Source organism: Pelophylax lessonae (assembly GCF_965119305.1).
Source record: "Pelophylax lessonae genome assembly, chromosome: 9".
In the NCBI taxonomy this organism is placed as follows: domain Eukaryota; kingdom Metazoa; phylum Chordata; class Amphibia; order Anura; family Ranidae; genus Pelophylax; species Pelophylax lessonae.
Genome location: NC_138776.1, coordinates 29,377,965 through 29,450,053, shown reverse-complemented (window position 1 = coordinate 29,450,053; position 72,089 = coordinate 29,377,965). Strand labels below are relative to the sequence as shown.

The window sequence follows — 72,089 nt, the reverse complement described above, 5'->3', positions numbered from 1 at the left end:
GAAATCTAGGGGCTCAGATGGTGTATGTACAATATAAAGCAGAATGCAGAGATGTGTTATAGAAAAACAAAATATACCATGTCTTGATTTTGCTTTTTTTTATACTATATTGTCACTTACCATTTTCAAAGAAGGTAAAAATAGAAAATGGAACGCCAAACATCTATTAAAAAGGAATGTTTAACCTTCTTAGCGGTATTCCCGAGCGTGGCTCGGGGTTACATTTCAGAGCCAAAAGCGGTAACCCCGAGCCACACTCGGGGTACCGCCAGAAGCATCGCTGGATCCTGTAAAAGAGGTTACTTACCTTGTCACCGGGATCCAGCGATGTGTCTCGGCGGTGTCTCGCGGCGTATCTTCCTCCTGATCCTCTCCGTGCCCCGGCTTCCATCTCCTGCGACGTGACGTTCGCAGGGGGGTGGAACCGGCGGCAAATTCAAATGTAAAAACGCACCAAACACACTGATACTATTCAAAACTAAAAAAAATCACATTAGTTTGCCCCCTAGTGCCCTTTCCTGCAGTTTTACTGTACTTTTTATGTAAATATATATATATACATACAGTATATACATATACGTATATATATATATATATATATATATATATATATATTGTGGGAGATTAGCTCGGTGGCGGGCGTGGATGACCCCTTTGGGGGGTGCGTTTACACAGGGAGATAGCCGAGAAGTGGTTGCAAACAGTTTGGTTTATTCATGCAATTTTCTTCACCAGACTGCAAGCGTCAAAAACATAAAAAATAAAATAAAACACAAAATAAATCCTTGCCACTGTGGGCGGCTACCTTCTCACATACAGGAACCTATCTAATGAAGTCTGTCTCCAACCTACTGTTGGGCAAACTTTGCTGATCCTACAGCAGACACTCAATAGTCCATGTTTGTTCTCTTCACACAACAAATGGCCATTTAACATGTCCCTTTTCTCTTCACATAGAACACATTCCTTTGTTTGTCTCTGCACATAGCAACCATTCCTTTGCTTGTCTCTTCACATAGCAAACAGTGCATTTATTTCTTTCCACATAGAAATAGTCCAAGACCTCACCTTGAGTAGTCTTCAGTCTTTATTAATTTCCCCTTCACACAGGAAATGTCCATTGGTTTCTTTTCACATAGAAACGATCCTTGAGTAGTCTTCACACTTGTTACCCTCCTCAGCGCACATCGCTTCAGGAGGTCTTCCCCTCCTATGCTCACACAGCTTCAGGGGGCACCCATCTGATTGTCCTCCGCTACCCACATGGCGTCAGGAGGCAGCAATCCTCCTCTCCCCAGCCCACACGGCGTCAGGAGGCAGCCATCCCTAGACTTCCTTTGGACAAATTATAGAGGCCTTAACTTCCTCATTCTGAACAGCTGAAGGCCTTTCAACTTCCTTAAGCCGTCCTGCTGACACCCTATAATAATTGGTGAATTTTCTAAACCAGGTGGAATTGTATCTCCTGTCTGTGACTACATCCACAGATTTACCTGACTTCCTGTCACAATATATATATATATATATATATATATATATACTGTATATACGTAATTCTTGTGAATGAGCAGCCCAAAACAACTGTATATATATATATATATATATATATATATATATATATATATATATATATATATATATATATATATATATATACGTATATCAATGAGGTGCATAAAAGATCCAAACAGCCAACAGGCTCATAGACTCCTTCACACACTAGCAGCGCTAAGGTCCATGAGTGAACATGAATCAATACATCATCTTGATCAATGAATGAAAAGAAAGTCCAGACATGCAGTCCCAAAAGGAAGTTGGCTGAAAAGGTGTATCCTTGCAGAGAACCCAAAAAGAAACCTTCACCACACCGCTGTGTGCTTAGGCACACAAGACGGAAGTTAGCGGTAGGACTGGCGGCTTTCATGTATTAAGGTCGATATGAATTTTACTTTCTTGTAAGTGCAACTGTTGAAGGGGATTGTTTTGGGAATAAAAGCGTACCTATTTATACTGGATTACGCTATGTTGCTTCTTTATTACCACTCCCTATGTGAATGGTCCATATGCTGGTGAGACGTTCCATCTGTCATCTGACGGCGGTCCCTTAGAAGCCTATTGGGGAGATTGAAGGAGAGTAAGGCGATCCCACTTGCTTGTTTGGCACATTTGCAGATTTGATCTGGTAAGTGTTCCCACTTAAGGGTGAACACAGCGGTGTGGTGAAGGTTTCTTTTTGGGTTCTCTGCAAGGATACACCTTCTCAGCCAACTTCCTTTTGGGACTGCATGTCTGGACTTTCTTTTCATTCATTGATCAAGATGATGTATTGATTCATGTTCACTCATGGACCTTAGCGCTGCTAGTGTGTGAAGGAGTCTATGAGCCTGTTGGCTGTTTGGATCTTTTATGCACCTCATTGATGTTATTCACTTTTATAGCAGCAGCTTATATATATATATTTATCACAATTGTATTTTATTTATTCATCTGAGCTTTAGGGCTTTTTAGCGCCGGGTGAGCAGAGATATTTGTTGGTTTCTGGGTTTCCTTTCTTTGCTCCCGTTGTATATATACGTATATATATATATAATATATGTTTTGGGCTGCTCATTCACAAGAATTACATGCAAAATAATGGTACCGCTTTCAGCACCTAAAATCCAAAAGAATCATACCGCCAGGGAGGTTAAGCAGAAGTTTGGAAAAATCATAATTTAAGAATATTAATTTTATGCTCCATCAATTAAGTCTAACGGTGGCAAGCATCCTGCATGTCTACACTTTAGCACCCCCTTTCCCCAAAATCATGATTATGTTACTCAACCCCATGACAAGTGACTATATGATAAAATGACTGCTGAGGTTCTGCTAACTTAATCATCTCCCCTTCCCTGTTGATTGGATACTGATAAGGATATCCCTCTGCTTTCCGCTCCTGGAAGCAATCTCCAAGCTCCAGACTGACAATATTGTACAATGCAACACCATAGTGATGGACTTTCTATCTCAGTTTTAGTCAATAAAATAATATATAAAGTGCAGAGTTAAATACAGTAGAAGAGTGAACCATAACAGTTCACATTATACAAACACACGAATAGATAAACCAAAATAGTTCAAATGTGACCAAAAATTATGTGTGAAGGTGAACTGATATATCCAAAATGATAGAAGTGATCACAGAGGTTGCCAGACACCAATGGAGAGAGATATAAAGGTAAGGGCTCATCAGATGTCATGGACCCACATTACCATACAGCAGTGGTCCTCAACTCCGGTCCTCAGGGCCCACTAACAGGCCACATTTTAAGTATTACCTTGGGGAGATACAAACTAGAGTACTGCAATCACTGAGCAGCAAATTATATCACCTGGGATGTATTTCAGTGATCTTGCAACCCTGGCCTGTTAGTGGGCCCTGTAGGCCAGGGTTGAGGACCACTGCCATACAGCATATGGGTCATATGAGGCTCATACAAAAAGATCCTGGATTCCTCTCCGTCAGACTGCACCCACGGATGATCCAAAGGCAAGTATCAAATGGAGTGAAGGGATGCTGAAATCTCGCTCAGCATATGCCATAAGGGTACAGACCAAAGGAAGAGAACATAGTGTAAAACTGCTAAAAACAGGTTTATTAATCAAGCAGAAATAGGTTTTAGTCCATGTATGCAGGAATATAAAACAATGATTTAAATACATACACTAGAAATACATAAAAATACACCTAAGTATTTCAGTTATCAAACAGCAGAAAAAAAATGGGTTTTTATATGCACTTCTGCTTCCACCTGCTTTATTTCAGTACATTCATGACCATCAAAGGTTCATAGTTAAATCTATCTCTCAATCATACTTTTAAGTATGTCTAAATAAAAAAAAACAAAAAAGAATACTGTGCACATAAAGGTTATAGCTAGAAAGCTTTTATTTTGTTATGGACAGCAAATGTTACCTGACAGCATGACACATACTTAGAGGATCACAAAGGTATGCTTATGTGGTGATGAGATATATAAAGAGCATCTGTGGCCTAAGGGAGGACATAGATGGCACCTCAGTGGAATTAAGATACAAAAAAAAAAAAAAAAGATGACTGGAAATAATGATGCACTTGTGAATTAAATGATAAAGTAAAAGAATATTATTATTATTTAATTATTATTTAATTTTATTTATTTAATATTAATTAATTATTATTATTAAACCCAATTATACCTGACAGTTTATGTCTTACACGTATAATACCATGGTTGCAAATACCCCTTTTTCAACTCCCAAACCTGGTCCATCCTGTGTCCCGTAGGCTGCGGACCTTCAAGAAAAGTATAATATCCCCAAAACTATGTCTTATTTTTATCTGCAAACCAGACACTTTTTTCAGTCCTTGACCCCATCCCTTACTCTGGGTAGACCCACTACCTTTGAGTATATTTGTGCCCAAGGCCCATACCAATTACATTTAATCTCTTCCCTATATAAGATTCTTCATGAGATTGCTCCTCTTATGGAAGAAACACACCATTGAATGCGGAAGTGGGTACCTACCCTTCAGAGGTCTATTCTCAAAGGACATCTTTGGGACAGGATTTGGAGGTCTGCCTTTAAATCTTCCAGATGTGTGGTGCAAAGAGAGACAACATTGAAAATACTGATACTGTCCAGATTTGCTACATCGCCAAGACCCCATCACTCTCAGCTGTATGTTGGCGTTGTGGACTTGAGCTAGGCTTGCTTTATCACATTTTTTGGCAATGTACGCACTTGAAAACCCTTTTGGAATGATGTCATGCTACTACTCAAACAATTGTTTAATATGTAATTTCCATTAGACCCCATCCACTATCTACTACGCCTTCCCTTCTCCGGTGTTACCAAACTGACAAAACGTTTGATATCCGATAATTAAGGTGGGAGTCCGGCGCTCCACAAAGTCAAATGTTAAAGAGTCACCTGGACTGTTAATATGGGGCGTAGGGTGGATCTGCTGCCCATGCAGACATAATACACTATAGTTCAGGCAGCCATCCTCAGAGAGTGCACATGCTCTGCAATGTATCCAAGAAAGGAGAGGGGGGGAGGCTCCACTAAGTGCAGTATTAAAAAAGGTACATTTATTACAGGTGGTTAAAAACACTTACAAGAGTCTAAACTTCATAGGCACATCTGAAGATTTAAAGGTCTGGCTGTTCTACTGTGTTCCTGGGGACCAGATCACCCCAAACGCCACTGGAGATGGTCAGCTGGCTATCCTGTATGCTTGGAGGCCTTCAGAGGGAGCCCTCAGCTCTGAGCACATAGCCTTTCCTGTCTCACTGAGTGTTCTGGACTCCCCGCCCCATACCAGTGATGTCACTTCCGCGTTTCACGCTAGCCTAACGTGGCAGCACCATACAGGAGAGCCAGCTGACCATCTCCAGTGGTGTTTGGGACAATCCAGTCCCCAGGAACACAGTAGAACCACCAGACCTTAAATCTTCAGATATCCTATATCCTACTTGCGGTTCAGAGAGTAATCCCTCCTAATTGGAAGTCTAAGGTTTCACCTTCCAAGCCTCAATTCCTTACTGCCAATGCAAGTGACACTCTACAACAAGTTTAATAAATATTGGGAGATTTGGGATCAATCTGTTTTCTCCAATCTGACTCTCCAACTATTCACCATTATACCCCTAGTTGATAGCTAATGCATTTTCCCCTCCCTCCCCTTCCGCTGGTGTGTGTATCCCATTATGCCCCAATTTTTCTTATATACTGTATCTAGAGCTGGATCTGAGAGTGATCCCCACTTTTTCACTCTGTTCCATAAATGTTTGACTTATGTTTGTTGTACAGGATGTTCTTTTCAGGTCTTTTGTGGTTTCTGTAAGCTGCTTTATGGAAATACCCCTGAAATATGTCATATTGTTTCTATATCATTGTTGTAACCTATAAAACCTTTACTAAAAATACAATTATTTTAAAAAAAAAAAAGAAAGAAAGAAAATGTATTCTAATTCAGAATCAAATCGAATCCAACCTGAATTTAAGTATATTTAGGGTAGGATGATGGATTTGGATCAGATTTGGATTTGCAGCTTCTGTGGGTGATAATAGTGCCACTGTCTTTCATGTCAACAGATGTATTGGGGGCAGTGAGAGTCAGATCCTTAGATACAGAATTGTATTCTACCTTGTGGCCAAAAGGCCAGCACAAGGTGTTATGGGATGCCATGATGGATCTTATGTTCCTTCTGAATTGCAAAGTATGTTTCAATCACCATAATGCATTGTAGGCAATATGGCCATGATAGGCCCTACTTGACCTAAGGAATATGATGCTACATATAACTGAGATGACACCCTACTTGCTCATGTACAGATACTATTCATTATTGATTGCAATAATTGGTCACATTCAGCTAGCATTATTTTGTAATGTTGAATACAATTGACTACTTTTCAAAGCAGCTCTGTTGTTTCTAAAGGGTGCCCCCATTATACCCCAGCATTTATACCACACAGGGTACCCAGTTCATCATATAGCGCTTAACCCCATGTAATGTGTCAAATAAGATGTTGATTGTCCAAAACTAGGGATGAAATTCAACTTCAGGTCAAGGTAGAGTTAAACTTTTTGCATGTCCTGTGTTCAAGAGAACAGCAAACTATTGAGTTAATTTGCCTCTGCACCCAAAACTAATTACTGTAATGCATTTCATCAACTGTGAACTGTGGCCAGGTGGCCTTTTATGGCCAATAATGGGGGTTTGTAAATGTGCCAGCCCCATTCCGATATAAGTCAACTCTTCCACAAGCCTTCAAAAAGTCAGTTTGCATTGGATTCACCTATTGTATTCACTGTAAATAGACTTAAAGTTGAATTTCAGGCTATACCTAACTAAGCATAAAAATGCTCCTTCCCCCTCCTAACATCTGCTTACTAGCCTGTGTAAGGAAGATCTGTAAACTTACAAATTTTCAGGCTAGTGCGGGCACATGATCCGGATCCTCTGTGTCAGTCAGTGGTCGCTGCAGAGGAGAGGAGAGAGCACTGACAACAGATGGGCCATAGGAGTCTATAGGTGATGTCACCATTCCCAGGCATTACCAACCATTGTCAAGCTTTGAAGGAGGGTTTAATATTACTGGTGTTTTTAATCATGTTGCTGAAGTTCTATAAAATGAAAGGGCCCTCTTTCTGCTGCACAGTATTTCTTCACATTGTTTTTTGCATTAGTACAAGTCCCCCATGGCAGTGCCAAGTTCTTCATGGCCTTTTCCTGACAATTCAGTTCCTATTAGCCTTGAAAATGTTCAGAATTGATTTTCAAGATTTGTCCCCCATTGACTTTCAACACATTCGCTCTTCATTATCCAAAACCAATCAACTAACCCAGCTGCTGGAAACAAGCAAAATGCTTTTCAACGTGCCTATGAGCTTCCGGGTCTCATGCCAAGTGACTACCATGCTGCATTCTGAACACAGGAGGTTGGCAGTTTGGCACTGGCATCATTCAGAGATCACTTTGCATGTTCTCAAAAAAGGCAAAGTGTTCTCTGACAGGATGAGGAGGAAAGATGGGCAGTGACACCAAGCTTCTATAAAGATTTGGGCAGGTATGGTATATGCATACTTACATTGGTCTAAACTGGAGCAATGTAACTCTGTAAAAATATTCATAACTGAAATTCCTTTTTAAGGCCCCTTGCACACAGGGCCGTCCAGTTGCAGTGTGTCCCTCCTAGTGTTTTATTGCGCTGAGAAGGAGATGTACAGCATGCAGCCCCACTGCAGGCAGTCTGTCCCTTCCTTCATCCCTAAATGCACAGGGTCTTCCCTAAATGCACAGGGTCTTCCCTAAATGCACAGGGCCTTAACCACTTATTGATCAGGCCATACCAGAATGACGGCTACAGCACAGTTAGCTTATTCTGGGAGGGCGTACAATGACATCCTCCTAGAATCGCGCTTCCTGCGCGCCCCCTGGAGATCGGACCAATGACAGCGGCCCTTTACAAATATGATCCTTCTGTCCAATGATGGAGCGATCAGTTGTCAACAAACCGGCGCATGTCCGGTTCAGTTCTCTCCTCTCCTTGCATGCTGAACATAGAGATCGGTACAGCGTGAGAGGAGGACGCTGCAGCAACGCTCACCCCTGCCTGATCCGTGCCTTGATCATACCTCAGTCATGCCCATCAATGCCTCAATCATGCCTATCTCTGCCTCATTCATGCCTCATCCATGCCCATCTGTGCTACATCTATGCCTCATCTGTGCCCACCCATGCCACTTCAGTGCTCATCCGTGCCACATCCATGCCACATCAGTGCTCATTCTTGCCACATCCATGCCACGTCAGTGCATATCTATGCCACATCCATGCCACGTCAGTGCTCATCCGTGCCACATCCATGCCATGTCAGTGCTTATCCATGCCACATCCACACCATATCAGTGCTCATCTGTGGCTCATGCGTGGCTCATCAATGCCACATCAGTGCTTATCCGTGCCACATTCATGCCATGTCAGTGCTCATCCGTGCCACATCCATGCCACATCAGTACTTATCTGTGCCACATCCGTGCCATGTCAGTGCTCATCCATGCCACATCCATGCCACATCAGTGCTCATTCTCGCCACATCCATGCCACGTCACTGCTCATCTGTGCCACATCCATGCCATGTCAGTGCTCACCCGTGCCACATTCATGCCACATCAGTGCTCATCCTTACCAGTATCAGTACCAGTATCAGTACCACTACAGTGCTTATCTGTGCCCTACAGTGCCTCACAAAATTGTAATGGGTAGTCAGAAAATGACAGCACTCCCTGCATTTTGGGTCTCTGTATGTGGCTAGGCTGTGTAAAAGTCTCATAACTTGTGGAAAAAAATTACATGTTCAAAAGACGTTTTATGCCTCCTAGATTATGTGTTGGGGTGTTTGCTTTCCAAAATGGGGTCATTTTATGGGCGTTTCCATTGTCCTAGTGCTTCAGGGCCTACAAAAGTGTGATAGGTTGTCAGGAAATGTGTATGTAGCAGTATAACTTTTGGCCAAAACTTATGAAGAAAAATTACTAAATTTGCAACATTTTAAAACCGAAACAAAGAAAAATGCATTTTTTTTACAATATTTTCGGTCTTTTTTCATTTATAGCGCAAAAAAATAAAAAACCCAATGATGATTAAATACCACTAAAATAAATCTCTATTTGTGTGAAATAAAAGGACAGCAATTTCATTTGGGTACAGTGTTGCATGACTGAGTAATTGTCATTCAAAATGTGAGAGCACTGAAAGCTGAAAATTGGTCTGGTTAGGAAGGGGGCTTAATTGCCCAGTGGGTAACTGGTTAAAGGCTGACCAGCCACTGTACAGCATTCAGCCCAGACCAGCCACAGCATGCCATAGATTGCCATAGTGGGGCTGGATGCTGCACCTGTCCCTCCTGGGTGCAAAAAAGTAATAGAAGGGATGTACTGTAGCTGGGTCTGTACCATGGCCAAGGTTCCAATGAATCCCCCAGTGTCTCCCCTGCCCTGCACTGCAACTATTCAAGCACATGTTGCCGTATTGCATAGAATTTTACAGAAAATGACAGTGCTGCAGATTGAAAAGGAAAATAAATTCCTATTTAATAATATTCAATTACAACATGGCTTGTACTATTTTTTTAATTTTTTTTATTTGCTATATTTTTTTTCCAGGAAAGTAGAGTTACCCATTAAATGAGTTTACTTAACACCCTTGAAGTTAAGCTTTTTTTTACATATTTTATTTCCTTAAAATAGTTAATTTACTAATGTCTACTGCTCAGTCCTATAACTGAATAATACATTTTAAATCTCTGTAAAAAAAAATCTGCTTTACATACATATTTTGTTTTGCTAAATGGGGTTAGGTTTCCCTTCGAATGTTTCTATAATATGGATGGCAAAGTTTACCTGATCACTTTCTCAGCAAATCACAATATCTGAATGACATGTATTGGTGAGACATTTAATGAAAATCTAAGGCCTAAGGGAGGACATAGATGGCACCTTGGTGGGATAAGAATACTTTACAGAATATGCTGGAACTAATTAATGCATTTGAGGATTAAACAATAAACCAAACATAAATGCTCAAGAAAAAAGTCTAAACCAGCCTCCATTAGGAGAAATATGGCCTGGCTTTGGGTTTGTTATGTAATAACCTTTGAACTATGAATGATAATTTGATTTTACACACATAACAGACTAAGGGTGGATGCCACATTTCCAAAACATCGTGACTACATTGCATCCCTTTGCAACTCAATTTATACAGTATATAGCCTGACTGTAGACCCCAGCTTTCCAAACCACCATAAGCACATTGTTTCTCTTGGTAACTCTATGTATATAGACTGATGGTGGATTGTGATGGACGAACATCGGCCGGGCGGTTCGCTAACGTTAGCCGCAAACTTTCTCAAATGTCCGCGAACCACAAGTTCGCGGCGGGCCCCATTGACTTTAATGGGAGGCAAACTTTAAAAACCTTTAGGACATATTTTCAGCCACAAAAGACTTACTAGCTGTGCACAAATAGCCCCACCACATGGACACTGTCATAACAGAAGTATAGCAATTGGAAAAGTTGCCCTAAAAATTATTTATTTTTTTTACAGCAAAAAAAATATATATTTTTTTCTAAATCAGCCAGAACTGACAGCAGCCGGTAAATACATGTAAAATACATATAAGGTCCATTCACACATCTGTAAAATGGGTCCGCATCCCTTCCACAATTTGGCGGAACGTTTACAGACCCATTGATTTTCAATTCAAGTCTGAAAAATTAGGCATTCACAGGAGAAAGAAGTAAGTGTCGGCCATTCCAGGCCCCAAAAATTAGCCCACATGCGTTCACCTGGCAGCTAAGAATGTTGTATTCTGTGGCTGAAGGTACATTAGGCATTCACAGGATAAATAAGTAAATGTCGGCCATGAAAGGCCCCAAAAATTAGCCCACATGGGTTTACCTGACAGCTAAGAACGTTGTATTCTGTGGCTGAAGGTACATTAGGCATTCACAGGATAAATAACTAAGTTTCGGCCATGAAAGGCCCCAAAAATTAGCCCACATGGGTTTACCTGACAGCTAAGAACGTTGTATTCTGTGGCTGAAGGTACATTAGGCATTCACAGGATACAGAAGTAAGTGTCAGCCATAAAAGGCCCCACAAATTAGCCCACATGGGTTTACCTGACAGCTAAGAACGTTGTATTCTGTGGCTGAAGATACATTAGGCATTCACAGGATACAAAAGTAAGTGTGGGCCATTCTAGGCCCCAAAAATTAGCCCACGTGGGTTTACCTGACAGCTAAGAATGTTGTATTCTGTGGCTGAAGGTACATTAGGTATTCACAGGATAAATAAGTAAGTGTCGGCCATAAAAGGCCCCAAAAATTAGCCCACATGGGTTTTCCTGACAGTTAAGAACGTTGTATTCTGTGGCTGAAGGTACAATAGGCATTCACAGGATAAATAAGTAAGTGTTGGCCAGTATAGGCCCCAAAAATGAGCCCACATGGGTTTACCTGACAGCTAAGAACGTTGTATTCTGTGGCTGAAGGTACATTAGGCATTCACAGGATACAGAAGTAAGTGTCAGCCATAAAAGGCCCCAAAAATTAGCCCACATGGGTTTACCTGACAGCTAAGAACGTTGTATTCTGTGGCTGAAGGTACATTAGGCATTCACAGGATACAGAAGTAAGTGTCGGCCATTCCAGCCCCACAAATTAGCCCACATGGGTTTACCTGACAGCTAAGAACGTTGTATTCTGTGGCTGAAGGTACATTAGGCATTCACAGGATACAGAAGTAAGTGTCGGCCATTCCAGGCCCCAAAAATTAGCCCACATGGGTTTACCTGACAGCTAAGAATGTTGTATTCTGTGGCTGAAGGTAAATTAGGCATTCACAGGATACAGAAGTAAGTGTCGGCCATAAAAGGCCCCAAAAATTTGGCATTCAATGGACATGAAATGCATTTTCTGCCGCTGTATTTACCAAAGACAAGACCATGAATTGTTGTGGGTGGATGGCGGTCTGGTGTATATTTGTGGTCTGTCATGAGGAATTGTAATCAAACATGGTCTACTGGTCACATATGTTGAATTCCTCAGAGATCCACGCCTCATTAATTTTTATAAATGTGAGGTAGTCAACACTGTCATGAGCTAGGTGAGTGCGCTTATCGGTCACGATCCCCCCTGCTGCGCTGAACGTCCTTTTGGACAGGACACTGGATGGTGGGCAAGTCAACAGTTCCATTGCAAATTTTGCAAGCTCTGGCCAGAGGTCAAGCCTGCCCACCCAGTAGTCCAGGGGTTTATCACTCCTCAGAGCGTCCACATCGGCCGATAACCCATGTAGTCGGACACCTGTCAGTCTAGGCATTCCCTGATGCTGGATCTGGAGTACAGCTGTCGATGGGTCAGCTGAAAGAAGGATCTCATATCTGAAGTGACCAACACATCTTCAAACCGCCCTCTTCTTGCAGGCGCTGTTGGATTGCTACCCGCAATTGTCTCTCTGTGACTGGAAATTCCTCTGCCAACGCACGCAAAATCAGAATGCAGCATTTCTCGCAGCAAGGCTTGGAAGTGCTGCATTCTGACCGCCCTCTGTGATGGTGATAACATTTTCGCCATTTTTTGTTTGTACCGGGGGTCTAAGTACGTTGCCACCCATTACTGGTCCTTGCCCTTTATGCTTTTTATACAGGGGTCCCCCTTAAAACAATGGAGCATGAAGGCCCCCATTTGCACTAAACTGGATGCGGAGAAGTGGCCTGGCTCCAGCTCATCATCCAGGATAATCTGGCCCTCGTTCTCCTCCCCCTATCCACGGACAACACCAGGGATCCCAGACAGGTTTAAAGCATGCTCTTCTTGCTCCTCCTCATCCGCCCCGGCACCATCCTCCTCTGACTCCTTTTCAGACTCCTGTTGTTGACTTGCCTCAGGTGGGGTAGCACCCCCTGGGAATTCATCCAACATTGCGACTTCCTCATCTTCCTGCTCCTCGACGGCTTGATCAATGACATGACGCAATGCACGCTCCAGAAAGACGTTGTCACTGATGGCGCCCTGGCCGTGACTGACCAGTTTGGTGATCTCATCAAATGGCTGCAGAAGTCTGCATGCATCACACATTAGCAGCCACTGGCGAGGTGAAAAAACCCCAAGCTCCCCAGAACCTGTCCTGCCGCAGAGTTTGTACAGGTAGTCGTTAACTGCACGTTTCTGCTGGAGCAGCCTATCAAGCATATGCAACGTTGAGTTCCATCGTGTCGGGCAGTCACAAATAAGACACCTGACGGGCAGGTTGTGTCGCCGCTGAATGTCAGCAAGGAGAGCCATGGCTGTGTAAGATCTTCTGAAATGGCCCGAGATTCTCCTGGCCTGTCGCAAGACATCCTGGACCCCAGGGTATTTGGCAACGAATCGGTGCACGACCAAGTTCAGGACGTGTGCCATGCATGGCACGTGTGTTATTTTGCCCTGTTTCAGCACGCTCAGCAGATTGGCACCATTGTCGCACACCACTTTACCAACTGTCAAATTGTGCGGTGTCAGTCACTGATCTGCCTGTGAACGCAAAGCTGAAAAGAGTTCAGGACCAGTGTGGCTCTTGGCTTCTAGGCACAACAGACGCAGCACAGCATAGCAATGTCTCACCTGGCATGTGGAATAGGTTCTGGGGATCTTGGGCGGCGCAGCGGAAGAGACAGTAGCAGCGGAAAAGGAGGAGTCAGCCGAGGAGGAGAGGGAGGATGGAGTAGGAGGAGGAGAAGAAGAGGCAGGCCTGCATGCAATCCATGGCGGTAAAACCAAATCTACACGGGCGCCACGGTTTACATGCTTGACAGCCGTCAGAATTTTCACGCAGTGGGCAGTAAAAGCGATATACCTTCCCTGCCCATGTTTGCTAGACCATGTGACTTGGTAAGATGTATCTTGGCACAGACACTGTGTACCAGAGATACATTCACTTGCCGCTGAACATGGCCATACAGCTCTGGAATGCCCTTCTGAGAGAAATATTTCCTGCCTGGGACCTTCCATTGTGGTGTTCCAATGGCCACAAATTTCCGAAAGGCCTCCGAGTCCACCAGTTGATATGACAATAGTTGGCGGGCTATCAGTTCCGACAAGCCAGCAGTCAAACATTGGGCAAGAGGGTTATCCGGCGTCATCATTTTTTTATGCTCCAACATTTGGGCCACGGAAGCCTGCCTTTTTCCAGAACAACGTGACGACGGCATCATGGAAGGTGGAGTGGAGGACAATTGTGAGGAGAGAGGAGAAGAGGCTGGACGGTGAGAGCCTGGAGTGTGGCTTTGTAGGCTATGACGGTGTTGCTCCCACTGGGCTCGGTGATGGGAGTTCAGGTGCCTTCTTAAGGCAGTCGTCCCTAGGTGAGTGTTGGGCTTACCGCGACTTATGCGTTGACTGCAAAGGCTGCAGATGGCAACACTGTTGTCAGCAGCGGACACATTAAAAAAAGCCCACACTGCGGAGTCATGTGCCGGAGTCCTGGGAGCGCCAGATGTGACTGTACATGGTTGATGGATCGCTCCTGATACATTTGCAGTCTGCTTTGCCCCTCCTGTGCAATGCAAGTTCCGCCTGCTTCTCCTCCCTATCTGCTGGTCCGTCTCTCCCTCTGAACTCCCCTTCTCTTCCTCTCTTGTGGCCACCCATGTGACATCCATAGACACGTCATCATCCACGTCACCTTCCCCACCACTAACATTCGAGATCTCAGAGTAGGCGGCAACAGTGGGGACCGACCTCCTTGGGCTGATCTGGGTACTGTCGTCAGACTGCTGAGTGGTGGCTGTTGCTACCTCCTCTTCCTGATCCGATGCCAACAATGGCTGTGCATCACAAATGTCTTGTGATGGATCAGAAAATAATTCCAGTGACTCAAGCGGAGGGTATATGGTGGTGTGTTGGTGGTGCTGTCTTTGGGGGTGCACACAGCAGAGAGTGAAGAGGGTGCACAAAGTGAGGATGAGGAGGGTGCAGAAGAGGAAGGCAGAGTGAGCCACTCAACCAAGTCTGGTGCGTCCTTTGACGTAATCGAACGCACCTTCTGAAACTTCACACTTTGGCTCCGGCCTACTGCTCCTGCCCTACCCCTACCACCCCTGCGTAAGTGTCATGGTCTTACCTTCTTGCTGTTCTCCTTCGTTTGACATGTGCTGGCGGCCATCTTGGTTTCTGGGTTTCTTGTAGCCTCCCACCCTGCGGCTCCTCCTTCCCACTGGGAGGAGCTGGATGCCTAGCTCATATATATAGGAGGTCTGTGGCTTCAGTTCCCTGCTTGGTCCTCCTGTGTTCACATGCTTCTAAGACTGCTGCTGCTTCTGGTTCCTGTTCCTGGCTTCGTCTGACTACCCTGCTGGTTCCTGATCCTGGCTTCGTCTGACTACCCTGCTGGTTCCTGATCCTGGCTTCGTCTGACTACCCTGCTGGTTCCTGACCCCTGGCTTCGCAAAAGACTCTGCATCAGTTTCGCCATCCGTTTGGACTTTTGCTTTACAGCTTGTTTTTCAATAAAGCTTTCTTATTTTCACTTATCTGTTGTTGTACGTCTGGTTCATGGTTCCGTGACATTAGGACCAAGCCATGAATTCTGACGGTACAGGGCCATCCTCGCTACCCACGCTGGTTGCCAAACTTGATCAGCAGGATCACCTGTTGGGTCGGTTCGCCGTGGCGTTGCAAACCCTGCTTGAACGCACGGTACCACAGGCCATGAATTCTGACGGTACAGGGCCATCCTCACTACCCTCGCTGGTTGCCAGACTTGATCAGCAGGATCACCTGTTGGGTCAGTTCGCCGTGGCGTTGCAAACCCTGCTTGAACGCACGGCTCATTTCGCTCCCGTTGCCGATGGGTCGGTTGTCGCTCCTGGGCCCGCTCCTCCTGCCGCTCCGGTTGTTGCGCCAGAGTCTACCCCGACACCTGTTGTTGCGCCTGCGGTGTTTCGGGGTATGTCCGGTTCTGCCCCCCTTCCACAGCGCTTTGGGGGAGAGCCAACTCCATGCCGAGGTTTCCTTAACCAGGTGGGCATTTATTTCGAGTTGCTGCCACATGCCTTTCCTACTGAGAGATCAAAGGTGGGCTTCTTAATCTCGCTGCTCTCGGACAAGGCCTTGGCCTGGGCCAGCCCTTTATGGGAGAACAACAATCCGGTGGTTGCCGAGTTTTCCGGTTTTGTTGCTTCTCTTCGGAAGGTATTCGATGTGCCGGCTCGTGCTGCCTCTGCTGCGAAGCTCCTTATGTCCATCAGACAGGGTTCACGATCCGTAGCTGAATACGCCATTGAGTTTCGTACCCTGGCAGCAGAGGTGGGCTGGAATAATGAGGCTCTGGTCGCTGCTTTCTCTCATGGTCTCTCGGATGCCTTGAAGGATGAGGTTGCAGCTAAGGACCTACCAGTGGAGCTCGAGTCTCTTATTTCTTTCCTGATTTTGATTGACACCAGACTCAGGGAGAGACCTTCCTTTAAGGAGAGTCTGCGGAGGCCTCCTAACAGATTGGCGCCTACCTTTGTTGTCCCACCCGTGCCTCCCTCTCCTCCCACGCCTCCTGGGGATGACTTGTCTGGGGGTGAACCCATGCAGCTGGGGTTTGCTCGCCTGTCCGAGGGGGAGAGGGTACTCCGGAGACGCGAGGGCCGATGCATGTACTGTGGTCTCGGTGGGCATTTTCGGTTGGCATGTCCGAACCGTCCGGGAAACGCTCGCACCTGAGATCCTGTCGGGGGCAGATCTTGGGTGGAGTCTCCTCGTCCCCGGTTTCCCGTGTTGACAAACCACTGATCACTGTTGTCCTCTCCTGGGTCGGGGGCTCGGTGACGACCCAGGCATTGGTGGACTCTGGTGCTGGTGGTTTGTTCATTGATAGTGTGTTCGCTGCCGCCAATTCCATTCCTCTGCAGGCTCGAGGTTCTCCTCTGGCTCTTGAGGCGATAGACGGCAGACCCCTTCTGCCGCCACACGTGACAAAGTCACTCCGTTCCTCCTCGTGGCAAAGTCTATCCACTGTCGGTAGCGGAGAATGAGGCCATGGAGGAGTACATGAGGGAGGCGCTTTCACGCGGACACATTCGCAAATCCTCGTCCCCGGCAGGGGCTGGATTTTTCTTTGTGAAAAAGAAGGGCGGTGAGTTGAGGCCTTGCATCGATTACAGGGGTCTCAATCGCATCACGATCAAGAACGCTTACCCGATACCTTTGATTTCCGAGCTGTTCGATCGCCTTAAAGGGGCCACGGTCTTTACCAAACTCGACCTGAGGGCGGCATATAACCTCGTAAGGATCAAGGCGGGCGATGAGTGGAAGACCGCGTTTAACACCAGGACCGGTCATTATGAATCCTTGGTTATGCCCTTTGGGCTGTGCAATGCGCCCGCAGTCTTTCAGGAATTCATCAACGATGTTTTCCGTGACCTGTTGCAGCAGTGTGTGGTGGTGTATTTGGATGACATCTTGGTATATTCTGAGTCCATGGAGACCCACATTCTGGATGTCAAACGTGTGTTGCAACGGTTACGAGAGAACAAGCTGTTCGGTAAGCTTGAGAAATGCGAATTTCACCGATCCCAGGTAACCTTCTTAGGTTACATCATTTCCGCTGAGGGGTTCTCCATGGATCCTGAGAAGGTTTCGGCTGTCTTACAGTGGCCCCAGCCCAGTGGTCTTCGCTCCCTGCAGCGCTTTTTGGGCTTCGCCAATTATTATCGGAAGTTCATCAGGGACTTTTCCATGCTAGCCAAGCCTCTCACGGATCTGACCAGGAAGGGCAGTAATTCCCAGGTCTGGCCGCCCGAGGCCATCCGAGCTTTTGAGGCTCTAAAGTCCGCCTTTGTGTCAGCTCCGATTCTGTCGCATCCCAACCCTGGGTTGCCCTTTGTCCTCGAGGTGGACGCGTCTGAGACGGGAGTAGGCGCCCTTCTGTCTCAGCGTAGAACACCAGAGGGTCCTCTGCTTCCTTGTGGGTTTTACTCCCGGAAACTGTCTTCCGCGGAGTGCAACTACCAGATTGGTGACAGGGAGTTATTGGCCATCGTGCAGGCTCTTAAAGAATGGAGGCACTTGCTCGAGGGTTCGGTGGTTCCGGTCCTCATCCTGACGGACCACAAGAATCTGACCTACCTCTCTGAGGCCAAGAGATTGACACCACGTCAGGCCAGATGGGCTCTGTTCTTGTCACGTTTTAATTACGTGGTCTCCTACTTACCCGGTTCCAAGAACATCAGGGCGGATGCCTTATCACGGCAGTACTCCGACCTGTCCAGGGAGGAGTCGATTCCGACTTCGGTCATACCTCCGAATCAGATCCTGGCCGCCATTCGCACCAGCCTGACCTCTCCCCTGGGTGAGCAGATTTTGGCGGCTCAATCTGGTGCTCCCTCTGGGAGACCCAACGGCAGATGTTTTGTGCCTGAGGAGTTGCGCACTCGGTTGTTGCGAACCTACCATAACTCCAAGACCGCGGGGCATCCTGGAAAGAATCAGCTGTCCTGGGCTGTTTCACGTCTGTTCTGGTGGCCTTCCCTACGTTCCGACATCGCCGCATATGTAGCGGCATGCTCCGTTTGTGCCCAGAGTAAGTCTCCTCGGCACCTTCCGTTGGGCCTTCTGCAACCCTTAGCCACCGGGGAGCGCCCATGGTCACACCTGGGGATGGATTTCATTGTGGACCTCCCTGCATCCCGAGGCCATACGGTCATTCTCATGATTGTGGATCGGTTTTCCAAAATGTGCCACTGGGTTCCTCTCAAGAAGTTACCCTCGGCACAGGAGTTGGCCACGATTTTTGCCAGGGAGGTCTTCCGGTTGCACGGTTTGCCCAAGGAGATTGTGTCGGATCGGGGGAGTCAGTTTGTGTCCAGGTTCTGGCGCGCCTTTTGCTCCCAGTTGGGGATTCATCTCTCCTTCTCCTCGGCCTACCACTCTCAGTCCAATGGGGCCGCAGAACGATCCAATCAGGCCTTGGAGCAATTCCTTCGTTGCTATGTCTCCGATCACCAAGACAATTGGGTTGACCTCCTGCCTTGGGCTGAGTTTGCCAGGAACACGGCGGTGAACTCTTCCTCTGGGACGTCTCCCTTCATGGCCAACTATGGGTTCCAACCTGCCGTGTTACCGGAGGTATTCTCTCCCCAGGATATTCCGGCTGTGGAGGATCACCTTTCCGTCCTACGTGCTTCTTGGGTACAGATCCAGAGGTCCCTTGAGGTCTCTGCGCAGCGCCAGAGACTCCAGGCTGATCGCAGACGAGTGCCTGCTCCTTCCTACCAGGCCGGAGACCGTGTATGGTTGTCCACCCGCAACCTCAACCTTCGAGTGCCCACTCCCAAGCTGGCGCCTCGCTTTGTTGGTCCCTTCCGAGTGCTTCGCAGGGTAAACCCGGTAGCCTATGCCCTTGGGCTTCCTCCTGGCATGCGGATCTCCAACGTGTTTCATGTCTCCCTGTTGAAGCCACTGGTGTGTAATCGTTTCACTTCCTCGGTTCCTCTGCCTCGTCCGGTCCGAGTGGGCAATCGTGAGGAGTATGAGGTGAGCAATATCCTGGACTCACGCCTGGTCCGCGGTCGGGTGCAGTTTTTGGTTCATTGGCGTGGTTATGGTCCAGAGGAGCGTTCCTGGGTTCCCTCCGCAGATGTCCATGCTCCTGCCTTGCTCCGAGCCTTCCACGTACGCTTCCCTCAGAAACCGTTCTTTACTCCGCGGAGGAGGGGCCCTTGAGGGGGAGGTACTGTCATGGTCTTACCTTCTTGCTGTTCTCCTTCGTTTGACATGTGCTGGTGGCCATCTTGGTTTCTGGGTTTCTTGTAGCCTCCCACCCTGCGGCTCCTCCTTCCCACTGGGAGGAGCTGGATGCCTAGCTCATATATATAGGAGGTCTGTGGCTTCAGTTCCCTGCTTGGTCCTCCTGTGTTCACATGCTTCTAAGACTGCTGCTGCTTCTGGTTCCTGTTCCTGGCTTCGTCTGACTACCCTGCTGGTTCCTGATCCTGGCTTCGTCTGACTACCCTGCTGGTTCCTGATCCTGGCTTCGTCTGACTACCCTGCTGGTTCCTGACCCCTGGCTTCGCAAAAGACTCTGCATCAGTTTCGCCATCCGTTTGGACTTTTGCTTTACAGCTTGTTTTTCAATAAAGCTTTCTTATTTTCACTTATCTGTTGTTGTACGTCTGGTTCATGGTTCCGTGACAGTAAGGGCCTGCCTGTTCCTCTGCCTGTCATTTTTTAAATTACCCTGTGACAAAAGTCTCTAGAGAAGCGCAGTATATGTGGAACAAGGTATATAACACCCCGCTTCAATCTGTGGTATTGGGGGGCCACTGGTTTATCACACCAGTTCTACAAATTGGCCAGTAACTGTTTTCACTGTGTGAAGCATAGTTAACGCAGCAAAAGAGGCCAAATTTTTGCAGGACTAAAATACATTCTTATAAAAGTATACTGTTATATGTGGTATTGGGGGGCCACTGGTCTATCACTCCAGTTGTACAAAAAATTGGCTAGTGAGTTTGGCACTGTGTGTAGCAGAGTTAACGCAGCAAAAGAGGCAATATTGTTGCAGGACACAAATACACTTAGACAAGTATACTCAGATAACACCCCACTTCAATATGTGGTATTAGGGGGCCACTGGTTTATCACACCAGTTCTACAAATAATTGGCCAGTAACTGTTGTCACTGTGTGTAGCACAGTTAACGCAGCAAAAGAGGCCAAATTTTTGCAGGACTAAAATACACTCTTATAAAAGTATACTGTTAAATAACACCCCACTTCAATATGTGGTATTGGGGGGCCACTGGTCTATCACACCAGTTGTACAAAAAATTGGTCAGTGAGTTTGGCACTGTGTGTAGCAGAGTTAACACAGCAAAAGAGGCAATATTGTTGCAGAACACAAATACACTTATAAAAGTATACTCAGATAACACCCCACTTCAATATGTAGTATTGGGGGGCCACTGGTCTATCACACCAGTTATAATACTTTAAAAGTGCTTTTTTCACTGTTTGTAGTATTGCTGTAGAAACGCTCAACACACCAGTCATAATGCTGCACAGTGCACAATACAAATCCACTATAATATGCTTTCTATATTAGAAAGTATATTATAAGTGGATTACACCCCTATACAGTGCACTGCACACCTATACCAGTCCTTAAAATGACTTTTGAGGACCTTAACAGAGCGATTTGTGTCACTGACGATTCTGTCCCTGGTGCACACAGCAGACCTCTCCCTACACTGACAAAAATTAGACAGTACACCTATACCAAATAACAGCCCTTAAAATGACTTTTGTGGACCTTAACAGAGCGATTTGTGTCACTGACAATCTGTTCCTGGTGCACACAGCAAACCTCTCCCTACACTGACAAAAGAGACAGTACACCTATACCAAATACCAGCCCTTAAAAGGACTTTTGTGGACTTTAACAGAGCGATCTGTGTCACTGACAGTCTGTCCCTGCTGAACACAGCCACCCTCTCCCTACACTGACAAAAAGCAGAATGTGAAATGGCTGCCAGATCAGGTCTATTTATAAGATAGGGGGTATGTCCTTGTGCTGCAATGTTTCAATTGGCTGTCCCATTCCACCTGATGGCTGTGTCATGGGTCAAAGTTCTCCCCAATGTAAACTAATATGGCTGCTGCGAACAACGCCATATGTTCGCAAAATTGTCGGACTGCGAACAAGCAAAGTTTGCCGCGAACTGACCGCCGGGTGAACCGCAAGGCCATCTCTAATGGTGGACCCCAGCTTTCCAAACCAACATAACCACATTGTAACTCTATGGGTTGATTTACTAAAACTGGAGAGCACAAAATCTGGTGCAGGTTTACATAAAAGCCAATCAGCTTCCAGGCTTATTCATCAAAGCTTAATTGAACAAGTTGAAGTTAGAAGCTGATTGGCTACCATGCACAGCTGCACCAGATTTTTTTACTGTAAAGTTTTAGTAAATCAACCCCTATGGCTATAGCCTGAGGTTGAACCCAAGCTTTCCAAAGACCATAACCACATTGTTTCTCTTTGTAATTCTATGTATATACACTGAATGTGGACCCTAGCTTTCTAAACACCATAACCATATTAACTATGGCTAACAGAGGGTGAAATCAAGAAATCAAGGAAAGGCATATTTCACAATATACAAAAAAAGGGCTACCTTTACTGTTTAGTTTTTTCAAATGCAGTGAAATGTATTTTTTCCAAACAAATTGCATTTGAAAGACCTCTACGCAAATACCGGGTGTCAAAAACATTGAAACGACTCACATTTTATTCTCCAGAGTCTTTGCTAAAGAAATATATATAATGTTTAGGGGTCCTAAGTACAAACCCAATTCTAAAAAAGTTGGGACACTGTAAAAACTGTGAGTAAAAAAGGAATGGACTAATTTACAAATCTCATAAACTTATATTTTATTCACAATATAATATAGATAACATATCAAATGTTGAAAGTGAGACATTTTGAAATGTCATGCAAAATATTGACACATTTTGGATTTCATGAGAGCTACACATTCCAAAAAAGTTGGGACAGGTAGCAATAGGAGGCCGGAAAAGTTAAATGTACATATAAGGAACAGCTGGAGGACCAATTTGCAACTTATTAGGTCAATTGGCAACATGATTGGGTATAAAAAGAGCGTCTCAGAGTGGCAGTGTCTCTCAGAAGTCAAGATGGGCAGAGGATCACCAATTCCCCCAATGCTGCAGCGAAAAATAGTTGAGCAATATCAGAAAGGAGTTTCTCAGAGAAAAATTGCAAAGAGTTTGAAGTTATCATCATCTACAGTGCATAATATCATTCAAAGATTCAGAGAATCTGGAACAATCTCTGTGTGTAAGGATCAAGGCCAGAAAACCATACTGGATGCCCGTGATCTTCGGGCCCTTTGACAGCACTGCATCACATTAAGGAATGCTACTGTAATGGAAATCACAACATGGGTTCAGGAATACTTAGAGAAAAGATTGTCGGTGAACACAATCCACTGTGCCATTCGCCATTGCCAGCTAAAACTCTATAGGTCAAAAAAGAAGCCATATCTAAACATGATCCAGAAGCGCAGGGGTTTTCTCTGGGCCAAGGCTCATTTAAAATGGACTGTGGCAAAGTGGAAAACTGTTCTGTGGTCAGACGAATCAAAATTTGAAGTTCTTTGTGGAAAACTGGAACGCCAAAAAAGGACAAGGACAACCCAAGTTGTTATCAGCGCTCAGTTCAGAAGCCTGCATCTCTGATGGTATGGGGTTGCATGAGTGCGTGTGGCATGGGCAGCTTACACATCTGGAAAGGCACCATCAATGCAGAAAGGTATATCCAAGTTCTAGAACAACATATGCTCCCATCCAGACGTCGTCTCTTTCAGGGAAGACCTTGAATTTTCCAACATGACAATGCCAGACCATATACTGCATCAATTACATCATCATAGCTGCGTAGAAGAAGGATCCGGGTACTGAAATGACCAGCCTGCAGTCCAGATCTTTCACCCATAGAAAACATTTGGTGCATCATAAAGAGGAAAATGCGACAAAGAAGACCAAAGATACTTGAGCAACTAAAAGCCTGTATTAGACAAGAATGGGACAACATTCCTATTTCCAAACTTGAGCAACTTGTCTCCTCAGTCCCCAGACGTTTGCAGTGATAAATACGGCCTTGTGCCAACTTTTTTGAGATGTTTTGATGCCATTAAATTTAAAATCAACTTATTTTTCCCTTAAAATTATATATTTTCTCATTTTTAACCTTATGATATGTCATCTATTTTGTATTCTAAATAAAATATTGAAATTTGAAACTTCCACATCATTGCATTCTGTTTTTATTCACAATTTGTACAGTGTCCCAACTTTTTTGGAATCGGGTTTATAATTTTCTAGCAAAAAATACTGATTTTAACTTGTAAATAGTGTTGAGCGAACACGGACTGTATTATTCGTGTTCGTACCGAATAATTGGATTTTTTGTACCCGAACACGGACACGGACACTTTACTGTATGTTCGGGTAAAAATCCGTGTTCGGTCGTTTTATTTCCGGGTTTTGCATGCTTTGGCGCTCTTTTCATGGCGGGCTTTCAACAGCCAATCAACAATCGTTTAACTGGTGTGCCTTAAGCCATCCCAGCCATGCCTGCAAATGTCTCAGTAGCTGTGATTGGCCGTCTGAAGCATGTGACCAAGTCTTTATAAGTTCGAGGCAGCCGCAGCGGCGTCATTATGCTGCTTAGATTCAGGGACAGAGCACACATCAACGTGCTGGCTGCTGATTAGGGAAAGATAGGCAGGAAAAAACCATTTGTGTCCGGATAGAATTGAGGGACAGGTCGGAGTGTTTAGGCAGGGCGAGTTGTAGGCATTTTAGGGATAGAGTCTGCTGAATTATAGGGTCAGTGTCTTCTACAAACTACAATCGATATTGCTGTGTGGGGGGTGGGGTCTGCACTCAATCCTGATCTACGATCTCTTCTCAATCCTGTTAGGGACAGAGTCTGCTGAATTTTAGGGAAACTGTGTTCTACAAACTACAATCGATATTGCTGTGTGGTGTGGGATTGGAGATAGGCAGGTGTCAGTGATCCACATCCATTTTTCTGTGTGTGAGCTGCAGTGAACACAATCTTTTTGGGCTGCAGTGAACACAATCTTTTTGGGCTGCAGTGAACACAATCTTTTTGGGCTGCAGTGAACACAATCTTTTTGGGGTGCAGTGAACAAAATCTTTTTGGGGTGCAGTGAACACAATCCTTTTTGGTGTGCAGTGAACACAATCTTTGTGGGGTGCAGTGAACAAAATCCTTTGTGGGGTGCAGTGAACACAATCTTTTTGGGGTGCAGTGAACAAAATCCTTTTTGGGGTGCAGTGAACAACATCCTTTTTGGGGTGCAGTGAACACAATCTTTTTGGGGTGCAGTGAACAAAATCCTTTGTGGGGTGCAGTGAACACAATCTTTTTGGGGTGCAGTGAACACAATCTTTTTGGGGTGGAGTGAACAACATCCTTTTTGGGGTGCAGTGAACAAAATCCTTTTTGGGGTGCAGTGAACAAAATCATTTTTGGGGTGCAGTGAACACAATCTTTTTGGGGTGCAGTGAACACAATCTTTGTGGGGTGCAGTGAACACAATCTTTTTGGGGTGGAGTGAACAACATCCTTTTTGGGGTGCAGTGAACAACATCCTTTTTGGGGTGCAGTGAACACAATCTTTTTGGGGTGCAGTGAACACAATCTTTGTGGGGTACAGTGAACAGAATCTTTGTGGGGTGCAGTGAACACAATCTTTGGGGGGTACAGTGAACACAATCTTTGTGAGGTGCAGTGAACACAATCTTTGTGGGGTGCAGTGAACACAATCATTGTGGGGTGCAGTGAACTCAATCTTTGTGGGGTACAGTGAACACAATCTCATACTTCTGAAGGTTTGAGGGTGCTGCCTGTTCCATACTCCCCCTACTCCTCATCTAGCCTTTTAGGGGTACAAACAATAGTAATTGGGGCCTAGTGTGGTTGTGTACGTGTGATATACATACACTTTTTTGGGATCATATTTTCTATTCCGCTATTTAATCAAAAACCTTTGGGGATCAGTTAAATTGGGGGATAGTCTGTGTTGGTACGTGTGAGAGAGATCCACCTTTCCAAGTTGTTGGGGTTCATCTCATACTTCTGAAGGTTTGAGGGTGCTGCCTGTTCCATACTCCCCCTACTCCTAGCCTTTTAGGGGTACAAACAATAGTAATTGGGGCCTAGTGTGGTTGTGTACGTGTGATATACATACACTTTTTTGGGATCATATTTTCTATTCCGCTATTTAATCAAAAACCTTTGGGGATCAGTTAAATTGGGGGATAGTCTGTGTTGGTACGTGTGAGAGAGATCCACCTTTCCAAGTTGTTGGGGTTCATCTCATACTTCTGAAGGTTTGAGGGTGCTGCCTGTTCCATACTCCCCCTACTCCTAGCCTTTTAGGGGTACAAACAATAGTAATTGGGGCCTAGTGTGGTTGTGTACGTGTGATATACATACACTTTTTTGGGATCATATTTTCTATTCCGCTATTTAATCAAAAACCTTTGGGGATCAGTTAAATTGGGGGATAGTCTGTGTTGGTACGTGTGAGAGAGATCCACCTTTCCAAGTTGTTGGGGTTCATCTCATACTTCTGAAGGTTTGAGGGTGCTGCCTGTTCCATACTCCCCCTACTCCTAGCCTTTTAGGGGTACAAACAATAGTAATTGGGGCCTAGTGTGGTTGTGTACGTGTGATATACATACACTTTTTTGGGATCATATTTTCTATTCCGCTATTTAATCAAAAACCTTTGGGGATCAGTTAAATTGGGGGATAGTCTGTGTTGGTACGTGTGAGAGAGATCCACCTTTCCAAGTTGTTGGGGTTCATCTCATACTTCTGAAGGTTTGAGGGTGCTGCCTGTTCCATACTCCCCCTACTCCTAGCCTTTTAGGGGTACAAACAATAGTAATTGGGGCCTAGTGTGGTTGTGTACGTGTGATATACATACACTTTTTTGGGATCATATTTTCTATTCCGCTATTTAAACAAAAACCTTTGGGGATCAGTTAAATTGGGGGATAGTCTGTGTTGGTACGTGTGAGAGAGATCCACCTTTCCAAGTTGTTGGGGTTCATCTCATACTTCTGAAGGTTTGAGGGTGCTGCCTGTTCCATACTCCCCCTACTCCTCATCTAGCCTTTTAGGGGTACAAACAATAGTAATTGGGGCCTAGTGTGGTTGTGTACGTGTGATATACATACACTTTTTTGGGATCATATTTTCTATTCCGCTATTTAATCAAAAACCTTTGGGGATCAGTTAAATTGGGGGATAGTCTGTGTTGGTACGTGTGAGAGAGATCCACCTTTCCAAGTTGTTGGGGTTCATCTCATACTTCTGAAGGTTTGAGGGTGCTGCCTGTTCCATACTCCCCCTACTCCTAGCCTTTTAGGGGTACAAACAATAGTAATTGGGGCCTAGTGTGGTTGTGTACGTGTGATATACATACACTTTTTTGGGATCATATTTTCTATTCCGCTATTTAATCAAAAACCTTTGGGGATCAGTTAAATTGGGGGATAGTCTGTGTTGGTACGTGTGAGAGAGATCCACCTTTCCAAGTTGTTGGGGTTCATCTCATACTTCTGAAGGTTTGAGGGTGCTGCCTGTTCCATACTCCCCCTACTCCTAGCCTTTTAGGGGTACAAACAATAGTAATTGGGGCCTAGTGTGGTTGTGTACGTGTGATATACATACACTTTTTTGGGATCATATTTTCTATTCCGCTATTTAATCAAAAACCTTTGGGGATCAGTTAAATTGGGGGATAGTCTGTGTTGGTACGTGTGAGAGAGATCCACCTTTCCAAGTTGTTGGGGTTCATCTCATACTTCTGAAGGTTTGAGGGTGCTGCCTGTTCCATACTCCCCCTACTCCTAGCCTTTTAGGGGTACAAACAATAGTAATTGGGGCCTAGTGTGGTTGTGTACGTGTGATATACATACACTTTTTTGGGATCATATTTTCTATTCCGCTATTTAATCAAAAACCTTTGGGGATCAGTTAAATTGGGGGATAGTCTGTGTTGGTACGTGTGAGAGAGATCCACCTTTCCAAGTTGTTGGGGTTCATCTCATACTTCTGAAGGTTTGAGGGTGCTGCCTGTTCCATACTCCCCCTACTCCTAGCCTTTTAGGGGTACAAACAATAGTAATTGGGGCCTAGTGTGGTTGTGTACGTGTGATATACATACACTTTTTTGGGATCATATTTTCTATTCCGCTATTTAATCAAAAACCTTTGGGGATCAGTTAAATTGGGGGATAGTCTGTGTTGGTACGTGTGAGAGAGATCCACCTTTCCAAGTTGTTGGGGTTCATCTCATACTTCTGAAGGTTTGAGGGTGCTGCCTGTTCCATACCCCCCCTACTCCTCATCTAGCCTTTTAGGGGTACAAACAATAGTAATTGGGGCCTAGTGTGGTTGTGTACGTGTGATATACATACACTTTTTTTGGATCATATTTTCTATTCCGCTATTTAATCAAAAACCTTTGGGGATCAGTTAAATTGGGGGATAGTCTGTGTTGGTACGTGTGAGAGAGATCCACCTTTCCAAGTTGTTGGGGTTCATCTCATACTTCTGAAGGTTTGAGGGTGCTGCCTGTTCCATACTCCCCCTACTCCTAGCCTTTTAGGGGTACAAACAATAGTAATTGGGGCCTAGTGTGGTTGTGTACGTGTGATATACATACACTTTTTTGGGATCATATTTTCTATTCCGCTATTTAATCAAAAACCTTTGGGGATCAGTTAAATTGGGGGATAGTCTGTGTTGGTACGTGTGAGAGAGATCCACCTTTCCAAGTTGTTGGGGTTCATCTCATACTTCTGAAGGTTTGAGGGTGCTGCCTGTTCCATACTCCCCCTACTCCTAGCCTTTTAGGGGTACAAACAATAGTAATTGGGGCCTAGTGTGGTTGTGTACGTGTGATATACATACACTTTTTTGGGATCATATTTTCTATTCCGCTATTTAATCAAAAACCTTTGGGGATCAGTTAAATTGGGGGATAGTCTGTGTTGGTACGTGTGAGAGAGATCCACCTTTCCAAGTTGTTGGGGTTCATCTCATACTTCTGAAGGTTTGAGGGTGCTGCCTGTTCCATACCCCCCCTACTCCTCATCTAGCCTTTTAGGGGTACAAACAATAGTAATTGGGGCCTAGTGTGGTTGTGTACGTGTGATATACATACACTTTTTTTGGATCATATTTTCTATTCCGCTATTTAATCAAAAACCTTTGGGGATCAGTTAAATTGGGGGATAGTCTGTGTCGGTACGTGTGAGAGAGATCCACCTTTCCAAGTTGTTGGGGTTCATCTCATACTTCTGAAGGTTTGAGGGTGCTGCCTGTTCCATACCCCCCCTACTCCTCATCTAGCCTTTTAGGGGTACAAACAATAGTAATTGGGGCCTAGTGTGGTTGTGTACGTGTGATATACATACACTTTTTTTGGATCATATTTTCTATTCCGCTATTTAATCAAAAACCTTTGGGGATCAGTTAAATTGGGGGATAGTCTGTGTCGGTACGTGTGAGAGAGATCCACCTTTCCAAGTTGTTGGGGTTCATCTCATACTTCTGAAGGTTTGAGGGTGCTGCCTGTTCCATACCCCCCCTACTCCTCATCTAGCCTTTTAGGGGTACAAACAATAGTAATTGGGGCCCAGTGTGGTTGTGTACGTGTGATATACATACACTTTTTTTGGATCATATTTTCTATTCCGCTATTTAATTTAACTGGGCCTCCATGCGAGACCTGTGTGCCTTGTTGCGCTGTTTTGAGTACTCCACCAACATGGCCAGTGGCAATGACGCCGTTCTCAGCTTAACTATCCCACTTCTATGCCTCCTTGAAAAAACAATTCGGGCGATGATGGAAGAGGATGTGGCACAGGATGAGGAGGAGGAGGAGGATGAAGAGGTAACATTTCCAAGGCTTTCAGGGCAGTCATTCGCAAGGGGCTCCGAGGGTGGGTTCCTGCACACGCAAACGCCAGGGACGCAATTGTCCAGCAGGGGCACAGTTCTGGAGGATGAGGAGGATGAGGAGGAGGAGGAGCTGGAGGAGGAGATGGAACCATGTTCACAGCAGGGTGGCACCCAGGCCAGCTCATGGCCATCACTGGTGCGTGGCTGGGGGGATACAGAGGACACGGACGATACACCTCCCACAGAGGACAGCCTTTCGTTGCCTCTGGGCAGCCTGGCACACATGAGCGATTACATGCTGCAGTGTCTCCACAACGACCGCCGAGTTGCCCACATTCTAACTTGTGCTGATTACTGGGTGGCCACGCTGCTGGATCCCCGTTACAAGGACAACGTACCGTCCTTAATTCACTCACTGGAGCGCGATCGCAAGATGCGCGAGTACAAGCGCACGCTGGTAGACGCCATGCTGCTGGCATTCCCATCTGACAGCGGGGCCACAGTGGAAGCACAAGGCAGAGGAGGAGGAGGTCGCCAACGCAACCAGGGCACCGCCAGCACCTCAGAAGGCAGGGTTAGCATGGCCGAAATGTGGAAAAGCTTTGTCAGCACGCCACAACAAACAGCAGCACCAGCAGCTCAGATGGAACGTCTTAGCAGGAGGCAGCATTTTACCAACATGGTGGAGCAGTATGTGTGCACACGCCTACATGTAGTGAATGACGGGTCTGCCCCCTTCAACTTCTGGGTCTCCAAATTGGGCACATGGCTTGAGCTTGCCCTTTACGCCTTGGAGGTGCTGGCGTGCCCTGCAGCCAGTGTATTATCTGAACGGGTATTTAGCACGGCTGGGGGCGTTATAACAGACAAGCGCAGCCGCCTGTCCAGAGACAATGTGGACAAGCTCACGTTCATTAAAATGAACCAGGCATGGATCCCACGGGACTTTTCCGTACCTTATGCAGAATAGCAATGGATACCGACCTTACCCACCCATTGTTCCATTTTTGCTCTTTCTCACTCTTTTGGGGTGTACCCTCATTTAAAATTTTTGAAAAGAAGCAGTGTTGGCTACCTCGTCCTCCTCCTCAGGGCCAGATTAATGTAGGGGCTATTGGAGCTGCAGCTCCAGGCCCCTACCTTTTATATAGGCCCCGGGTTGGCCATATTCACTGTTACCGCTCTTCTGTCACTTGTAAACACAGAAGTCTGGCTTCTATGCTCGCTTCCCCAGGCAGCACCCTCAGAACCTCCCCACACAGCGTGAAGGCCGGACAAGGAGGGACAGTTGGCGATGCATGGATGTGTTTATGGGCTTCAGAGACAGCATCCCATGTTGAATTAGGCATGCATGGCTGCACCCTTCCTCCTCTGGGTGCATGGCAAGGCACGGCCCTTAAGGCCCTTCAAAATCCTCAGCACCAAGCCCATGATGCTGTTAATCCGGCCCTGGTCCTCCTCCACCGCCGCTTCCACCTACACCGCCCATAGGTGTGCGCAGCCTATTGCATTAAGGTGTGCACCCCAAAGTTGAAATACACATGCATGTGTTTGCCAGCAGGGAGAGTAATGTATCGGGGCCATGTACCTGTAGGCAAGGAGAAATAGAGCAGAGCAGGTCCCAGGGAGATCTTTCCCATCTCCTCACTGGCAATGCTATGTGCCCTAGGTGATTAGGGTGTGCCCAGGCACACCCAGCACACCCTGTGCGCACGCCTATGTCACCGCCACATCCACCACCACCTCAACCTCCCTCCTACTCCATATGGGCCTCGTCCTTCAGAGATGAAGAAGAACATTGTTTTATTTTTCTGTTTTTTTTTTGTTGTTTTAAGTTATTTCCCTATCCACATTTGTTTGCAGAGCACTTGCCATGCTCTTAATTACGTTTTGCTGCCATTTGCAGCACTCTAGCCCTTTCCTTTGGTGTTTTAGAGCCATTTTAGTGCCTTAAAGTTCGGGTCCCCATTGACTTCAATGGGGTTCGGTGTCCGGGAAAAGTTCGGTAAAAGTCCGGGACACGGACCCGGACTTTTTTTTAAAGTTCGGCCGAACCCGTCGAACACGGACATCTAGGTGTTCGCTCAACCCTACTTGTAAACAACATGTGTCAGAAATGGGCTCGGTCCTTAAGTGGTTAACTAATACATGTTACACCTCCTTGTTACAGTTTTTATAGCATTCAAAATATCTTTGTTTCTCAAAGTGTAGACAAATGGGTTGAGCGTTGGAACCACAGCTGTATAGAGCAATGACAACAACTTGTCCAATTCCCTAGAATGCTTAGACTTTGGTTTTGTGTACAATATAATGATTGGACCAAAGAATAATAACACTGTGGTAAGATGAGAGGAGCAACTAGAAAAAGCTTTTTGTCGCCCCTTTGATGACCGAATATTCAGTATGGCAGAGAGGATGAATACATAGGAAGTTATAATGAACAAAAAAGGTAAAGTTGCCAACAATATAATCTGAGATACCAAAAGTATGTTTCTGCTTGCAGGATCATTAGAGGAAATGGAGTACAAAATTTTCTGATCACAAAAGAAGTGGTCAACATTTTGTGTGGAACAGAAAGATAACAAAGATGTAACTATCACATTGATTACTGCATCAATCACAGATATAAGACAAGTGGACATTGCCAACGAAAGGCATACATCTTTACCCATCAGTAAGGAATATTGTAAGGGCTTACAGATTGCTATATATCGGTCATAGGACATGGAGGTCAACACAAAATTATCAAAAGCACCTGACAATGCGAAGAAGCACACCTGAGCCATACAGGCAGAGAAAGACATCCGGTGGTCATGTGTTAGGAGTATGGAGAGCAGTTTTGGAAGAGTGACTGAAACATGTAAAACATCAGCTATGGCAAGATTACCCAGGAAGAAATACATTGGAGTATGGAGCTGAGGAGACAAACACACCAGCAGAGCGATGATCATGTTGCCAACAACAGTCGTCAAATACATCAGTAGAACTGCAGTAAAAAGGAGACATTTTCCCGTTTCAGTGGTGGAAAATGCTAAAATGTAGAACACATTCCCAGTAATGTTCCAGCATATCTCCATCCTTCCTGCCTGGACTGAAGAAGATATGATTTTTTTATTTAATATATAAAATATGCTTGCCATTATGTCCAGGTCATCATTTGGCAAGTAGCAGTCAGCCATATCCAACAAGGATCTGTAATGTTGAAGATATTTCATAGCTCACCCAAACAATTTCCTCAGTTCTAATGCGTGTCAGGAACATTTTCCAGTATTTTAATCGAGTTTTGCTGACACCCAAACAGTGAGATATTTCATGTTCCTGTATCAAATACTTAGATCAGTACTAGAAAAAGTAAAGAAAAAAAGATCTGCGCATTTTTGTGCATTTTAGGCCCATATCGCTGTATTAAAACAGCAGTCTTTATTGAAGAATTCCAGGTGTGGATAATTTTACATAGTTACAATGATCCAGCTTGGACCAATGTAACTATGTATATACCATTCCTTTGGGATCTCTCTACGACATGTTTTTTTAACCGGGGTTCCATGGAAATTAGGGTCCCTCTAGAGCAGGGATATGCAAACTGTGGCCCTCCAGCTGTTTCAAAACTACAAATCCCATCATGCTTCTGCTTCTAGGTGTCTTCCGTGTTGCTGTCAGAGTCTTGCTATGCCTTGTGGGAGTTGTAGTTCTGCAACAGCTGGAGGTCCACAGTTTGCATATCCCTGCTCTAGAGGTTGCTAGGTATTTCTTAAGGAATTAGCAATTTCTGCATCTCAGATAAGTTACCACTGACACTATTGATCTTTTTTGCTATCTGTAAGAAGGTGATTCTTCCCAATGACCATAAGTGTAAAGAGCATTCTTACCACTGACCATCACACTAATGTATCATGAGTTGTAGATATAGTAATTATTAGCAAGGGTTCCCTGAGACCAGAACGTTATTTCAAGGGTTTCTCCATGAAAGGTGCTCTAGAACCTGGAAGTCACTGTAGTGGACACCCACTACTACAGAGATCTCCATTGGCTTCCGTGTCCTGTGCCAAGTGGCTGCCTGCTGCATTCTGAACACAAGAGGTCAGCCACTTGGCACAGGTGCCATTCAGAGATCACTTTGAATTTTTTCAATGAATGCAAAGCATTCTCTGATTGAACAAGGTTGAGAGATGGTGGTGATGTCACTTTCACTACATTGTGCAATTAGAGAATGCAGAGAGAAGATGCAAGGCATGCTCTGAATAGTGTGCATGCCACTGGCCAACCTTCTGTGTTCACAATGAAGCATGATAGCTGGTCGGCTAGGAACCAGGAAGCTAATGAAGATCACTGTAAAAGGGGTGTCTACTTCAGTGATTTATAGCTTCTAGGGGTATCCTATGGGTGAGGTGCATTACTGTGCCATAGATTCAGGCAGGTGTGAAGAAATACTGTAAAGTAAGAATGCTTTCAAAAAATATTTATTTTATTGTTTATTTTAACCACTTTGCCGCTGCTCACTAGAGCTCTACTGCGGCAAAGTGGCTCGATAACGTCTGGCGACGTAGACCTACGTCGCCAGACATTCCCCTCTCTCGCTCCCACTGTATTCAGTCACAGCGGGAGTCGGGCCAGGGGAGGAGCTGCGGCAATCGCTGCCGCTCTTCCCCGATCGTCAGGGAATCGGGTGTGGAGATCTGCCTGCTTGTGTAAACACAAGCGGGCGGATCTCCTAAGTGACAGGCAGGGTCAGATTGCAGGGTTCAGCATAGCTGAACCTGCAATCTGTCCTTGTGTCACATAGTCCCCTCCCCCCACACACGTCAGTAAGCACCAGGCATACATTAACCCCTTGATCACCAATAAAAATTAACCCCTTCCCTGCCAGTGTCATTTTTACAGTAACAGTGCATATTTATAGCACTGATTACTGTAGTAATGTCACTGGTAACCCCAAAAGTGTCAAAAATGTCAGTCAAGGGTCCGATCTGTCCGCCGCAATGTCGCAGTCCCGCAAAAAAATCGCAGATCGCTGCCATTACTCGTTAATTAAAAAAACACCAAAAACGACAGAAAATCTTTCCTTTAGTTAGTAAATGCAATAACTTTTGCGCAAACCAATCAAAATACGCTTATTGCAATTTTTTTTACCAAAAATATGTAGCAGAAAACAAATTGGCCTAAAATGATAAAAAATTTTGATTTTTACATTTTTTGGGGGGGGGAATTTCATATAACAAAATGTGAAAAATATTATTATTTTTTCAAAATTGTCGTTCTTTTTTTGTTTATAGCGCAAAAATTAAAAATCGCACAGGTGATCAAATACCACCAAAAGAAAGCTCTGTTTGTGGGAAAAAAAGGACGTAAATTTCGTTTGGGTACGGCGTTGCATGACCGCGCAATTGTCAGTTAAATTCGCACAGTGCCGAATCGCAAAAAGTGGCCCAGACGTAAGACAGCAAAATCCTCCGGTGGTAAAGTGGTTAATTAATTTACAACATGCAAAGTAAGCGAACAAAAGAAAAATCTAAATCAACCAATATTTGGAGTTCCTGCCCTTTGGTTTCGAACCAGCATCAATCCTTACACAATTTGTGCACTTACACAAAGTTAGGGATTTTGTAGGGTTAGAGTCAGGTATATGATTAACTAATCATACCCAGCAGGTGCTAATGATCATCAATTTCGTATGTAGGCTGATACACAGTAATTAACTGAAACAGCTGTGTAGGAGACTTATAGCTGTGTGTGGATCAGCCAAACTCTGCTACTAAGGGGAGGTTGTGTTGAAGACAGTTTCATGTCACAGGTCATACACCATAGCAAGACTGAGCACAGCAACAAGAAACAAGGCTGTATACTGCATCAGCAAGGTCTCTCTAAGGAAGTTATTTTAAAGTAGACTGGGGTTTCAAGATGTTCTGTTCAAGCTCTTTTGAAGAAACACAAAGAACTGGGCAGCGTTTAGGACTGTTGACGCACTGGTCAATCAAGAAAACTTAATGCAGCTGATGAAAGACACATAATGCTTATTTCCCTTCAACATCATAATATGTTCAGCAGTTCCCTTAGCAAAAAACTGGTGGAAACCAGTGGGAATGAGGTATACCCAACTGCTGCCCAGGATCTCTCCTGGAACACAAAGAAAGCTCTGTGGCATGCCCCGATGCTTGGCACTTACCCCTGTATCTCTCCTGACGATAGGCATTATCCATCGGCACTGTAATCTCCTTCCATAACCTAGAGGTCAACTTTTCTGGTAAGGAGCTTGTGTTTTTGAAGGTGGTGAAACACTTTGGAAAAGCACCAGATACGGTTGGAGGATTTCACAAGCACTCATTTTATGAGTTTTTAGACTTTTAATTATTTATGAAAAATAGCACTTTCTGCCCTTTTGCACATTTGAAATAAATTCACAGAATAATTTATGCAATCATTTTTTGATGATGTGGTTTATTGATTGATTTCTTATATTTATATTTATTTAGTCACATAAGTACTTGAGCACGTTAGCTAAAATTATTATTATGCCTAATCTGTTTTTCTTAAAGAGGCAACGCACTTATTTTAAATTGGTATATATTGTATTCAGATTATTTTGACATGGAGTACAGGTTAATAAAATATATAATGATAGATTTTCTTTAAAGAATAACTAAATCCAAGAACGTAAAAAAGTAATACATTGCTGCTTACCAGCCCTTAGATGTGTTGGCTACATAAGCTTTCATTTTTTCAGGCTAAGAATGCTTGCAGCAAGTACAGAAAATACCTGTTAATCTTACCAAAAATGCTGTGTGCTTGTCACTTCCTGTGAGTTAAACTCCTTGTGTAAATTATTAATCCCTCAATCTAATGGGGATAAGGAGAAATAAGGAGTGTTATAGGCGCTCTCAGGTGGTGCTGTATATTGGGTGGCTGCAAAATGTGGGCAGGTTGCGGAGTAAAATAAAAAGAAGCACCATCACATGGGGAATAAACAATAAAAAGTCTGGGCACAAGGAGGGGATTTAAAGTCTGTGTGCAAGTTCCTAGAACAACAGTGGTGGTGTGCTCTCTTAAAATCCAGAGGGGAAGGGGGGGGGAGATCCGAGGCGGTCCCTGGGATGGATGGATGGATGGATGGAAGGGTGGACACTCAGGGCAGCTGACCGGAGGAGTGAAGCAACTCTGTATCAGAAATATAGAAGAGAGGAAAGCGCCTCTTGAGTGTTGTAAACGATTTGGTGACACAATAATAGTAGTGACTCACATGAAGGCACTCGTTATCGTGTGTGGCGTTGTGCTCCGGAGGCTGGATGTCTGCTCTGTTCAAGTGATGTCTGACAGTCCGGGAGGGCTCTGGAGACCTGCTCTGCAGACTTCCGGGTAGACTCGGTGGAACTTGGAGGAGCTCGGACAGCGGCCAACAGCGTCTGACATCACGTGTATAGAGAAGGGCAGTAAGGGCAAACCGGGCTTCGCAAACGCATTTCGGAGCATGGGTCAATGCCAAGTTCGGGCATACGCACTCCTTTCTCGAGAAAGGAGGGTCTCCAGAGCCCTCCCGGACTGTCAGACATCACTTGAACAGAGCAGACATCCAGCCTCCGGAGCACAACGCCACACACGTTAACGAGTACCTTCATGTGAGTCACTACTATTATTGTGTCATTAAATCATTTACAACACTCAAGAGGCGCTTTCCTCTCTTCTATAATAATGGGGATAAGGAGAGGAGGACATTTTTGAAATACAACCTGGGTGACAAAAATGCCCTTCATAAGTGAGAAGTGAGCATAGCTACCCAGGAAAAAAGCTTCAAAGAAGAACTGGTAAGCTTCCACTTAGAAGTGCTTGAGTGGCTTTACAACACTAAATGGATAACATTTAGTTACCTAAAGCACTGTAAGTCATTAAAATTCCCTGTCTAAAGATCCTCTTGTCTCCTTGTTGGAGGCAGGGCATTTGCTGTGCTGTGTGTGTCACTATGGGCCATACAGGCTATACACAGTAAATGCCCATCTGGAATAATTTTATTCTTCCAGAGGTAAATAAATTTACAGCTTCGCTATGCATTACAGTCTCAGTCTCCTTTAGATCCCATATATTTTAACTTTTCAAACATTCTTTCTATGGTGGTAACATGTGGTGGTAACATATGAAATTTTAGTGGGGGCAGTTTGGTTAAATGCAGACAGACATGGCATCAAGATATAGGCGATTTAGACAAGGATCAGTGGATAGCGGCGTTAAAGCCCCTTCCAGAAGTTTCACTTTCCTCCTCATAAAAGCTGACACAGCTTTATATACGCCATAGAGTCTATTATACCCCTCAAAAATATTTTTTTTTGGGTCATCGACCTTCACCTAATTGCCCTTGTTGTAATATGCATACAGGCACGTTAATTCATATGTTATGGCACTGTCCTAAGCTATTTTGGTATTGGAAAGATGTACACTGCTCAAATAAATTAAAAGAACACTTTGAAAACACATCAGATCTTAATAGGGAAAAATATCATGCTGGATATATATACTGATATGGACTGGATAATGTGCTAGGAATAAAAGGATGCTACATTGTTTGATGGAAATTAAAATGATCAACCTACAGAGGGCTGTATTCAAAGACACCCCGAAAATCAAAGTGAAAAAATGATGCAGCAGGCTAGTCCATTTTGCTGAATTTTATTGCAGCAACTCAGAATGGTCCTCAGTAGTTTGTATGGCCCCCACGTGCTTGTATGCATGCCTGACCACTTCGAGTCATGCTCCTAATGAGACGACGGGTGGTATCCTGGTGTATTTCCTCCCAGATCTGGACCAGGGCATCACTGAGCTTCTGAACAGACTGAGGTGCAACTTGGTGGCATCAGATAGACCGAAACATAATGTCCCAGAGGTGTTCTATTGGATTTATTTCAGGCAAGCGTGGGGGCCATTTAATGGTATCAATTCCTTCATCCTCCAGGAACTGGCTGCATACTCTCGCCACATGTGGCAGGGCATTGTTGAGCACAAGGAGAGACACAAGACCCACTGCACCAGCGTAGGGTCTGACAATGGGTCCAAAGATTTTATCCCGATACCTAATGTCAGTCAGGGTGTCATTGTCTAGCCTGTAGAGTTCTGTGTGTCTCTCCATGAATATGTTTCCCTAGACCATCACTGACCAACCACTAAACCGATCACGTTGAATGATGTTACAGGCAGCATAACATTCTTCACGGCTTCTCCAGACCATTTCTAGTCTGCCACATGTGTTCAGGGTGAACCTGCTCTCTTCTGTAAAAAGCAAAGGGCGCCAGTGGCAGACCTGCCAATTCTGGTGTTCAATGGCAAATGTCAATCAAGCTCCACAGTGCCAGGCAGTGAGCACAGGGCCCACTAGAGGACTTTGTGCCCTCAGGCCACCCTTATGAAGTCTGTTTCTGATTGTTTGGTCAGAGACATTCACACCAGTAGTCTTTTGGAGGTCATTTTGTAAGACTCTGGCAGTGCTCATCCTGTTCCTCCTTGCACAAAGGAGCAGATACCAGCCCTGCTGATGGGTTAAGGACCTTTTACGGCCCTGTCCAGCTCTCCTAGAGTAACTGCCTGTCTCCTGGAATCTCCTCCATGATCTTGAGACTGTGCAGGGAGACACAGCAAACCTTCTGGCAATGGCACATATTGATGTACCATCCTGGAGGAGTTGGACTACCTGTGCAAACTCTATAGGGTCCAGGTATTGCTTTATGCTACCAGTAGTGACAATGACCCTAGCCAAATGGAAAGCTAGTGAAAAACTAGAATCAATTAGTAGAGAAAAAAAAATGTCAGTGGCCTCCACCTGTAAAAACCATTCCTGTTTTGGAGGTTGTGTCATTGTTGCCCATCTAGTGCACCTGTTTATTTCATTAACACCAAAGCAGCTGAAACTGATTAACAACCCTCTGCTACTTAACTGGCCAGATCAATATCCTAGGAGTTTAATTGACTTAAAGCTATACTCTGATTAAAAAGTGTTCCTTTCCTTTTTTTTGAGCAGTGTATTTCGAATTGTATCCAAACTGGTGCGGAATTTAATTGAATCACTGATTGTTCTGTAATGCTAAACATTTCCCACCAATGACTGCTATATACAAGAACAAATTATTGTTATTGTTAAATTTATTTATTAATAATTGTATTATTTATTTATTTTTTTTTGGTCTGTATAGGTATCTGTTTGTATTTGTGTGAATTGTGTAAGAAAAAAAAAAAAACTTTGAATAAACAAAAAGATATTGCTATTACTTATTTTTCATCTGTTCTTACATTTCAGTGCCACTGATCCCCTTCACCCTCTTTCAGTCACTTCCTGTCTACAATCACTCACTCCAGCATCTGCTACACATCATTGCCTTGGACCGGCTTCCTGACAATGACTATGACAGACGATGCTTATGCAATTTGTGTCGGCATGGCTGCTTAAAGACTCCACCACAGGCACGTGTGTCACCTTGTCACATTATTGTTACCCTAACAATTGCAAGGCTCCAAATTTGAAAATCTGAAAAACCTTTTGGAAATTTCCATATGTCAAAATCTGCATTTTAATATGGTAATTGCCTTAAATTCTTAAACAATTAAATATTTTCTGAAAAAAAGATGCCCCATAGAATAAAATGTTTGCAGTTTAATTTGTTTTATATTGCACAAAAATGCATAACTATTTATCAAATGATCAAATATCAGGAAAAAATGCACTAAAATGAATTTTAGTGCAAAACAAACACAACACTCATTTTTTTGAAAATTATAAAATATGAGGCTGCATCAGGTAAACAGATACCAAAAATGTCAAGTTATCAAATTGAGTACAACCATGAAATTATAAAAAAAATCATGCTACCCAAAATTATCATCAGGTGACACTTTTAACGGGTTATTAGTTTAAATTTAACTGTAAATTATGGTTCTAGAATTTCTGTTCTTACTCTAACGGTCATGGCAATACCTCCCATGTGTAGCACGATTTATGGTTACAATGGACATGCGCACCCTATGCTTTTAAAAAATGCTTTTTCTTATTTTTATTTGTTTTATAACATTTTTTTTTTTTAAATTAAAAATGTGTGATAGCATGGAAAGCATTTGAGAAATGAGGCGTCTATTCTGCCCTCAAGGTTATCCCTGCCCTCCAGTGCAGCTAATCAAGCACAGGATGGCAAATTGCATTGAAGTTTACAGAAAATGGCAGCAGCTACAGATTGAAAAGGAAAGGTCATTTTTATTTTGTAATTTTTAAAATTACAACAACTTTCAGAAAGAATGGCTCAACTAAATGTGCCAACGCCCTATATGTGCAACATATTGTTGAAAAAGAGATAAAAAATAATGTGACTTTTGAGGCACTGCATTTACAACAATAGTTTTGTTTAAAACAATTCTCTCATTCTTTATCTATACAAAAACGTATTAAAGGCATAGTAAAATCAATACATTGCTTTAAAATGGTCATACCCAACCTGAAGTGCTAACATTCAAATGTGGTTATTGAAAACCCCCATCTTATATGTAAAAAAATTTAAAGTTATTGAATGTTGTATTGTATGTTGTTTTTATAATTTATAACTTATATATAGTTTTATCATTTAGATCCTATATACTTCCTGATGGATCAGAAGCTAGATTTCCAGGAAATGTGCTGAGTTAAAGACTACCTGATCAATTTAATCTATGGGGTTACAAAAAAAGAAATATTTTCCAGTAACCTTGTTTGTTTGCGTATGACCATTCTAAAAGGTAATTTCAGCAATCTAATGATTTTAACACGCTTTTAATATATTTTTGTATAAATAAAGAATTAGAGAATATTACATACAAATATTGTTGTAAATTCAATGATTTAAAAGTCCCAGAATTTTTACCTACTTCATTAAATTACAATACCGCTTGTATAGCAATTGCATACGCTATGTTTTTGTTTGTCTTTTTTTTTTTACGAATGTAAAGTAGCCCTTTAAATATGTTTACTGAACACCCTTGGAGTGTTAAATTAATTAGTACACTCAGTAATATCTGAAAATGTCGCTATGTTCACTCTCCTGCGCTGTGAGATAAGTTTCAACGTGGTGTCAATCTCCTATCTTGCCATCTCATGTGGATAAAGTGCTCCTCGCTGTCCTTAAAAGACTGGGGACATCCGATATAACTGTAAGTATAGGAAACAAAGAAGGCGTGTGGGCCTAGCACATTATCCTCAAAACATGTTTTATTAAATGGTATAAAACTGAGGTGAATGTACTCACAAACCAATGTTTGCATCATAGCTTAGAAATAACATCATCTGCTTAAGTCCATATACGTACAGTAAATTCACAATGCTCATAGACACATCGTCTAGTGCGCTTCGAGGTTGTATCTTGAAAGGAGGATCTGCAAAGTGACAGCACCAGGCCGAGAGGCACGGAATTGAACCACAAGAGTCCGTCAGCTATACCAGTAGTCATCCAGACAAGGCTCTGAAGAAGAGGGTAACCTCGAAACACGTTAGCTGATGTGTCTACGAGCATTGTGAATTTATGTATATGGACTTAAGCAGATGATGTTATGTCTAAGCTTTGATGCAAGCATTGGTTTGTGAGTACATTCACCTCTATTTTATACCATTTAATAAAAGATGTTTTGAGGCTAATTTGCTAGGCCTACGCGCCTTCTTTGTTTCCTTAATTCACTATTATCTATTGCCTGGTCCTATAACTGAATGATATGTTTTATGTCTCCACAAAATAAATCTGCTTTGCATATTTATTTTACTAAATGGAGTTGGGGCTTCCTTTCAAACACTTCTATAATATAGACAGCAATGTTTACCTGATAACATGCTACTCCCTCGGCAAATCACAAATATCTGTAGGACATGTAATGGTGAGATATATAAAGAGGTTCCAAGGCCTAAGGGAGGACATAGATGACATCTCAGGATAGAAAATGTTGGAATTAATTAATTCATTTGAGGATTAAACAAAAAAGCAAACACAAATGCTCAAAATCAGGTGTACACCAGATAGCATTAGGAGAAATATGGCCTGGATTAGGGTTTGTAGTCATGGCTTTGGGTTTGTAGAAATGGCTGTGTAACGCTCCTGCGTTTTTGTAGTAGGCTGGATTTGCAGCTGCAGAATCTCCACTCAGTAGTCATGTAGAGATGTGTTGAATAACCAGATCCAACTCTCCAGACTCATCACTGTGGGCCTGTCAGCTTCAGCATACAGATATACACACTCAATAAGATGTTCCTGGAGTGATAGGATGTATATGATAGTATGAAGATGATGTCCTGAAGGGACAGGTGTGAACAGTGACAGAGATGGCAAGCACTTGATAGAAATGTTCAGGAGAGTATTAGATGGTATTAGGTAGAATGCAGATAGGTTAGTAATCGAGTATGGTAACAGGTGGTAAGGACAGCAGATGACAAATACAGGATAGACTAACCCAGTGCAAGGAAAGATGGTAGTAGACTCAAGAGCTAGCAATCTATGTAACAGTGCAGATGATAGAATTAGTATGCATAGATAGTAACAGTCCTTAATGTGCAGAGGTAGATAGTGTAAGTAAGGTTATGGAGGATTCCCCTTTGGGGTACTTATCACTAGTAAGGTTAGTAGTAGAAGGGTCCAGTAGTGAGGGAGTGATCCAGTAGCGAGATACATGGATCAGTAGCGTGGTTCCGGTCTGTTTCCAAGTAAAAGAGAATAGCTGGAGGTTCCGGTAGCAAGACAAGCTTGTAAGCATGTGGACACACAGGCAGGTTGAACGAACAATGTGAGAGAGAACACCGGCGGTTGAAATAGCCGCTCTGCGGCGCTCGGCGATGACGTCATCCGTCTTAAAGGTGTATTAGAAAGGTGGGACGCATATTTGAAAAGAAAATGGAAAATAAGGGTACCAGAGGTACCAGAATCTTACAGTACCCCCCCCTTAAGGCCGGCTCCGGAAGGCCTATAGCACTGGTTTCTCCGGGTATTTAGAGTGAAACCTTCGTATAAGCCTAGGTGCGTGAACATCAGTGGTATCCAACCAGGTGTCGTCTTGGGGTCCATAGTTCTTCCATCTTATGAGATACTGGAGTCTTCCTCTGTGGATACGAGAATCCAAAATCTCCTTAATCTCATATTCTTCTCCGCCTTCAACTTGTACTGGAGGTGGAGGCAAGATGGTAGGCCTTATTCCTTGATTAGGAACATGGGGTTTCAGTAGCGACACATGGAAGATGGGATGGATCTTGAGATCTGCTGGTAAGGTGAGCTGTACTGCAGCTTTTCCAATAAGTTTCTTAATTGGGAAGGGTCCCAGAAATAAAGGTCCAAGCTTTTTGCTAGGGATCTTTAATCTTAAATTTCTTGTCGATAGCCAAACGAGGTCCCCAATAGCATACTGAGGAGAAGGTCTTCTACGTAGGTCGTAGTACCTTTTTTGTTGGCTGTGGGCGTGTGAGATAGTGGTATTAAGTAAACCCAGAGAGTCCTTTATTTGGGTAAGATAGTCTGAGGCTACTGGGTTACTTGATGGTAGGATGCTTGGTGGAAGAAGTGTGGGATGAAACCCATAGTTCAAGTAGAACGGACTTTGCTTAGTAGTACTGTGGGTTGCGTTGTTATAAGCAAATTCCGCCAGAGGGAGAAGGTCCACCCAATCATCCTGTAGGTATGATGTGTAGCAACGCAGATATTGTTCTATACACTGGTTGACTCTTTCAGTCTGTCCGTTGGTCTGAGGGTGGTAGGGAGAAGTGAGCTTTCGCTCAATCCGTAATATTTGACAAAGAGCTTGCCAAAATTTGGAGATGAACTGTGAACCACGGTCGGATAAAAGAGTCTTTGGAATTCCGTGTAACTTGAACACATGTTTCATCAGTAGTTCCGCTGTTTGTTTAGATGAAGGTAGTCTACGGATAGCGATGAAATGTGCCATCTTTGTCAGGTGGTCCACTGACACTAGAATGGTATTAAATCCTTTAGAAGGTGGTAGTTCTACTATAAAGTCTAAGGACACAACTTCCCATGGAACCTGGGGTACACTAGAATGGTATTAAATCCTTTAGAAGGTGGTAGTTCTACTATAAAGTCTAAGGACACAACTTCCCATGCAACCTGGGGTATTGGTAGACTGCAGAGTAGACCAGATGGTTTTGTAGTGTCAATTTTGGACCTTGCACAGATGTCACATGAAGATACAAATTTTTGTACAGATGTCTTCATATCAGGCCACCAAAACTGCCTAGTAAGCAAATTAAAGGTTTTCGTCATACCCATATGTCCTGCCATGGGCACATCATGTGATAACTCCAAGATCTTGGTGCGCATAGTAGGGGGTATGTAGAGTTTGTTGTTGTAGTAGAGGAAGCCTTCTGCATCAGTACTTAGTTGTGGTGGAGGTGAATCCAATCCTATACTGTGCAAAATCTCTTCCTTCAGGGAACGAACAACCCCAATAATACGTTCATAGGGTATTATAGGAATAGAAGGGATTTCAGCGCAGTTATCTTCGGTTAATCGTGATAGCGCATCCGCTTTTTTATTTTTGTCTGCAGGCGTGTAGGTCACTAAGAAGTTGAATCTTAGGAAGAATAATGACCATCGTACCTGCCGGTGGGAGAGAGTTTTGTTAGTCTGGAGGTATTGAAGGTTTTTATGATCTGTATATATGAGTATTGGTAACCGGGTACCCTCAAGTAGATGTCGCCAATTCTCCAGTGCCAGTTTTATGGCAAGCAACTCCTTTTCACCCACTGGGTAATTCACCTCTGGGCTGCTTAATGATTTTGAAAAGAAAGCAACTGGGTGGAGTGGTGAAGTATTTGTTGGTCGTTGGGAGAGAACTGCTCCTACTGCCATATTTGACGCATCTACCTCCAGAATATATTGGAGGGATGGGTCTGGATGGCGTAGTATGGGAGCAGAAGTAAAGCTTGATTTTAACAAGCAGAAAGCTCGATTTGCTTCTTCTGACCATTTGAATGGTTTCTTTATACTTGTCAGTTGTGTGAGAGGTCTCACAATGGCAGAAAAGTTCTTGATGGACTTCCTATAGAAGTTTGAAAATCCAAGGAATCGCTGTAATGCCTTACGAGTTGTTGGTATAGGCCAGTCCAGAATACAGGATATCTTGCTCATATCCATCTTAATTCCGGTTTTGGATATGATGTATCCTAGGAATAATATTTCTTCTTTATGAAATAGGCATTTTTTTAATTTCACGTATAGATTGTGTGCGAGTAATCTGGATAACACAAGTCTTACATGTTTTATATGTTCAGGCATAGATCGAGAATAGATAAGTATATCATCCAGATATACTACAACACAGACATCAAGTAAGTCTCTAAAGATGTCGTTTATGAACCTTTGGAAAGCTGCGGGAGCATTACACAACCCGAATGGCATCACAAGATATTCGAATAATCCGTATCTGGTTCTGAATGCTGTTTTCCACTCATCTCCGTCACGGATTCGGATTAGGTTGTATGCCCCTTTCAGGTCTAATTTAGAGAAGTAAGTAGCCCCACGCACTTGTTAAATGAGCTCAGGGATGAGCGGTAAAGGATAGCGATCCTTTATTGTAATCGTATTTAATTGCCTATAATCGATAATAGGCCTAAGACTTAAATCCTTATTGCGGACAAAAAAAAGTCCTGCAGCTGTGGAAGAAGTAGAGGGTCTGATGAACCCTTTTGTCAAATTCTCATCCAAGTATTCCTTGAGATGAGAAAGTTCATCCTGTGAAAGAGGATAAACATGACCGAAAGGCAATTTGCTGTTAGGGAGTAGATCGATAGTGCAATCATAATCCCTATGGGGAGGCAACATTTGAGCATTTTTTTCAAGGAATACTTCGGACAGATCCTGATAGCATAGTGGTGCAATCTCATCTGACACCACAGACAGGATCTTTCCATAAGATGGGAGGTTACACGTAATCTCACAATAGTGAGAAGGGAAAGACAAAGTCCGTCTTTTCCAATCTATGATTGGTTGATGTGTGTGTAACCAGGGGAGTCCCAAAATAATAGAAAAATGGGGTGAAGATAGTATATCAAAAGTGGTGGTCTCCATATGAGACTCGTTAGTAGTGACGAGGAGTGCTTGTGTCTGGTTGGTGATTGGACCAGAAGATAGTGGAATACCGTTAATGAAACTAACAGAAACAGGTTTAGGTTTTGAAATAATAGGTATTTTATTTAAGGTAACAAAACATGTATCAATATAGTTTCCACAAGATCCGGTGTCGATCATAGCCTTGGTGGTAATCCTAGTCTGGTCCCACTGTAATGTCAAATGAACAAAGAGATAGGGGTTAGAAAAGGAAGTCGTTAATCCTCCTAGCAAGACATGTGAACACTCACCCTCTTTTTTGCGGACAAGGGGACAGACGCTTATCAAATGATCCGGGGATGCGCAGTACATGCAGAGGTTTCTGGATCTTCTTCTGGCTCGTTCAGTAGTTGATAAAGGTGGGCGTATGGTTCCTACCTCCATGGGAGTAGGGTCAACGGCCGAAATCCGAGAAGGACTAGACAATGGCATTCCCATTTTCTCAGCCTTTCTTTCACGCAGTCGCCTGTCGATGTTGACACTGAGTTGTATTAAGGCATCCAAGGTGCCAGGTAAATCCGCTCGGGGCGAGCTCGTCTTTAACAGCTTCTGACAACCCGAGTCTGAATTGAGTTCGCAGAGATGTATCATTCCACCCTTAATCAAGGGTCCATCTTTTGAACTCAGCTACAAAGTCTTCTACAGGTCTCCTTCCTTGTTTTAAAGCCCTCAATTGAATATCAGCAGTACTCTGCCTGTTGGGGTCATCATATAAACTAGCGAGTTCCGCTAGGAATAAAGAATAGGAGTTGAGAAGCTGATAATTTTTCTCAAAGAGAGAGTCTGCCCAGGCCCGTGGATCACCCGTTAAGTATGAGATAACGGTACAGACTTTAATTTGATCAGTAGGGTATGTACGAGGTTTTAACAAAAAAAGCAATTGACATGCGTTTTTGAATTCACGAAATTTTTTACGATCACCTGTAAACACTAGAGGAGGGTTTATTTTAGGTTCAGGGGGTTGAGCAGCAGTAAGCCGTGAAAGACGGGTTACCTGCTGTATCAGAGTCTGATTTTCTTCTTTTACTTCAGTAAGAGCAAGCATTAATGCATTTACTTGTTGTGTTAATTGTGTCACTTGAGTGGGTAATTCTGCTGAATCTATTTTTCGGGTTCGTTCAATCTGTAACGCTCCTGCGTTTTTGTAGTAGGCTGGATTTGCAGCTGCAGAATCTCCACTCAGTAGTCATGTAGAGATGTGTTGAATAACCAGATCCAACTCTCCAGACTCATCACTGTGGGCCTGTCAGCTTCAGCATACAGATATACACACTCAATAAGATGTTCCTGGAGTGATAGGATGTAGCAATCTATGTAACAGTGCAGATGATAGAATTAGTATGCATAGATAGTAACAGTCCTTAATGTGCAGAGGTAGATAGTGTAAGTAAGGTTATGGAGGATTCCCCTGTGGGGTACTTATCACTAGTAAGGTTAGTAGTAGAAGGGTCCAGTAGTGAGGGAGTGATCCAGTAGCGAGATACAGGGATCAGTAGCGTGGTTCCGGTCTGTTTCCAAGTAAAAGAGAATAGCTGGAGGTTCCGGTAGCAAGACAAGCTTGTAAGCATGTGGACACACAGGCAGGTTGAACGAACAGTGTGAGAGAGAATGCCGGCGGTTGAAATAGCAGCTCTGCGGCGCTCGGCGATGACGTCATCCGTCTTAAAGGTGTATGCGTACCACTTAATTAGAAAGGTGGGACGCATATTTGAAAAGAAAATGGAAAATAAGGGTACCAGAGGTACCAGAATCTTACAGGCTGCTGCTAGCACTGGTATATTTAATGATGTTTGGAATGCAATACCCTTTGAACTACGAATGATAACTTGATTTTACGCATGTAGCACTACTCCCTTGGGAGCTGCTGGTTACAGGTTCCCCTGGGTAAACCCATATCAACAACACAACAGTTTAGTGTCTTCAAAGTGCCTGGCTCAGTCAAGAAACAGTCTAGGGGCTTTGGGTTTTTTTTTTGCAGTTTTATTTGAGAACTTGGATAGGAGAAGGGATGAGTGGGATACACCAACTTGAATGAACTATGCACAATTTGCTGGGACGTCTAACTATAGCTGAGTGCGGCAAGGCCGCTGCTTCACCTTGTCACTAGCAGTGAAGAAGAATTTAATGAACTTGTATTGTTCTGTGAATCACTCTTCAGGGCCCAACTAGGCACCCCCTTTATCCCTATTCTTCAAGGTTCTACACAGGACCCACTTTACTGCAATTCTCTCTGTGTGAGCTAGCTCCTCGATACCCTGACTTCACTGGAGTGGTCCCCTTCCTGGGCCGACCCTTTGGTAAGTCCCTTAGTACTCACAGACACTGTTTTTCCCGAGAGACTCTGCCAGCAACTCCACCGTCAGCTACACTGGATCCTCTGCAGCTCAGCTCCACACATGGTTCACAAGGCCAACTGCCTAAGACCACCGTTCTCACTCATAGCAGGTGGAGACAGCCGTCTGCCTCCTCCTGGGACTCTGCTTCCCGCCAAAGACGCCCTGTCACGTGTTCCTCCCCCGGCTTTTATGAGCAATCCCAGGATGCATTGCAAGAATGCCCTCCCATTGGGACTCCCACAAAAGCCAATGTGTCACTGGCTGAGTTTCCTCCACTGTCCAACAAGCTCCCTCATTGGAGGCAAGGGTTTTCTGGTTCCCCCTCCCAGCTGGAGACAATTGGGGTCTCTTCATGCCTGATCAGAGAGCTGTAGGCCTCATTATAGTCCCGAGCCCAGGCATAGTTTTTGGGTGGGGTTAAATCTGGAACCCGACTGGCATCAGGCCTCACAGAACCCCAGACTCTGGGCAAGCTCTCCCCGCACCACAGAGTCCCTAGTCTCTTCATCTGGCATTTCTAACACATCAGGACAAAGTGGACTGTTCCGTGCCTCAGATCCCCAGTCCCACTCAGTTTCATCTTCTGATCAGGTTCTGGAAACTAGGAGACACCACATCGATGACCCTGGCCTCTTCCTTACTGCTTGCACTCACTTTTGCAGCCCTGGTTGCCGCTGGCCATCTTTTCTCCTTAATTTTCAGGGGAGTAGACTTTATTTCTACTGCTGCAGCCTTCAATGCATCAGGTGGCCACTCTCCAGCCCACACTACCTGCATGCATCCTTGCTCTGACATTCGGGTCTCCTTTAATGAGCATACTGGACCACTGCCAGGTTGCATGGCCTCCAGCTGCACCACTACTCTGAACACTCCCCTCCGGCGACCCTGGAGAGGCCCTGATTCCAAAGCCGTCAAGGCCTGAGTGACTCCGGTCTCCCACTACACACATAACTTTTTGGGCCGACCTTCACTCTTCTCCACCCGCAGCAGCAAATGACCACAATGCCCACACTGGCTCCATGCTTGCACTCGCATAGTCACACTCAAACACTGGGGACATACCAGGCCTAAGTGATCCACGCCTCCTCTGCTGCATAATGCCAGTCTTCCATCGGGCACCATCCACACTCCTGTATCCCACAGGATCAATGTCTTCGGCTCTCCAATCTGCTCCCCGGTCTGCCCAGCAGGTTCTCCACCAACAGGTGGAACGATCGCTGATGCGCTTTGTCTGTCTCTGGTAGCCTCCATGTTGCTTCTCCGCACACGTATCTCCTTCTCAGTCACACCCGAAGGCAGAAGTCATTTATGGACTTCCCTTCTCACTCCTGTTGGGCTGTGAGCGAGCGACGTCTCCACCCACACCTCCTTTCTGGCGGTGGCTCCTCCTGCTAGGCAGAACTTTTCAGCGTGTGCTTTCAAGGGGGTTGCAGTAACCCTTCCAATGCCGCTTTCTCTCAACTCAGCTGACATGGAAGTCACTGCAAAGCGGACTGTGCCCCTCACTAGACACGCATCCACTCTTCCTGCTTGTAGCAGGGCTCCTGCTGTGGCTCCATCACCTTGAGCCAGCTGACCCTCTTTGCCAGTCCAGAGAATTGTCCCGCTGTCATATGCATAGTCAACAGTCCTCCTCCCAGCACATGTACAATCAAGGCCTGTCACCATACTGTCTCTGTAAAATGTCCCACTGTCATCAACTGCATGGCCAACAGACAGCGGAGAATGTCCCGCTGTCGTATGCATGGTCAAAACTTTTTCATATAGTCTTGGCACACACACGGCCCCCGGCACACCGATCCAGGTGCCCCTGGCCACCATTTTCTCCATCTACACTTGCACCTTTTACTGTTAAGCAGACACAGTCCATATTCACAAAAAGGTGCCTTTCTCCCGCCATCCAGCACATCACTGGAGCAGACAGTTTGCGATGCAGACTGAAGCTTGTCGCACTTGAATACACAGACAGCAATTTTTGGAAGAATCATTCCATTGCCAAGGGCAACTGTTATTGTGCAATTTTTTCTTCATCCCCCTCTCCCTATCTCCTGTAGAGCAGGCCTCACACTTGTTCTGTGCATTGAAACACAGTCTCTGAAGCAAAAATGGTGTTTCTTTGGCCGTTGCCATTAGCAACCAGGCCTGTAACCCAGGGCGACATCCGGGATGAGCCCCTAAATGTAGCACTACTCCCTTGGGAGCTGCTGGTTACAGGTTCCCCTGGGTTACCCATAGCAACAACACAAATGTTTAGCATCTTCAAAGTGCCTGGCTCCGTCAAGAAGTCTAGGGGTTTTTTGTAGTTTTATTTGAGAACTTGGATAGGAGAAGGGATCAGTGGGATACTCCAACTTGGATGAACTATGCACAATTTGCTGGGACGTCTAACTATAGCTGAGTGCGGCAAGGCCACTGCTTCACCTTGTCACTAGCAGTGAAGAAGAGTTTAATGAACTTGTATTGTTCTGTGAATCGCTCTTCAGGGCCCAACTAGGCACCTCCTTTATCCCTTTTCTTCAGGGTTCTACACGGTACCCCCTTTACTGTAATTCTCTCTGTGTGAGCTAGCTCCTCGATCCCCTGACTTCACTGGAGTGGTCCCCTTCCTGGGCCGAACCCTTTGGCAAGTCCCTTAGTATTTACGGACACTGTTTTTCCCGAGAGACTCTGCCAGCAACTCCACCGTCAGCTACACTGGATCTCTGCAGCTCAGCTCCACACCTAGTTCGCTAGGCCAACCGCCTAAGACCACCTCCCTCACTCACAGCAGGAGGAGAGACAGCCATCTGCCTCCTCCTGGGACTCTGCTTCCTGCCAAAGATGCCCATTCACATGTCCCCCCGGTTTTTATGAGCAATCCAAGGATGCATTGCATGAGTGCCCTCCCACTGGGACTTCCACAAATGTCACTGGCTGGGTTTCCTCCACTGTCCAACAAGCTCCCTCATTGGATTCAGTGGGGACACTCCCTCAGACCCAGTGAATCACACCAGGAGACATGCAACAGGCAACCTAGCAGATCAGGCTCCTCTGATAAGCAGAAGGAGCAATAGATGCTTTTTCCTAACACCTACGTAGGAGGGTGCTACACACAGATAATAGACTAAAGGTGGACCTCAGCTCTCCAATCCACCATAACTACATTGTTTCTCTTTGTAACTCTATGTTCAGTGAATAGCCTGAAAGTGGACCCCCAGCTTTCCAAACACCATAGCCACATTGTTTCTCCTTGTAACTCTATGTAAATAGACTGAATGTGTATCCTAGTCTTCCAAACCAACACACCCACACACCCACATTGTTTCCCCTGGTAACTCTATGTGGCCCCGGCTTTCCAAACACCGTAATCACATTGTTTCTTTTGGTAACTCTATGGGCTGAATTTACTAAAACTGGAAAGTAAAAAATCTAGAGCAGCTCTGCATAGAATCCAATCAGCTTCCAAATTTTTTCTAAAAGCTTAATTTAACAAACTGAAGTTAGAGGCTGAATGGCTACCATGCACAACTGCACCAGATTTTTCACCACATTGTTTCTCTGTGAACCCCAGCTTTCCAAACCCCAATAACCACACTTGTCTCTTTGTAATTGTATGTATAAATACTTCAGAATTGAAGATTGCCAATAGTCAGGTGCTGTCATGTGGTAGTTGGGTGGCTGTGTCTAGCCCTATGAAATTACAAAATTTGAAGCAGGCATCTCTGGCAAGGTAGAAACAGGACTGTAAAGTATGTGCTAGAAAGCTTTGGAAACTTTGCCAGTTGTGAGTACTGTGTTGCCTTAAGTACATTTCCACAAGCATATTAAAGCAGAGATAGGCAAGAAGCTAAATACATAGTTGAATAAATATATGTGAACTTTTGTTTAAAAACTTCTTTAATTTTGTTGAGTTTCCATTGAGATTTATTCACCCCTGACCCCACTTTTTTCTGCTGCAAGACTGGACTTTTTTCTTGACTGTATAGAATTTCACCAACAAGCTCTCTTTTTAATATTGGCACCACCATGCAATGCAAAAGAGCCTGAATGGCTGGCAGTGCTGCCACTTCCTCTTCCACTCTAAATCTTGCTGTTTAGCCACTTAAGCCCCGGAAGATTTTACCCCCTTCCTGACCAGGGGGTATTTTGCGATTCGGCACTGCGTGACTTTAACGGACAATTGCGCGGTCGTGCGACGCTGTACCTAAACGAATTTGGCGTCCTTTTTTTCCCACAAACAGAGCTTTCTTTTGGCGGTATTTGATCACCTGTGCGATTTTTTGATCACGCGCTATAAACAAAAAAAGAGCGTAAATTTTGCAAAAATAGCAATATTTTTCCCTTTTTTTTATATGAAATTCCCCCAAAAATAAATGTAAAAATCAAAATTTTTTAATATTTTCGGCCAATTTGTTTTATGCTACCTATGTTTGGTAAAAAAAATCGCAAAAAGCGTATTTTGATTGGTTTGCGCAAAAGTTATTGCGTTTACTAACAAAGGGAAAGATTTTTGTCATTTTTGTTGTTTTTTTTTTTAACGCGTAATGGCGGCGATCTGCGATTTTTTTTGCGGTACTGCGACAATGCGGCGGACAGATCGGACCCTTGACTGACATTTTTGACACTTTTGGGGTTACCAGTGACATTTCTACAGTAATCAGTGCTATATATATGCACTGTTACTGTAAAAATACACTGGTAGTGAAGGGGTTAACTTTATTTGAGAGGGAGGGGCTGTGTGTCCCCCTAGGGGCGTGCTTCTAACTGTGATTGGCTGGGGCTTCAACTGTATGCAGAGTGATCAATGGATCTACATAGTAGATCCATGTGATCAGCTCTCATACAGAGAGGAGAATGACAGGCAGCTTGTTTACACAAGCTGCCTGACTTTCTCCCTCTCCCCCGCCGATCGCAGAGTGGCCGGCGGCGATCGGGTCCGCCGGTCACGCGCGCGGGGGGGTCCGTGACCACGCGGGAGCGGGAGCGCGCCTCCGGCGGCGCGCGCTCGCTCCCTAAACCCTCACAGGCCAGCGACGTAGACCTACGTCACTTTGCCTGTGAGGGGCTGACCGCCCACGTAGATAGTCGTGCGGCGGTCGGCAAGTGGTTAGACAGTTAAAAGAGGCTGATATAAAGACAGTTTGAGGTTCAAAAGTACATTTAAAGCGGAGTTCCACCCAAAAGTGGAATTTACGCTTTAAGGTCTCCTGACCCCCTGATATGCCACATTTGGCCTAGTCTTGACAAGTACCCGCTCCCACTTTTGCTTGGGCCACCTAGGTGGCCCGAGTGGAAGTTCTCCTCTCCCCCTCCCTCCCTCCCTGCAATCTTCTGGGACACGTCACAGGTCCCAGAAGTTTGCTCAGCCACTAAGGAAGCGCAGCGCGACTCGCAAATGTGCAGTGCACACCCAGCTGTGAATCCACAAGCTGTCACAGCTGGGTGCCCACACTAGTGATGCCGGTGCTGCAGGGAGAAGAGGGAGAGAACTAAGGCTTTGGGCGGCCACATCGCTGGATCGTGGGACAGGTGAGTGTGTGTGCTTATTAAAAGTCAGCAGCTACAGTTTTTGTAGCTGCTGACTTTTTAATAAACACAAAAATGGCTGGAACTCCGCTTTAAATATTTTAAATCAATACATAACTGAATTAAATGGTGGTAATGGATTTTATCCTATACCTCTCTATTGAAGCCCCTTTGTGAGCTATGCTTACCCCCCGAACTGATTATCCATTTAGCATAAAAAAATATATATATTATATATTCGCATATGTCAACTGTCCACATGCCTCACTGGCACTGACTGGAAATAATGATATAGTGACCAGGGGTGTCCAAACTATGGCCCTCCAGCTGTTGCGGAACTAAGCATCCCATGAGGCATTGTAAATCTCTGACATTCACAGACATAACTAGGCATGATGGGAATTGTAGTTCCCGAACAGTTGTAGGGCCATAGTTTGGACACCCCTGAGCTAGTCAATCCAGTGTTTCAGTAGACTGGTTGCCTCCTTCTGATGTCATTAGCTGCTGCTGTTCTTCAGAGGTCCTTGCCACAAGATAGACAATACAAATGTTGCCCAGGCAGTGGCATGGACACTCAAACAAGAACACTCCTTTACTGCAAGACTTGACCAACATCCCAAATAACCACAGATCGAGAATATTTTGGAATGAATATAAAAATAAAAAAAAACAGTGCTTAGATTTTGGTTAGGTGGGCAAGGGATACCTAGAAATCAGCTTTAAGTTAATGGAAATGCAGTAGAGTTGTACACACTACAACATCGTTAAATAATCAACTACATTTTGGAATTATGTAGAGACTTTAAAAAAAAAAAAAAACTTCCCTGGCTGTGACAGTTTCAGAATCAGAATAATTGAATGTAATTTTTACAACAAAAATCATAAAATGCAATGCAGATGCAGCCCCCTCACATAAAAGATATTGCATACCTCACATGGACATTATCTTCATTTAAACACCACATTGCATAATAAATACATAGTGCATGTTTAATTTAACCCTAAACAGTACAAAATTGTTTATTCATTAATATTTTCTGGTAATTCTAGGCAGTTGTGTACAGTGTGATACCATTATATCAGTAAATTAACTTTTGGAATAGACAAGGAGACCTGAAAAGAAGGTGAAGGGGAATCTACTAATGGGAATATCTGCCCTGGTGACAACTGTATAAGAGCAGATATCCTCTCACTTTCATTTTACATCCTGGTCAGTCTCTGGCATGGAAATTAAAGGTTGATAAACAGTTAAATAAGAATGTATTTCATATATACATATATTTCGTACAAATATTTCAATTTGAATTATTATTTTTTGCAGCCAATCAAAGAAGTCCCACTGTCAGAATACAATGGCACAACAGGGAGGAATCCACCATCCCTTTGCTTGTGTGGATAGGAAAATACATCCTTTTTTTAAGTCAGCTTACTGGCGGAATAAAAAAAAAAAAAAAATAAGGCATTTATGGCCAGCTTTAGAATTTTTTGCTTTTGCTCTCATGGATGGTGGAGTTAGAATTTGAACCTTTTGGAATTAAGTTGAATAGGAGGTCCATGGCACCTACATTTGACCAACAGAGCTGAAATAACTACATGATACTTTAGTAAGCATGGACCAAAATCCTAAATTAGGGCTTTCCAGTACCAGTTTCAAAAACCCATGAGCAAGATATTTCTGCACATTGCACTGATAAAATAATCTTTTGAAAAACAGTTTCACTAAAACATGTTCCTCTTCCTTGTTACATCTTTTATAGCATTCAGAATATCTTTATTCCTCAAAGTGTAGACAAATGGGTTGAGCAATGGAACCACTGCTGTATATAGCAATGACAACAACTTGTCTAATTCTCTAGAATGCCCAGATTCTGGTTTAGTGTACAGTATAATGATTGGACCAAAGAAGATTATCACCGTGGTGAGGTGGGAGGAACAACTGGAAAATGCCTTCCGTCGCCCCTTTGAGGACTGAATGTTCAAAATGGCAGAGATGATGAATACATAGGAAGTCATAATAAGCAAAAATGGCAAAGAGGCCAGCAATATAATCTGGAATACCAGAAGTATGCTTCTGCTTGTAATATCACTAGAAGTAATGGCGTACAATGTTGTCAACTCACAAAAGAAATGGTCAACAATTTGTGTGGGACAGAAGGACAACAGAGACGTAGCTATTACATTGATTGCTGCATCATTACCAGATGTAAAATAAATAAATAGAATTATTGCATTGCATACATCTTTACTTACTATAGAGGAATATTGTAACGGCTTACAGACTGCCACATATCGGTCATAGGACATGGAGGTCAACACAAAAATATCACACACGGCTGACAATGAGAAGAAGTACACCTGAGTCATACAGGCAGAGAAAGACATCCGGTGGTCATGTGTTAGGAGTATGGAGAGAAGTTTCGGAAGAGTTACTGAAATGTGTATAATATCAGCTATGGCAAGATTACCCAAGAATAAATACATTGGAGTATGCAGTTGGGGAGCCAGACACACCAGTAAAGCAATGATCATGTTTCCAAGGAAGGTTGTCAGATACATCAATAGAACTGCAGTGAAAAGGAGACATCGTCCAATTTCAGAGGTGGAAAATGCTAATATGTAGAACACGTTTCCTGTACCATTTGAGCATTTCTCCATTTTTGCTGTCTGCAAAATATAAGGTATAAAATGTATATTTTACATAGTTGGTAATGCTGAAAAAAAGACAGCAGTCCATCCAAATTCAATCTGTGAAGGTTTTCAATTCCTTTCACATTAAAAATACATTTTCATTTCATTACCATATTAACATTTATGATATATTTACCATGTCTAGCGGTAAATATATGATAAATGTTAATATTGTAATGAAAAAGCTTATGGAGCAGAGCAATTTTAAAATTTCTGTTAAGAATATTTTTTTATTTTCTAGCATGTATATATTTAATTTTCTTGGAAACACACATAAAGATTCATTACGATAACATTTTGTTAGTTGTCTCATCTAAAATAGAAATTTCACCTAAAATAATATCCATAAAAGACAAGTAACAACATATTGTTGCAAAAATGTATGTGTTTGGGGCATAGGTTGGGATTTTAAGGGGTACCGTCATGAAACCAATAAATATAGTAAATAAATTATATTAAAAATATATTTATTTAATTACATATAATCCTACATCTACATATACAAGGATGTGATTCTGTTTTGACAATTTTAATAAGTGTATATGTCTGTCATTGATATATATGTCTATATGATTTTTTGCAGTATTTTTTGTCCTGTTTCCCCCCCCCCCCTTTGGGGGATTATATGTAATTAAATAAATATATTTTTAATATAATTTATTTACTATATTTATTGGTTTCATGACGGTACCCCTTAAAATCCCAACCTATGCCCCAAACCCCTACATTTTTGCTACTCTACTAGGGATGAGGTATCCATAAATATAATTATATTCTTGGTACAATGAGCTTAATATTGTTATTTCAACAACATATTGTTGACCAAAATCTATATATTATGAGATTTATGAGAACCAAAATCTATTAATCGTGAGACTTCATATTTCTCTGATATGATTTTGAAAATGAGAGTTCTTGACCTTGAGTGAAAGCTTCAACACAACAACAGAAACGTATTGGTAATTAGTGTGAAGGTCTAAAACTAACAAAAAACTATCTAGTTAGAGAAAAGAAACATTATTAGGAGAGACTACTAAATACAAACAGTGAGAAAGAAAAGACATAAGATAAACATTTAGATATAAGTGCAAGGGATACAGTATATTCCATAATTTCCTTGGAACTCTGCGTGAGAGCCCCATTCTGGTAACTGGTGTTCCAAAAACTTCTCCTCCTACTCCTAATCTAGTGTGTGTATTGTTATAGGCCTCTTTTAAATATGCAATGAAGGTGGCTAGCCTTTCGCCTTTCATGAATACTTAATTTCCCTAAAAAAGGGTACTTTTACAGCCTTGGGCCGCGACCTGAAGCACGCCTTGGGAGCGATGACACTTCTCCCTCTTACCCAAAAACACTACCTGGACATGATGAAGGCTGCTTATAGAGTATGGACTTCTCTTACAGAACCCTCTAACCGGGTCTCTATGGCAGCTCTATGTAGACTTCCACTATACTCACTAGAAGCCCTTATCCCTGATATCTCTCTCCAGCCTTGGGAAACTGTAGGCATCCGCTCACTTGATAACCTATATTCACAATTACATATTCGGGCATTCCAAGATCTTGCTGATTCTCTCTCCTGAGGTCCTCCTTTTACAGATAGCTGCAAGTTCAACATACCCTACAATGTCTACAATTTCAAAAGGAGACACTTACGGACTATATGCTAGATATTTTTGATTTCTCCAAAGTGTCCCAGAAAGGAATCTCACCCATATACACTCTCCTCTATAAACCATCCTCGACAGGAAAAACTACCACTATGTCCTCATGGGAACTAACTCTACAGTTCACAGCCTCACAAACACAATGGTACTCATCGATGTCTTTACGTCTAAAATACTCCCCCTGCGTAACACACTGGTAAGCTCAACAAAAACTTTTACATTACTGTTACTTCACCCCTGACAAGCTTGCTGTTATCTTCCCGGTTTAATCACCATTAGGTTGGAGACATTGTGGAATGTCCTGCTCTCTACCACAATTGCTAATTTCTGGAAGCAAATCTTCAATATTGCTGCTACCATGCCATGTATATACATTACTCCAGACCCTAAATTAGCACTATTAGGCATTGGCATGGACTCCTGGCACCGCAACTTCCATCCTCTGCTCACCCACCTCTTTTATCTTAGCCAGACTCTCTATAGCCTGCAGTTGAAAACAACCATCCCCAACCCTCTTGCAACTATTCAGATCCTCAATGACCAAGCTCACTATGAGTTAATGTTTGCTCACTTTACTCTCACTGGTCCCCATGGCTTCAACGCCCTGATGGCTCTCTGAACATTTGATATAAGTAGTCCCTTGTTACTAATCTGTTGTTTGACACTTTTATCAATTATTAGCATACTTGGTAATATACAGTTGTACCAGCAACCCACCTATCGCTCCTGTCATCTCTATTCCTTCCCCCTTATCCTCTACACCTTTTTTTTCTCTATTATCCTCACATAAAGTTTTTTATGGTAAGTACTATCATACTTGCCTATGTCACCACACTCAGCCCAGAACTGACCTAGGTCCATCTGGGCGTTCCCAGACCCTTCACTGTCTGAGAATTGTGAGGCAGTTTTGGGGTCTGCCAACCATTTCGCCCACACTTTATCATATTTAGCCAGACAACCCCTATTGGCATAAGTATCTTTATCTAATAGGAGGTTGTTATTACCAATTGTTTTCAGAAGAGGAGTCTGCTTCTTCCAAAGCAAAGTAATGGCTTTTCTTGCATAGAAGAGAAGGAGGTTAGCAAGTGTTTTTTCCACCCTGGTATGGAGAATATTATCTACAAGGCCTAACAAACAGATTTTAATGGTTTGAGGGACCGGCGTTGAAATAAAAGTGTTAATTATGGTTATCACGGCCGACCAAAAGCTCATTATGGCAGGACATGACCAGAAGATGTGGGAATAATTACCTGGAGTGTAATCACATCTCCAGCACTCTGGAGGTTGGGATGGATTCATTACTTGCAGCCTAGAAGGGGTAAAATAAGCTATATGTACTATCTTAAACTGAATTAGTCTATCACGTAAAGAAACAAGTGTTTGAAATGGGAGATCCTATATGTCATCCCAATCATCTTCTAAATGCGGAGCATCTCGCAGTCACTTATCTCTGAGTAAGTCTAAAGTAGGTAGGGCTACTGACATTAAATGGGCATAAATGTGAGATGTGGGTTTTTCAAAGCAATCTGTTCTGAGTACATGTTCTAGTTCGTATTCCACCATCCCAAAGGATGTCCGTGGAAATTGGCTATGGAAGGCATGGGAAAGCTGCCAGCAATGGAAATTACATGTGAGGGGCACGTGGAATTCCTTAGATAGACTGACAGAGAGACATATTTGATTCCATAATTAGTTCACATAGCCGGATCAGGTAACATAAAAAAGTGAGGCAGGGAAGGGTTTCCATCAGGGGGGTGTATTAGGTGACCCTGCAGTGTTAGGGTAGTTTTCTCTAATTAAAACAGTCTTCCAGGCTCTGATGGTTGTGAGCATAGATAGGGTTAAAGAATATGGAGCCTTAGGACCACAGAATACTAGTTTTTGGAAAACACTTCTAGAGAGCCAACAATAGTTGCCTCCAGCATAGTAGATGAATTTGTAAGGTCAGCAGAAAATGACCAAGCAGCTGCAACTAGTTGGGTAGCCATAAAATATATATGAGAATCCAGGAAAGCTAATTCCCCCTGTGAAGAGGGTCTCCTAAGTGTGGCTAATTTAACCTTAGAGAGTGGGTGCACCATAGAAAGGCAGAAAAAGGTTGATTTAGGGAGGTAAAAAAAGGATTTTGGCATCCAAGAAGGTAAGTGACGAAAAAGATAATTATACTTGTGCATTGTTTTTCTTTTGAGCAGATTAACTCTTCCAAATGGGGAAAGTGACAGTCATTCCCATTCCCTCAGTTGGCGCCAAGTATAATGTACAACCGGATTTAGGTTTAGAGGGGTGTACTCAAAAGCCTGCCTAGAAACCCAGACCCCTAGATATTTAAAATGGTCCATCCATTGGAGTGGGAGACCTGGGGAGGCTAGAGCCTGAGCCTCAGAAACAATGGTAAATAGTAAGGACTTGCTCCAATTAATTTTAAGCCCTGTGAAAGCAGAATAAAAGTTTAATATTTGCAATGCACCTTGCAATGAGCGCCCAGCATCATTCAGAAACAATAATAAGTCATTTGCGTACAGGGCTACCCTCTCTTCCAACCAGCCGATACGGAGGCCCTTAATATGTGGCGAAACACGGAGTGCATCAGCCTCTGGTTCAATTGCAATCACAAATAAGGCTGGAGAGAGGGGGCAGCCCTTCTGGGTACCCCTGTGCAGACAGAGAGAAGTTGAGAGGCCACCACCAAACCAGGCTGCAGTGGTCGGAGCCCTATACAGTATCTGAAGCCATTCAATAAAGTGTAAAGGGAACCCCATCCTCTTGAGTACCTCCCACAGAAAAGGCCACTTGACTGTGTTGAAGGCCTTCTCAATATCTAGAGAGGCCACCACTCTAGAGCCCCGATTAGAGTGCGGTGCATGTATGTTGGTAAACAATCTAGGTCAGGATCAATTATTGTAAAGAGCAGTGTCTGCAGCCATAGCGTGAGGAGTTTGGTCAATATCCTCACATCAATATTTAGCAGGGCAATGGGTCTGTAAGAGGCACACAAACTTGAATCCTTAGGGGGGGGCATATAAATCAAAACAATATGAGCGTGGCACGTGGAAGTAGATAACATGGAGCGTGGCACATGGGAGAATAGGGACGCCAATACAGGGGCCAGCATTGTAATATATTCTATATAAAAGTCTATGGGAAGAGCATCTGGGCCTGGTGCCTTACCTGATGGTAAGGAACTTATGGATTTCGCAACCTCATCTGCAGTGAAGAGAAACACTAGGGCAAAGCGCTCAGCATCAGTAAGCCACCCCAAGCCACGGGATCTAGAGTGGGAGCAAGGGAGCAGGGACACAAATCGGTGGGCAATGTGAAGGTATAAAGGGTGGCATAATAGCTACAAAAAGCTTCCAATATATCCTTCTGGGTAGAGACAGAAACCCCAGTAGGAAGTAGTATCTCAGAAATAGTGGTTGTGGGACGATCATGTTGTGCTACTAAAGCCAATAAACGACCGATTTTATCTCCCTGTTCAAAGAAATTTTGTTTGGAATGATATTGCGTGAGATGGGTAAGCCCAGCTATGTGTGAATATAGTTCCCGTTGGGAGGCCTGCAGAAGGGTAAACATGTTATTACTAGAGTCAGAGTTGTATGCCTCAGTAAGTTCCATCACAGTCTCTTAGATGGAGCAGGTGGCGGAATAGGCAGATATGAACTTACAGGATATTTAAATGTGTCATAATCAGGGGTTAGGCATGAAGACCAGTTGCTATAGCAGGGGGAAGCTCACACAGGAACCAGTGGGATAGGTGCACAGGCAGGTCACCCTGACATATGGCTCACCTGAGGTGCGGAGTCTATATACTAACCGGTGTTTACAACAGCTCCTGATTGGAGATAGATTTTTCTGCATGTTAGTACCAGGTCGTCAGGATCGCAAGCCAGGGTCCAGAAATAGATACGCAGGAAGGGATCAAACAGAAATAGTCAGTAAACAAGCCAAAAGGTCAGTAATGAGTAGTTGCAGGTTGGGATTGGGCAAAAGCTTAGTTAAGGAACAAGACAAGGGTCGATAACAAGTGGTAGCAAATATAGTCTGCAGCAGGGAAGACAGGATCGAGATACTGGCTGTAGAAAGCACAACAATCTGGCAGATAGACAGTGCAGAGACATGGCTTAAATTAGGAAGTCCATGGGTGGAGCAAAGAGTTCAAGTTTGAGCAGAAAACAAGGCACGACTGTGCAATGGATCATGCACAGAGCTGTCCAGGTAGTTCAGTGAGTAGAGTTACTGTCAGACTCAACAGAGGTCTTTTGTTCAAACTCAGGCCCTGACAAAATATTTGTCTTATCTCTTTTCTTTCTCACTCTTTGTATTTAGTAATAGGTTATTGCCCTCTTAATAATGTTTCTTTTCTGTAACTAGATAGATTGTTTTTGTTACTTTTAGACCTTCAGACTATTTACCAATAAATGTCTTTTGTTGTGTTTAAGCTTTCACTCGCGGTCAAGACCTCTCATTTACAGAGGGTCCTCCAGTTTAATAGCAATCCCAAATTCAGCATTCACGATCATCAGGGATAAAGCCCTTGGACAGTTACCTCGAGCTCACAATTCATATACCAATAGAAGGAACAAAAGAAAACTCATGGTGCAATGTTCCTTCTTTTGTTCTTTAGTTTCCTTTTGTTCCTTCCATTGATATATGAAAATTCATGGTGCAGTGTTCCTCCTTTTGTTCTTTAGTTTTCTTTTGTTGAGAAAACTCATGATGCAGTGTTCCTTCTTTTGTTCTTTAATTTCCTTTTGTTCCTTCCATTGGTATAAAAAAAATTCATGGTGCAGTGTTCCTTCTTTTGTTCTTTAGTTTTCTTTTGTTCTTTCCATTGGTATATGAATTGTGAGCTTGAGGTAACTGTCCAAGGGCTTTATCCCTGATGATCATGAATGCTGAATTTGGGATTGCTTTTAAACTGGAGGACCCTCTGCCTGCACATGATACATGCCTCACATTACCTTTTATCTGGTAAGAAGATTGTGAAATCACATTGTGGTGGTTTGTGCTATCTCGTGCACTGAAGGTGGTCATGATCATCAGGGATAAAGTCCTTGGACAGTTACTTCTAGCTCACGATTCATATACCAATGGAAGGAACCAAAGAAAACTTACGAACAAAAGAAGGAACACTGCACCATGAGTTTTTAATATACCAATGGAAGGAACCAAAGAAAACTAAAGAACAAAAGAAGGAACACTGCACCATGAGTTTTTAATATACCAATGGAAGGAACCAAAGAAAACTAAAGAACAAAAGAAGGAACACTGCACCATGAGTTTTTAATATACCGATGGAAAGAACAAAGAAAACTCAAGGAACCAAAGAAAACTAAAGAAGAAAAGAAGGAACACTGCACCATGAGTTTTCTCATGGTGCATGAGTTTTCTTCGGTTCCTTCCATTGGTGTATGAATTGTGAGCTTGAGGTAACTGTCCAAGGGCTTTATCTCTGATGATCATGAATGCTGAATTTGGGATTGCTTTTAAACTGGAGGACCCTCTGCCTGCACATGATACATGCCTCATATTACCTTTTATCTGGTAAGAAGATTGTGAAATCACATTGTGGTGGTTTGTGCTATCTCGTGCACTGAAGGTGGTCATGATCATCAGGGATAAAGTCCTTGGACAGTTACTTCTAGCTCACGATTCATATACCAATGGAAGGAACCAAAGAAAACTTACGAACAAAAGAAGGAACACTGCACCATGAGTTTTTAATATACCAATGGAAGGAACCAAAGAAAACTAAAGAACAAAAGAAGGAACACTGCACCATGAGTTTTTAATATACCGATGGAAAGAACAAAGAAAACTCAAGGAACCAAAGAAAACTAAAGAACAAAAGAAGGAACACTGCACCATGAGTTTTCTCATGGTGCATGAGTTTTCTTCGGTTCCTTCCATTGGTGTATGAATTGTGAGCTTGAGGTAACTGTCCAAGGGCTTTATCCCTGATGATCGTGAATGCTGAATTTGGGATTGCTTTTAAACTGGAGGACCCTCTGCTTGCACATGATACATGCCTCATATTACCTTTTATCTGGTAAGAAGATTGTGAGCTCACATTGTGGTGGTTTGTGCTATCTTGTGCACTGAAGGTGGTGGAGGAATCTTCCTATCAAGTCCTGCTTATGAACTTTTTATCTTATTTATGTATACTGTCATTATACTGTAATATATACAATTGTAATAATCAATTGTATATCTAGAGGTTATTTTTGTTGAATGTTTAGAGGTTCTGCATTAAGTTTATCATTCTGCATGTTCATTTTTTTTTTTTTTTTTCATTTTTATTTTACTTGGACTAATATTATTTAATGGTGTTTTTTATTTATTATTATAAATGTTTATATCTTTAATTAGATACAATTTTATTATGGTTATTATATGATAAAAAAATACAATACATTTCCTAGTTTTAAAGATTTGTGAAACTACATTTACCTTTATTATTTTTTTATCATTATTATCGTGTATTATTTGCATCAATTCAGTTTGGTATTCTTTGTTTTTGTTGTAGCCCTGATAAAGTGAAGAGTATAAGAGCCCCAGAAACATGTTGGTTGCCTAAATTCATTTCATTATGAGCCGATTAAAACTCTCTGACCTCTTGGACCGTTTACCTTATGTTTACCTTGGTAATTCTTTTATCTTAGTAATGCAAAAGTGGGCATAACCTTTTTTTATTACCTTCCTTCCTCTATAGTAACTCTTCTTATTTTTATTTTTCATTGCAAACTTCTTTTTAATAATAATTTAATAAATAATAATTTTTCATTTCAAATAATGGATTCCAAAGAGAAGCAATTTGTCGTCATTGAGTTATTGAAGAAGGAGGGGTTGCAGGGTGTCCATTGTTGATGGTCTCCCATTGCCTGTTTCATCTTCTGTACTTATTTCCCCTTCTTTAAATGTCTTCATCAATCTGTGCACTTTTCTCTTGTCATTGGCGTCATCTCTGTAAAGATTCTGTAGTCCTCTGTGGATGTGGGACAGCCTGCACCCCTCCTTCATCAAGAACTCAATGACCCCATGTTGCTTCTGCTTGGAATCTATTATTTACCTGCAATGAAAAAGAAAAAGAAAAGGAAGAGATAATATAGACACAGAGTTACTCTACCAACAATCAAAATTTGAATGACCTATGTAAGTCAATAAATAAGTTATGGTTACTTTTGCATTATTTTCTCTACAGCCTTCGTATTTTCTAAAAAGGGTTTCTGCTAAAACCTTTTTATTTTGGTAGAGACAGGAAAGTTTACCTGACGGCATTTTACTTAATCAGCAGGTTACAAATATCTATGTGATGATGAGATATAAATAGAGAATCTAAGGCCTAAGGGAGGGTATAATTGTCACCTCAACAGAATTAAGATACAGAATAAAAAATTGCTGAATTTAATGAATGCATTTGAGGATTAAACTATAAATTAATGAAGACAGTTTGTAGCGTAAGTGAAACTATTTTATTTTTTATTTTTTTACAATCAAGTTTATTGGAGTTTCAAAGAAACAGATATGAAGTAATCAAATAGATGGATATACATACAATTTACATTAACCAAGTGATTATACACATAATTCCAAGTTTGTAAATAAATTAAGCATAAGTTATATCAATAATATCAGTATTGGTAAACAGTGTAAGAAGAAAACGTATTTTCAAAAAGTACCAGAAAAGAGTACCTATATAATGTATCAGGGGAAAATAAGAAGAATGGGTTATCAGCATTCAGTATATAACAAAGTTTGACTACTATTTTATGTATGGTTCAATAATTACATCTAGCATGGAATATAAGTAAATGCAAATGTGGGGAGGCAACAGCTGAATATGTATAAATGTGTATAAAACAGCCTAATCATCAAAAAGAATCATCGAGTACAATATGTAACATCTTACCCACTTATGGACCGGAAGGTATTACCCTCTTAATGATCAGCCCATTCTTTTGCAATACGGCACTGGGTTACTTTACCGGACAATTGCGTGCTCGTGCGACGCTGTACCCAAATAATATTGATGTCCTTTTTTTCCCACAAATGGAGCTTTCTTTTGGTGGTAATTTTATTGACTCTGCAACTTTTATTTTTTGCGCTATAATGCAAAAAAAAGGAGCGATAATTCTGAAAAAAAAAAATATTTTTTTTTACTTTCTGCTATATAACATTCCCAATAAAAAAAAACTTAAAATCAATTTTTTTCATAATTTTAGGCCAATAAGTATTCTGCTATATATGTTTGGTAAAAAAAATCCCAATAAGGGGTAGGTAGGTGCTAGGAAAAATAATAATTTGCTCTGCCTGCTTCACAGGGGAGCCTGATCAGTAGTTAGGCCTGTTACACGTGTCCATGTGTGATTCATCTGGTCTGTGGGAGTGCCCCCACTGTATCCAATAGCCTGTTGGACAGTAGAGGAAACCCAGCCAGTGACACACAGGCTTTTATGACTATCCCAGTGGGTAGGCAAAACAGTGGTGCCTCCTGGGATATGTTATAAAAGCCACAGGCACATGTGACAGGGTGTCTTTGGGCGGGAAGCCAGGTCCCAGGAGGAGGGTGACAGCTGGCTCTCCTCCTGCTGCTGAGGAAGATGGTCACAGGCGGTCGTCCTTGTGGACCAGAGGTGTGGTACTGAGCCAGGAGGTCCAGTGGATGCTGACAAGCGAGTTGGAGGCAGAGAGACCCAGGGAAAAACAGTGTCCGTGAGTACTGGGAAGCTTGCCAGGGGCCTGCCCAGGAAGGAGACCACTCCAGTCAGCGTATGTGAATCGGAGTACAAAGGCTTGCGGCTCTTCATAGGGCCTAATCAATATGCATATTGCTAACTCCCTGACTTCATGGTAGGTACCTAGTGAACAGAACAGGATCCTTCATAGAGAAGCCTAAATATGTAAGCAGGCATTAAAATAAAAATAAAAAAAAACCTGAAACAACACAATTTAAAGCAAAAACAGTATTATTATCATCAGAAGTTACTACAAGTCTTGAGGTATTTATGTAGATAAAGTATAAAACTCAATTATCAGTAGCAATCAATATTCATTGTGCAGCTAAAGGCCTCTAGCACATGGTATTGTCTTCGTTTTTGTAGCTAAGCGTGGGAATATCTTGAGTCTCAATGCGATTAGGGTACCATCAAGGTCCAAATATAGGTTCTCAGAAATACCAGGAAAGTTCTATAGTTCAGATGCATATTATATGGCCACAAGGCAAAGATGTGCGATATTCAGCAATGTATGCTATCAATTCTTAATAGTTTTAGTTAAGTAGGTCAAAAGGTAGTGTGATATCTTCAAGAATCCATAAAGACGTTAATCTTGCTTATGCACACCATCTTTCTGATTTGCTGGTAAAGCATAACAGCGAACAAATGGCACTGCGACCAACTGGGTATAAATGTTGCAACATGTAACTGCATAAAGGCGAGACCATGTGAAAAGGCCTTAGTTAAAGGTGGTGGTTTGGGGCGTGGCCAGGCTGGGCATGTGAGTGGAACAGCCTCACAGAGCCCCCAACTAATATCCTGCTACCGATCATGACTCCGGCCGTTGATCTGGGCGATAAACTGTAGATATCATCCTCTTCAGTGCAGCCAGAGGAATCCATTGACACCATTCCCGACCATATATGAGCTATGATGACCCGAGGAGGCAAGGGAGAAGAGACAGCCCTGGAGATTCAACATGCACTGCCCAAAGGAACGCCACAAGGCTCAGAGAAGCACAAAGACACAGGCAGCCAAGCCAGTAAGGGTCATAAAAAAGATGTCCCCAGAGACCTGCTCTACTATACACAAAAAATCACAGGGGTGCAGGGGCAAGGCTCCTCTGCAGCCCAGGAGGAAGAAGCTGACCCATCCCAGTATTTAGAGACAGAGCATGGGACTGAGCTTGACACCATGTCTCTCCCTGACAGTGATCAGCAGACAGGCACTGCAGATATGATAGAGGGAGAAGTACAACTTACCCTAAGTCAAATCTTACAAGCTGTACAGCATTGTGCTGCTTCAGTTAACTCAGTCAAGGAGCGTTTAGGGGGGCTGAAAGAGGAGGCATCGCTGCTGCGACAAGACCTCCAGAAGATAAGAGAAAGAACAACGGCTGCTGAAGGCCGCATCAGTGATCTTGAGGACAAAATACCTCTTTTTGCTGATTGCTAAACCCCCACAGCCGCCCTCATAGCCACTGCCATAAGTGACAAAACGGATGATATTGAAAATTGTCTTAGAGGAAACAATATTTGCATAGTAGGGCAGGGCTGCCAGAAAAGGTGGAGGGTCGTGACCCCACAGAATTCGTTGAGAAATAGGTACTGGATCTATTCTGGAAAGAAGCCCTTACCCCACTGTTTTCTGTTGAAAGGACGCATTGTGTTCCTGCTAGGGCTCTCCCAGGCAACGCACTTAGGCCAGTCCTGGTGCGGATACTACACTACCGTGACAGAGACAAAATCTTAAGGCTACCTAGGGAGAAATCCACCATATACTACAATGGCACCAGAGTCTCATTTTATCCTGATTTCTCGGCTGAGGTGCAGAAGAAGCGGGCCAAATTCCAGGATGTCAAGCAACATCTCCAACGCGCCTTAATTTGCCATATGCAATGTTCTCCCCTGCATGATTGCGGATTACATCCAGAGGTCAGGCGTACTTTTTCAGCTCAGTCAGTGTGGAGCTGCAGACTGGCTGGATGTCAATGAGCCCTCTCTGCATGCCAGGCACTGAGAAAACGCTGAAACTTGAGACCGTTTCCTTGTTTTTTATTTACAAATGGGCGCTTACCTTTGATTCGGTGGCTGAAGGGCGCTGCACTTTTTTTTACCAGAGTCTCTAAATTGTTGCTATGTTTACCGAAATGCTCAAATGGAGGCAGCCCCCTGTAAGAGAATGCAAACCAACACATGACATCACTTCTGAAGTAGAATTTTGTCGGGGGAGAAAATTCCTGTGAAGTCTAGGCACATTCCAACCAACAAAACACCACTCTGGACAAAAGACGGACGATCGGTCGGCCGATAATCGTTGCATGTGTACTAGGCTTAAGAAGCACCAACACAAATGTAATGATAGTCCTTTGCAATGCTACTAATTGACATCTACTTAGTGTTTAAAAACAACAATTACACTTTAATGTACCTTTTGATAACTGAAAAACCAAAAACAAATAAAGATAAACCATTAAAAAAAGTTTATTATTCAGAAATGTTATAAACTGTACTGTATTTGCTTCATGAATATACACAGAGTACAGAAAACTGACACTATTTATGGATTTGTTGACCTAGGCCCCAGGCCATGTTCAACTAACCCTTTGATTGCTATCAGCAACATAATAACATACAAAAAAAGATAATTCAGTTGTGCATATATCAGTTTATTAGAGTTGCTTATATTATTATTATTATGCTCGTTCATGCGCAGTTAGCAGCCAGTTAAAAGACCGAAAGCACTCACAGTCAACTGTCCACACTTAGTTTGCCAGCGCTGGTGTCCAAAGCCCGGTGAAGAAACCGATAGGGTGAGGACACTCTTGGATCCTGAGACAGGTGAGTGTCTATTTATTAAAAATCAGAAGCTATAGTTTTTGGAGCTGCTGCTTTTTAATTTTTTTCAATATGACTGAAGCACCTCTTAAGTAGGGATGATCAAACGGTTCGGGTCGACCATCGGTTCGACCCGAACATTGACTGTTCGAAATTCGGCCGAATTCCGAACTTTTTGCCGAAAAAGTTCGGAATTCGGCAACCAGAACCGACCAAAATGCAATGGGACAGGAACTGGGCTTTAAAAGCCTGTGATTGGACCAGAAACATCAGTAAAAGCCAATTGAGGGGGCAGGAGGATGCTAGGAATGTGATTGGAGTGACTAGGGGGTCCAGAGGCCAATCAGTAGTGAATACGCCCCCCAGTATATAACATAGCCCCGCCAAATCTCTAGCACTATAATACAGGGCTGTGGAAGAGAGTGGAAGCAGTTCTGTTACTCCTGCTTCAAAGGTGTCATTTAGCAATTATTAGTGTGAGGAAAGGGATATCTAGTGTAGTTAGGGTACTATATACCACTATAGTTAGATTCAATAATCTAGTTTCTGTAGGGAAAGTGTTAAGTGTCAGGGTGACCGTAGTGTAGTGTAGGGTGAACTGACTCTGACTGCTATGCCAGGGTGACCAAACTCTTCCATGTCAGGGTGACCGCCAGAGAAAAAAGATTGTTTGTCTTAGAATTGCAGTAGAGCAGGGATGGGGCTCCGCTACTTTCACACCTGGCCGTTTTTGTTTTAGGCGTTTGTTGGGCTTTTTTGTGGATGTCTTTGGAGGCAGGCATGACATCTGAACTTCTGTGTAGGGGTATATATACATACACACATATACAGTATGCATATATACACATACACACATATAAGTGTGAAAGTAGCGGAACCCCATCCCTGCGCTAATGAAATTATTTGCAGGGATGGAGTTCCGCTCCTATCACACCTGTATGTGTGTATGTGTATATATACATATATGTGTGTGTGTGTATATATATACCCCTATACAGAAGTTCAGATGTTATGCCTGCCTCCAAAGACGCCCACAAAAATGCCCAATAAACGCCTGCAACAACACACCTGGGCGTTTTTGTTGCAGGCGTTTATTGGGCATTTTTTGGGCGTCTTTGGAGGCAGGCATGACATCTTAACTTCTGTTTAGGGGTATATATACACACACACTTATATGTATATATACACATACACACATATAGGTGTAGAAGTAGCGGAACCCCAACCCTGCACTAATGAAATTATTTGCATGGATGGGGTTCCGCTCCTGGTGTGTTGTTGCAGGCGTTTATTGGGCATTTTTTGGGCGTCTTTGGAGGCAGGCATAACATCTGAACTTCTGTATAGGGGTATATACACACACACACATATGTATATATACACATACACACATATAGGTGTGATAGGAGGTGTGATAGGATGATCTTTTTTTCGGGTTCTGGACATGCTACAGAGCTGAAACTTCACAGGTACACTTTTTAGACCCCCCCAGACACTAAATCCAAATAAATCTCTTTTTTTTTTCAATAATTTTTTCAATAATTGCCTCTCTATCAAAAATGAAAATTTTTAAGAACTTTTTTTTGTGTGATTAATAGTCCATGGGGCATGACCCAGAACCCTAGGCACTTTTTATGGGCATTTATTGGGTTTT

At 43.3% G+C, this 72,089-nt stretch overlaps 2 protein-coding genes across 2 annotated transcripts; both read right to left on the bottom strand.

Moving 5' to 3' along the window:
- Window positions 1–31,742: 31,742 nt before the first annotated feature.
- LOC309564187 (olfactory receptor 1J21-like) lies at window positions 31,743–32,678 on the bottom strand (the record flags this gene model as incomplete). The annotated part of the gene is made up of 1 exon (XM_082268819.1): window positions 31,743–32,678. The coding sequence occupies one exon, from the start codon at window positions 32,676–32,678 to the stop codon at window positions 31,743–31,745; it is 936 nt and encodes a 311-aa protein (XP_082124945.1).
- Window positions 32,679–56,248: 23,570 nt separating this feature from the next.
- On the bottom strand, window positions 56,249–57,184 carry LOC309564186 (olfactory receptor 1J21-like; the record flags this gene model as incomplete). The annotated part of the gene is made up of 1 exon (XM_082268818.1): window positions 56,249–57,184. The coding sequence occupies one exon, from the start codon at window positions 57,182–57,184 to the stop codon at window positions 56,249–56,251; it is 936 nt and encodes a 311-aa protein (XP_082124944.1).
- Window positions 57,185–72,089: the final 14,905 nt, after the last annotated feature.